Raw genomic sequence first — 72089 nt, forward strand, 5'->3', positions numbered from 1 at the left:
ATTCAATTCGAACAAATTTTCCTCTTTTCACAATCAATTAGGTATTTTTTTACCTGTGAGCCTTAGCCTACTCGTTTCAGTCATCGAATTGTTAACTAATTGTGTATCGTATTTCTGTGGTTTCAGTCACTGATCCAAGCCTTGAAATAAGCACCTGTGAGCCGGGGGCAATTTTTTTTTTAATTGCCCCCGGCTCACGGGCTTTTTACAGGAACCGGGGGCAATTTTCTGGAACCAGGGGCAATTTTAAAAAATATATATAACGGTGAACCACACCACAAATTTGTTTATAGTAAGCGCAGCTCCTGCAATTTTTTAATTAGTACATGAATAGCATATATGCTAAGTATTAGGCTTATTCAAACAGTTAAGAAATCAGATTTAAATGTTTACCGGTGTTTTGACACCCTCACTCCACATCCCCTTTACAACCACACACACATGGGCTTATTTATTTTTCGTCTTTAATGAACCATGATCAATGAACCCCCCCCAAAAAAAAATCTAAATAAATGAATAAAATAAAAATAAAAAAAAAGAGAGAGATGGAGAAAGATAGAATTCAGATCAAATAATAAATTTAGAAAAAAAAAAAATTAAGGTTTTTTTATGGTTTGAATCACGGGAGTGGGTGAGTGTTTGTGTGTGATTGTGGCTGTGAGGTGCACTTGGATTGCATATAAATTATGTTAAAGAAAGTAAGAAACAAAATCAATAAATAAATAAGTCTATTCAAATTCCAGCACATAGCCACAGGCTATGTACATGTATTGTAGGTTCACGTACCTTAAGTTTTTCACAAGTTATTTGAAAACGCAGATCTCCACAGAAAATGCCTTTCATTCTGGGAGAGTCTGAATTCGGTGAAAATGTATTCATTAATAACTTAAATATTCATCACAATGAAGAAATCATAATTTTTTTGACAGTTTTCAAAAATTAACATGAAATCTAAACTCTATCTCAAACGGAAAATCACCATCACTTAGGCCATTACTGATAGAATTCTCACCCAGAGCTCTGGCAGACAACATGAGCTCAAAACTGGCTTGCTAACACCACACTCAAGTGCACGCGGCGTCCTCCTATTTTTTTTTAGATGGAGCCTTGTTTGATTATTCATTGTCTGATATTTACCCCTCTCCAGGAAAGAAATTAAAAAGCTACAATTCACAACTATAAGTTATTTTGGATTATTAAGGCTCCGTTTTGACAAGCAAGGTCGGCGACTGTGAGGATAAAAGACTTACACATCGTATGTGCTGTGAACAGGGATTTATCTCCTGTGCAATTCGAATTACTATATCACAGAATTGTGATATCCCAACTGGAAATGTGTGCATTAGAAATTGCACATGGTGAAGTATGGAAAAACCGCTACCGGAAGAACGCGCGCACATGTACTACAGGGGCCGATTGCACGAAAGGGTCTTTGCAAGGACCGTCTTTCGTGTCGCCCATCTTTTATGATGCGCCATGTGAAACGCATTTTAAATAAATCATCTGCAAACATATTTCATTCGTCCGTTGAAATAAGCAAAATATTTTGTTTATAAAATGATATGATATATAATGAAATTGTATAAAATTCGATTTAAAAGCAAGCCAACGAATCTTATTCTTTATCATAAATTTCAGAAACACCCCGCTTATAAGCATATCATAAAAGATGGGCGACACGAAAGACGGTCCTTGGAAAGACCATTTCGTGCAATCGGCCCCATGGGAAAAAAAGACGGACGTAGCTCACTCTTTAAGGTACAGGAGAAAAGACACACTTGGCAATTTTAAACTGTGTTTAATTTATCGTAAATTGAAAGTTATTTGATTTTGGCTTTACAGATATTTAAATTACATGTATGATATGGCCTCACTGCTCACTCACGGCGGGCGTAATTACCTGGAAAATATTTGCGCCCGGTTGTCAAAATTTTGATGATTTTGGGGCTTCATGGGCGCAATTGATGGCGTTATGAGCGCCCGCTTATTTCAAGGCTTGCACTGATCTCTCCCCTACCTGGATGGGAACAATAACGCTGATTGGCCTATTCCGTGTTGAAGCACCGGAAGTTGGTACCTCCGCACGCCGAGTTCCCCCCAAAAAGCCAAAATCGGAGTAGAGTCTGGTACACGGCAATAGTGTCAATTCTTAATTATACTTACCAAATCAACTCTTATAACAGCACTTTTCAATGTGAATTTATACCTGATACAAAGTTTAAGATGTCGTCCTGTGCCACGTATAATTGCACTTATTGTGGCGACCGTGGAAACAGAGAAAATGGGATTACTTTTCACAGATAAGACAAGCTGGTGAACTGCATAGTTGTAGACTTTATGTAGTCCCATGTGCTCAAATACATGTGTGGTAATTCTAAATTACCAGAGCAAGTTTCCAAAACTTTAAAACTCCGGGGGGGGGGGGGGGGGGGGTTATCGATTGTTGTGATTTCTCTGGAAGCGTGATGAATTCAAACCATGATTCAAATGAATATTCAGTTTATTAATATTCACAAATGTCACCAAGTTTTATGAGTTTATCAATCATGTTTGGACAGAAGAATATCACGACTGAGACACGAAAATACTGACCGTGTATAGCATGTATTGTGAAACTTAAGTTAAGACTGAAAATCTGCCGTTTCGGAGGAGTTAAAAAAATTTTTTTGCAAGCATAGATCCTGACCAAAATAGACTGATTTTTGGGACAAGGACTGGATCTACAAGGTATTCTGAAAATTATTTATCTTTTATTTGTGAAAGGACAATAAAATTTACAAGCTATAGGTACATGTACGGTATAGGACTAGGACTTTAGGGGGCTTATGTAACTTGTGGCATGTGAATTTGTGATATTTCTCTGTCAACAATAGATCGAATTATTTTTTCCAAGAACTCTTTTTTTTAAGTACGTAAAAAAGACATTAAGCTACAGAGACGGATTTACAGACTTCAGAAATTTCACAGAACTTATTTTGAGATGCCGAATGTCTTCAAAGAAAAAAATGTCTCGGTGGAGCAAAAAAAAGGGGGTGTTATCAACCAGAAATTTAGGGGGAGACGCAATAAAGATAAGTACCGCCGCACGCCGAGCGAACACTCACTCCTGAAGACTGACAGTCCACCTGTCCGAAACGTCGAGTCTCTCTACTACTCATCATCTCTACTCGCCGACGCAAGCCAGCATCTCCTCATCAACTCTACTACTCAAGCTGTTCTCACTCAACATTCCTTCTGGTTTACAGTCCTTTTCAGGACTATTCTCAAGAAAGAATACTCTATTCTCAAATCTCCACTTTCTCGCCTATCCACTTCCTTCTCTTCTTCTATCCACTGCTTCTATAACACTCCACATGGTGTACCGTAAACCACGTCAGCAAAAGATAATCTGACAAGCAAAAAAAGGTTATCAACCCAAAATTTAGGAAGGCGGCTGCAAAACAAAAGAAATAATCTGACAAGCATCACTGAAAAGGGTTATCAACCAGAATTTCAGGGCGGACCACAACGATTTTAGGGGGGTCCACCTGAATTTAGGGATGATGCAGGAAAAAATTGACTAGCAAAAAGAACAAAAAAAAAGTTTTCAACATAAATTTTGGGGAGGTTCCGCTGCCTACAGTGTATATGAACAAACTGGGTAGAGGATAATTGAAGAGGGTCGATCGATGTGACAGAAGGAAAGAGAGAGAGAGAAGGTCAAGTCCACCTCAGAAAAATGTTGATTTGAATCAATAGAGAAAAATCAGACAAGCACAATGCTGAAAATTTTATTAAAATCTGATGTAAAATAAAAAGCTATGACATTTCAAAGTTTCGCTTATTAAAAAAATATGATATGAACGAGCCAGTTACATCCGAGAGTCAATGATTTTACTCACTATTTCTTTTGTGTATAGTTTGAATTATACAATATTTCAATTTTTTTACGAATTTGACGTTTAGGACCTCCTTGCCGTAAGCACAAAGTGTTAAAATAATGGAATACCAACCGAGATGTGCATATAACTGTTTTGTGAAATGAAGCGAAACTTTAAACTGCCATAACTTTCATATTACATCCGATTTTGATGAAATTTTCAGGGTTATGCTTGTTGATTTTTTTTTCTTTTTATTCAAATCAAGTTTTTATCGGGTGAACTTGTTCTTTAAAGAGCGAGTCCACCTCATGAAAATGATTATTTGAATAGAGAGAAAAACACACAATAATGCTCAAAATTTAATCAAAATCAGAAATAAAATATGAAAGTTATATTTTCAACGTTTGAAAACGATGAATTTTTCGGTGTTACACTTGTTTGATTTTTTTTTGGGGGGGGTGGGGTAGACTTAAATTAAAGGGGGGTTCAAGCCCAGTGTTATAAGCCTTCATAACCTAGAAAGTCCTCGCCATATCGATCCTAAGATGGTTATTTGGAAAACCTCCAAAATACCCCTAGACAAGTCAAGGATTTCATCCATTCTTCCGTAGGTGAGAAAAACACCAACCCCTTCAAAATTATGTTTCCGAATTGTATACTGGGAAAGTACCATGGTTTCAAGAAAATTGCGAATTCTGACACCATAAATATATGAAGTTTTGTTTAAAAATCAATGAGTGCTTCAGTGTGCAGACAGCTAGCGTATCGCTCACAATGCACATGCTAATGGAGCGATCGCGTTCCTTTGGGGAAACTGGTATGGCGGACAATAGAACTCGCGGGCTTCAAACAAAGGACCCTCCCCGCATATCCAGTTAGGGGATAGATCAGTGCTTTCAGTAGGCTTCTTCACACTAACGCTGACTCGACGTAGATGGGGCAGTATCGGTTGCGCGAAAGTCCCGTGAGGGGCACACACCATAGACTCATGTTTTAATGAGATTTGAAAAAATCGCCCAAAATAAGTCTTAATAATGACAACATTCATCCAAGCCTTTATCATTTGGTAGTTCATCTAATCTCCTTCCAATGCTAAGAATATGAAAAGGGATTTTTTTAGCATTTTCTCGCGCTATAGAGGGGCTCAAACGCAGACTACGTGCAAAATTGGTTGCAGTCACAGTGCTAACAGTGTTTCTTGGGCAACTAATTAAGGTCCCATAAAATCCAGCATTGACAAATTACTGCTCTCCAATGGGACTGAACAGATCCAGTAGTAATCCCTCTCTATGGCCATATGAAAATATTGTTCAGATATGTACCATTGATTTTATATGAATATTTTTCTAACCATTACGTCATTTCGGGTCTAAAGGGGATTCCCGAAATTGCCGGATCCCATTAGTGGTGTCCGTCCTGAGAATGATGTGCCTGGTTCTCCTGGATGTGAATGGCCCCTGCAATCCATCTTGTGTATTTATTGTCATCTCTGGCTACGATCTGGCATTGGCGGCGGAAGCCAAAAATTAAGGGAAGGGGGTCCACCTGAAATTTCGGGATGGACACATGTAAAAAACTGGACAAGCAAAAAAAAAGGTCATCAACAAAACTTTTAGGGGAGTGACCACAATTTTAGGGGGTCCATCTGAATTTAGAGGACGACGCAGGAAACAAAATTGACAAGCAAAAAAAAAATTAAGGTTATCAACAAAAATTTGAGGTGAGGGCAGGACCCCCTCGTCCCCCCGCTTCCGCCGTCTATGGTATGCTCTTATTCCAATAAGTGGTTCCTTTGGCCGACTTAAAAAAGGTTGACTCAGCCTCCTCTCTTGAACTTACAAGCCCACTTCACAGTTGTGATTTATCTCTTTCTGCAACAAACACTTTATAAAAACCATGGTTTCAGAAAGCAAAGGTGTCTGATCCTATTGAAGAGAAGTGACAGATCACGATGCCTTCAAAGATCTTTTCCAGCATTTCAGACTAGGTCATCACTCATGAACAGTAATGTAGTCTTGTCTGGAAGATGTTGGAATGTCTTTGCAATCTCTTGGATTTACCAAGAAATTGACACCAAGTCTTCTTCAATCTTTGATGCATTTCAAAGGTCTAATTCAACAATTCAGGATAGTTCATCAACCATGAAAGGTGATAAAGTCATTCAGGAAGATGATAAAATGTCCTCACAGTTCCTAGCATTAACAAATCAAGCAATGTCAAGACTTCTCTAACATTCTGATGGTGTTCTATAATTTTTTTGAATCCTGAGTGCATTGCAGCAACATTTACTTGTGATAGTCTTATACATTCGTACAGTTATAGAAATGAAAATACGAGATGATCTGAACACTCATGCTTTTCGCTCCCATTGAAGAAAACGTTTCAGAAAGGATTATGGATGGAAAATGCAACTTTCTGGTTTTAGCATTTATAATTTTCTGGACTTAATAGAAACGTGACTTCATCAACAGCGTGATGATAACAGTGATAGAAACTGCTAAAGTGCCAAAAGGAAATAGAGCGAACTTAGAAGAATGCCTAAATCATTAATCACACACAGTGCTCTGAGTCAAAAAGTGCCAATATTACTACTAAGCAGTGATTTCTCGAAGAATCATATATGTCGGTTAATAAGCACAGTCTTGTCACAAACATGCAAGAACGTTCTTGAAAAAAATGAATTATATGATAATTGAGCTCTCGCTCGTGTCATTCGCGCGTATAAATTTGTATAAATAAACATTTCTGAAAGGATATTGCATGACAAATTTGACCTATGATATTTTCAGTCTTTAAAAGCGTAATTCAGAATTTAATTGATCAGTCTTGAAAACCGAGTGGCGTAATGAGCCAAAAAAAAAATCGAGGGGGCTACAAATATTACTACAATATTACCCTAGTATCAGCGCTTTTCATTGTCAGCCAATCAAAATCGTGGAAAGTTGTTAGATCTGACGAGTTGTCAGATGTGACAGCCTGTCAGACATAGTCCGGCAGCCCAGGAGGTTTATTCAACCGAAAGCCGGACAAGCAAATGACCCTATAGCTGGATGGTATGGACCCTGAAGTTTACAAAAATGCATTGCTGCCGGGTTCTATGCGTGGTCTTCCCTCCGAAATGACGTCACTACAAAATGGCCCTATTTCACCATTTTTCAGACATTGTGCACATAGCATGAGGTCAAGGGAGAATATCTCAGCCAAATCATGCTTGTTTTGTATAAAACTTTCACAATATATTGTTCAAGTAGTGCACAAGAGATACGCAAAATTTCACGGACAGAAATTATTGTTTACATATGCAAATTATGTAATGAAATTTGCATATCATTAGTTTTGGAGATTTCTTGCATAAAAAAATTGTCGAAAATCCATTCAGAATTTTTTTTTTTTATATGTCAGTAATTGGAAATGACATTATAGACTGTCATTTCAGCCCCCTTTCAATATGGTGCGCACATAGAAATCGTGCGTTTTTGGCCTATTTTCACCATATAGCTGAGGTGGGCGACCGATATGCCTACTTTATTAGTGCTTCTTGCATTTGGATATTAAACCTTCCAAACAACATATTTTCATCTTCATTTTGACTCTGGTGATAAATCAATGATTTCACCAAAGATTGATTGCCCATTGGGCAGTCTATAGGCTACGTTTTCAGCCTAGTTTTCAACAACGAACCAATACCATGTATGACTGCATCGTTGTAGTCGAGTCGGATAAGGAGTTCCTGTGTACCATCAAAATATTTTTCACTCAACGTTTTGGTATTTGCCTAAAGTGTCTAGTTAATGAATCTTGATTTTCCCTTCCCAAAATCGTGTCCAACGTGGTTCAAAATTATCCATTATCAATTATTTTCATATTTTATTGCACAGAGTCTGACAATGGGACAATCTTTTAATCAATACGCATTTCACTATGATTGGGATAGTAGAAATCGATTGAATTCGTTTTCTGATAATATAATTTGAAATAAAATTTATCGCGAAATGGGCATGATTTTGGTCAAAAATTTGCATGTGCATTGATATCTATCTCTTCAATCATTAACATCAACAACTATTTCAAAATATCAGCATTCGACACGAAAGAGGATAATATACCGATAATACTGAAACGCTTCATGACAGTATGTATGTCTTAATTTGCTTAGTAAAAGGGCAAATACCATTATTACTCGATATTGCGATAAAATGACACCAAAAAGCAACATCTGTAACAGAATATTTTTTCTCTATTAGCTACATTATAAAAAAAATGAGGGCGCAGCAAAGCCTACCCCCCCCCCTTATGGGACCGCTGGAGTCCCCCATCTATTTTGCCAAATTCTTGGAAAATTAGACATTCTTGGAGTCTCATCGAAGGGAAAAGACGTTTCTGCTTTGCAGTAAAGTCACTTTTATTGTTGTTTAACCACTTAGGGATAAAAAGAGTAGGGTTTTCCTTATCTGATACATATAAAGAAGTGCTGGTACAGCAAAGCCTATCCCCACTAGGGACTGCCGAAGTTACCCACCCCTTTTACGTATTTTACCCATTTATTGGAAAAAATGCCACTTTGGAGCCCCAATTGAGGCAAAAAAAAAAACGTTTCTGATATGGAATAAAGCCACTTTCATTCTTTTTAAACTACATGGAGATAAAAAGGGTAGAGTTTCCTCTATCTGCTACTAGCATACTGAAGCATACCCCCTTCAGGGAGCGTCGAAATCACCCACCCTTTTTCATATTTTACCTATTTGTGGAAAAATATGCTATTTTCGAGCCCCCATAGGGGCCAAAAGTCCTTCTGCTATTTAGTAAAACCACGGTTATTATTTTAAACTATATGGAGACAAAAGAGTAGTTTCTTCTATATGCTACATATAAAGAGGTGTTGGCATATTGGAACATACCCCTCTTAGGGGGTCGCCGAAATCAACGTTTCTGATATGGAATAAAGCCACTTTCATTTTTTTAAAACTACATGAGATAAAAAGGGTAGAGTTTCCTCTATCTGCTACTAGCATACTGAAGCATACCCCCTTCAGGGAGCGTCGAAATCACCCACCCTTTTTCATATTTTACCTATTTGTGGAAAAATATGCTATTTTCGAGCCCCCCATTGAGGCAAAAGTGTTTCTGCTTTGTAGTAAGGCCACCTTTATTTTTCTTAAACTATATGGAAACAAAAGAGTAGAGTTTCCTCTATCTGCTACATATAAAGACGTGCTGGTACAGCAAAGCCTATCCCCTCTGGGAACTGCCGAATTTACCCGCCCCTTTTACGTAATTTGCAAATTCGTGGGAAAATGTGCTATTTTCGAGCCCCCAATGAGGCAAAATGTGTTTCTGCTATGTAGTAAAACCACTCTTATTGCTTTTAAACTATATGGAGACAGAGTAGAGTTTCCTCTATCTGCTACATATACAGAGGTGTTGGCATATTGGAACATACCCCCTTAGGGGGTCACCAAAATCACCTACCCTATTTCATATTTTAACTATTTATGGGAAAATATGCTATTTTCGAGCCCCCATTGAGGCAAAGGTGTTTCTGCTATGTAGTAGAACTACTCTTATTGCTTTTAAACTATATGGAGACAAAAGAGTAGTTTCCTCTATCTGCTACATATAAAGAGCTGTTGGCCTATTGGAACATACCCCCTTAGGGGGTCGCCGAAATGACCTACCCTTTTTTCATACTTTACCTGTTTATATGTAACAGATAAAAAAAATTCCTACTTTGCTATCTTTATGTGGTTTCAAAACAAAAACAAGGGCTTTACCGCAAGGCAGAAACACTATTTGCCTCAATGGTTCTCCAAAATGACGAATTTTCCGAGAAATTGACCAGATACGAAAAAAAGATTGGGTGACTTTGGCAGCCCCCTGAGGGGTAGGCTTTGCTATGCCCCAAATTCTTTATATGTAGCTGATAGAGAAAAGCCTACTCTTTTCTCTCAAAGTGATTTAAAGGAAAAAATTACATACTCAAAACAAAATTTTACCACATTGGGGGCTCCGAAAAGCACGATATCATATAATAGTCAAGCTATGGATAATGGTGTGGTACTGTATGTAACATTTTACTGGTTCTTGTGGGATTGTGCTTTAAGGTGCCCGAGAGTAATTGCATGCAAAATGAAAATGCAGAGCAATGCCTCGAACTTCTTTCGTTTTCAAGAGATTTAATTATCATAAAAATTGCTTTGTTTGGAAAACGCCTTTTACCCTCATACACATGATACAAGTAATACATACCTTTCTATCGATCGCTAACTGCATTTCTGCATGTTAGGCACAAGTGTTGTAGTGCCTTGATGCTCGGCCTTGGCCTTAAGGCGCCTTAAGGCCTATTTTTTCAAAGCCTTGGCCTTGAACATTCAAGCCTTGGCCTTGAGAGGGCCTTGGCCTTGAGGATTTTGAGCCTTGAAATTTCAAGGCATTTTCAAGGCATTTTGTATTTTGTACTTTCATTTGTTTTATATAAGTAATTATAAATGTTTCAATTGTTCTGTATATCTAATGACACTAAATACTACCAGTCAGCAGTAGCAGCAGCAGCAGCAGTATAAGTGAACTTAGCAGTGCCATCAATTGCAATTATCATCACATAATTATGTAACAGAGAGAAGTGATGAAAATTATTATTATTTATTGGTAATATGTTGTAATCATGACTAATAAGGCTAATGACAATATCAATAATAATGATAACAATTATGATTAGGAATATATTCAGTGGCGTAACTACGGGAGGGGGCATGGGGGACACGTGCCCCCAATCGGCTGACTAAAAAAAAGGGGGAGGAGAAAAAGAGGGAGAAAGGAAGAGAAACATAGTGGGAAAGAAGACTTTGTTCATTATAATGTTATAATTATATTATGTTACATTACATAAGAAACATTTTTTTCATAACTTTTAGAAACATAATTTGCTCAAGGCATATGTCTTCATTGTTCCTGGTGCTCGCATTGTTTGTTTACCGAGATATATAATCCTGTTATACTAAAACCTCCCGTTTTCAAGTCAATATTCACCAAACTACCAAATATATTTCCTCGCACTTCGAGTTATTGTTTTACATGTACAATAGTATGCTTCTTTTTCATGACTACATAAAGTCTTAATAGGTCTTAATATAAAACACTTCCTGTACGTGCTTTACGTTCGCAGTGGTGGATTGGTGAAATATGTCTGCTTTCCATCGATTCCTAGAATCAGTCCTTAAAATGTACCTTTTTCTGTTTTCTGATCTGAATATCAAAAATTTTCAGCTCGCGCTTCGCGCCGCGCTCGCATCATTTGGTTAGTGAACTACGTAAGGTCTTCATGTATTCGTACAAACAAGCCTTAAAATGCCCCTCTTCAGGTCTGAATTTCCTAAATTTCAGCTTGTGCTTAGTGCTCGCAAGATTTGATTAGTGAGATGGGTATGTTAATCATGATTACAAGTGCTTTAAGTGCATGTTTAAATGTAATTCTAACAAAATCAGCAAGCGCTTATTGGCACTCCCATTTGATGACTTTGGTGAGATGGGTATAATCTTAATAGATTCCTAAAATATAGTCCTTAAAATCTTCCTGTTTGGGGTCAATATTTACAAAAATTTCAGCTCGCGCTCCGCGCCCGCATTATTTAGCGAGAGAGGTACGTATCATGATTACAAAAGATTGATTGTAATGTCCCTGTTTAGGTCTGAATATAAAAAAATTTTAGCTCGCGCTTCGTGCTCGCATTATTTGACTAGTGAGATACATATCCGTTTATTGGCACTGTCCTTAAAATATCTCTATTATGTCAGTATACCTGGCAACTGGGCGCGCTTCGTGCACTCACTAGGTGACTCCAAATTTTTGCTGGTGCCCCCCCCCCATGCCGTGACCCACGGTACGCCACTGATTATAGTGATTTTATGACAGGAATAATTCTGACAGATCTGACTGCAATTTTGACAACAATTTTCATACTTTAAAAACAGCTTACTCTAAACAATTATAACAAGGTTGATTTCTATTCCATTAGAATTTTCCTTGTATTATTTTCTTTGACCAACAAGAATGTTTTAAGTCTTAATGATATTCTGAAAAGATTCAGTAAACTTGAACACAAACTTCAATTTTGTCATTTCCAAATGGGCTATAGCATCAATGGCATGATGAGCCAAAAATTTTGAGGGGCCAAGCATGGCATACAGAGCAAAATTTTAGGTTCCAAAATCAACAAATTTTGAATTGTGCTCGCATAAATTATTGTTAGGTAAGGTTCGCATTCCATTTACACAAAAAAATGCTTAGAATGTCCAGTTTTCAGGTCGGAATATCACAAATTTTTGAGCTCGCGCTTTGCGCTCGCATTATTTGATAGGTGAGTTATGTATCCTATTAATGAGTCACTAAATGCAGTCCAAAACAGCTTCCTTTTCTGGTCAGTAAAAATTTCAGCTCGTGTTTTGCGCTCGCGTTAATTTGTTTAGTAAGATGCACACCTTGTTCATGATTACAAAAACAGCTCGGAATATTTAAATTTCATTTCTTATTACATCTAATTACAACATCTCGCAAGGATGCCCTTTTAACAGTGATTAGCACCATAATTGACCCAAAAATCAATTTTTACAACTTCAAATTTTTTATTTTTTTCGAAACCGCTTGCTCGCTATGCTTTCTATAGCGGAAAATTAAAGCCTAAATCAAAATATCTGTTCTTATCAATTAGAAATCACTTTAAAAAAGCTTTGTTGAGCTTAATTTTCACAAAACACACAACTTCTTCACACAGTTGATAATCCCATTTTAAAAATATCTGTTTGCACCAAAATTCTCATTTAGACTTTATACTGTAAGTGCATTTTTGGCTTTGACCCCCCCCCAAAAAAAACATTCTGCCTCCCCTGTCCCAGGAGAGGAGAAAGACATATGTTGAGAATGGGCATGCCAGGATCAGATCACCTTGGTAACAATAATTATTGCAATGTGAATCGCCTAGAAAAATAATTAAATGTACAAAGGTAACTATATATTTATTTTAATTTTATGTCTAAATCTACATGATCTATCATGAAATTATTTTCGTTTTAAATGTACAAGTGTCAAAAAATTTGCTCGCTCAATTCGCTCGCTCACACCTTTTATACATGTACATTTGGTCCTGTGTGTCATGTCTGCCGCCTAAGCATTGTTGTCTAATTGTTCCATATATTGAACAATTGAAATGCCTTGGCCTTGGCCTTGAGGTTTTCAGGCCTTGGCCCTGGCCTTGGGTTTCCATGCCTTGGCCTCAGCCTTGGGTATCGAAGCCTTGGCCTTGGGTATTAAAGCCTTGGCCTTGGAGGTTTGAGCCTTGACTACAACACTGTTAGGCACATCAACAAAGGCGATCGGATGCAAGATAAAACAAATAGATGTCAATGCACATGAACATTTTGGTTCAAAAGTTTTGATGAATTCTTTTTTTTTTCAAAATATATTAACCGGACTATTCAGAAAACAATTTCAACCGATTTCTACTTTCAATATCATAGTGAAATGCGTATTGATTTAAGATTGTCCCATTGTCAGACTTTGTGCAATAAAATACGAAAAAAAAATTATTTTCATTCAGGAGGGCCGCCAAAGATATCAATTTTGAACCCCGTTGGACACGATTTTGGGAAGGGAACATCAAGATTCATTAACTAGACACTTTAGGCAAATACCAAGACGTTGAGTGAAAAATATTTTGATGGTACATAGGAACCCCCTTATCCGACTCGACTACAACGATGCAGTCATACATGGTATAGGTTCTTTGTTGAAAACTAGGCTGAAAACGTAGCCTATAGACTGCCCAGTGGGCAATCAATTTTTGCTGAAATAATTGATTTATCAGCAGAGACATAATGAAGAGGAAAATATGTTATTTGGAAGATTTAATATCATGCAAAATGCAGGAAACATCAATAAAGTAGGCATATCGTTCGCACACCTCAGCTATATGGTGAAAATAGGCCCAAAACGCACGATTTCTATGTGCGCACCATATTGAAAAGGAGGCTGAAATTACAGTCTATAATGTCATTTTCAATTACTGTTATATATTTTCTTAAAGTAGAGATATCGATGAAGAGAATGATATTATGCTTGAGAGGAAATATATCAAATAAAGTACAATAAAAAAAAAAATTTCTGAATCGATTTTCGACAATTTTTTATTCGAGAAATCTCCAAAACTAATGATATGCAAATTTAATTATGTAATTTGCATATGTAAACAATAATTTCTGTTCGTGAAATTTTGCATATCTCTTGTTCACTACTTGAACAATATATTGTGAAAGTTTTATACAAAACAAGCATGATTTGGCTGAGATATTTTCCATTGACTTCATGCTATGTGTTCAATGTCTGAAAATGGTGAAATAGGGCCATTTTGTAGTGACGTCATTTCGGAGGGAAGACCACGCATAGAACCCGGCAGCAATGCATTTTTGTAAATTTCAGGGTCCATACCATCCAGCTATAGGGTCATTTGCTTGTCCGGCTTTCGGTTGAATAAACCTCCTGGGCTGCCGGACTAACATGAAATGCTATCAGACGATAAAGATTTAACTTATTTCTCGTGTTTATTTTTTCAAATCTCCTTTTCTACACATTAAGTCATAAGCCGATATGAAAAAAACAAACATTTAGGTCTAGAGGCATGTGATTATAGCAGAACATCACTATCGTCACGTTCATTATTTTAATTTGATGTGTCAAAGAACTATTTGATATAGCAAAGGTCGGTGGAAATTCCCCGTCACTTGAACGGAGTGCATAGTAAAAAGAAAAATTCGTTCACGATCATAGATCATAATTGTGATATATATAACTGTGTGTGGACATGGTGGAGGACTGAGACCAATAATCTTGCCTTTATATAGAACGAAATCAACTTCTGAAATTAACGAATATAGACAAACGTGAGTAACTTGAACTATTCTTGTAATTTTGTAAGTGTAGGCATATTTTACACACAGTGAAATTGCAGGATTCTGGTGGGGCATAGAGGAATACTCAATTTCAAACTTGCATTATGACGTCAATAACGACACAAAGACAATGACACTGACAATGTCAGATAAATTTCGTTTGTACTTTTTGATATCAATGACGATTCATGCATAACCTGGTTTAAATTCCATAGAAATTCGAATATATGCCATTTTGCCCCACCACTGGGGCAAAAAAAAATCTTCCCCCTTTTATGGCACTCTTCATTGGCTCATCATCCCATCTCTGTCTTGTCGGTTCCCTCTTGTAGTTCCTGACCATCTTTATGACGACCATGGTTGTTCCATTCTGCCCCTTACTTTTTTAATCCATTTTGCCCCAATGGTGTATTTTCTTATAAAAGGTTTAGATGCTAAATCCCTGAATAGAAGTAAAGAAGGCATTAGTCCCGCCGTTGTTAAGTATGTTAGATATGCAATAGCAAAACCCCTAACTCATATAATTAATCTTTCATTTAACGCAGGGATAGTACCTTCACATTTAAAAATATCAAAAATTATTCCAATATTTAAAAAGGGGGATAAAGAAATAATTGGTAATTATCGCCCTATATCACTCCTTTTATATATCGTTTTCAAAGATTGTTGAGAAAATAGTTTACGATAGGTTAGATGATTTTTTTAGAAAAACATAATGTATTTAATAATGATCAGTTTGGATTGAGAAGAAATATTTCTACAGATTCTGCTTTGATATCTGTTCATGATAGAATTGTTAATCAGTTTAATGAACAAATCAAAAAGGTATCATTGTGGCTTAAAGTTAACAAATTATCACCAAATTTAGCAAAAACAAAATGTATTCTTTTCAAAACAATACAGAGTAATAGAAAGCAAGTCATATATGAAGCACCCATTATATATAGATGAAACTCTTATTGAAAGAGTATCTAACATAGTTTTGGTATACTATTAGATGAGAACCTCTCATGGAAGCCTCATATTACAATGATCTCTTCTAAAATCAGCAAAACTACAGGATTACTTTCAAAACAGAAACACTACCATTGAATATATTATTTACTATTTATAATTCACTGATTTTATCTTATTTGTCCTATGGCAATATCGTTTGGGCAAATTCAACCCCTTCAAAGTTGAAACCATTGCTTCTACTGCAAAAACGTTGTTTGCGTATTTGTACAAACTCGCATTATTTAGCTCATTCTAAACCTCTAATCAAACAATTAAACACATTAGATATTTATAAATTGAACACATATCAAATTGCCATTTTTGTATTCAAGTGTATCAAAGGAACCGTTTTGCCTTCTCTTGCCAACATGTTTGAAACTAATTCTATGATTTACAAATATAACACTCGAAACAGTAAAAAACTATATATCTGGAATATTGATAAGCAATATATGCAAAAACAGTCAGATATACAGGGCCAACAGTATGGAACTCATTTACGGAGAATGTCTTTTTGAATACTTTCCAAAAAAATCTCAAGGTTTATCTGTTGTCATATTACTTTAATCTAAATTTAGATTTTAGCCTATAATATTAATTTTGAATTTTACCTGCGAGAGAGATGGGTAAGGGGGTGTGGGAGTTGGGACAGGGGGCAGGTGGGGATAGGGGGGGGGCAAGACGTTTAATTCAAATACATACGCCATCTAATAATATTATTATCATTATTATATTTGTATTTTGTTAACTTTTGGACTCCGGCCATTTACAAGCTTTCTAAAAGCTTTCTACAGGTGTTTCATTTTCCATTTATTTCTATCACAATATTAATTTACTATGCATATGTATTTGATCTATTTTTTTTTATAAACATGTGTATTTCAAATGTACATATTTTGTTTTTTTTAATGGAAAATAATAAATGAATCGAATTGAATTGAGAAAAAACAAAGAAACATGTGTATAACGTTGATATCTTTTGAATTTATATATACGAATATTTTATCAAAATTAATACAAGCAACTTTGAATTTACAGCTCTATGATCATCACTTATCTTAGATTGCAAGGGTGCATTTTTTTAAGAGACGTTACTTGGATGTGCTTAGATGTTGCTGGATAAAATATTATGGTTGACGTTATGCCGCCATGTCGTCTGCTTCAAAGGATTTGTAAAGAGAGCGTACTTTATTTACTTGTGCACATTAAAAAAAAATCAGTTTTGTCCCGAGGTCCGTTATGCCCCACCTTCCCCAGTGAAAATATTGAAGAAGGAATTCTGCTACTAAATGATAATCTACATTAAATTTTTGTCAACCCGGAAGTAAGATGAAAAAAAAACCGAAGTGGACTTTTTGAATACCAGCATAATGCTCGTCTATCCTCTACTTTATACATGTAGGCCTATATAAAAATTATGACATTAATTTTAACCTAATACAAATTAAGTTACATAAATTATAGTTTAAAGGCTTTACATTGTTCTGAGACCATATATTTTACTGGAAATGTTGTGGCATTTAGACTAATTTTTTAATGAAGTTATTGAGCAAAACCATGAAAATCGTGTATACCGCTGTTACTAATTTACAGCCATGGTTTTCAAAGTCAAATTATGGCAAATATGCACATTTACAAGTTAAACAAGAAGGCCTATATCAATGCCTCAGATTTACCCATAATGCATATAACTATACTTAAAAGAAAATTACAAACCTATGCCATAGATGTATACCGAATGTAATAAAACCAAAACATGAAATATGAAACCTTTAGACTGTAAACCCTCTTAAAATTGCAGTGTTAATGATCAAGAGTTATAACCTAATTTCATAAAAATGATGCTATGTATTGATATCTATTAGTACAAAGAATTCGTTTTTAGTTAAAACATATATGTAGCAGTCCAAAGACTCTGGAATTCACTCCAGCTGTCATTTTGTTCATCACATCCAGTCCTTTAAAACACTTCTTAAAACTTACCTGTTTCTAAGACCATCTACATGTATGTATCGATTTTGTGCACATTTAAGACGCTGTTTAGAATCTTATGCAATGTTACTATTATGAACCTTACAGTAGTTGGTTACCTGTTTAAACAACCACGCGTAATTTATGGACAATTAAATATTAAAATCAAACTTTGTTGTTTAAGATTTAAACACTTGTTAAAACAACTATATATGCTGTAAGGCTCACGAAGTAAACAGCGTTTTTGCTGTGTAATAATCTAACTATTCCTGTACAAAACTAATGATCACTAGAGGTAATCTTGGAGATTTTTAATAAAATATCTGGAATAAAGATTAATACAAATAAACCAATTATTTTGCCTTTGGGCCTACTCCTGTAAAAACTCTTTCCCATTTTGAAAGAAAGTTGGTATTGCAAAAATATCAACTAAGCACAAATTTTATGTGGATCAGAAGACTGGTAAGGTGACCAAGTATCTGGTGTTATATGAATGTATGTAATATATAAAGGAGATCTGGGAGGTGTTTCATGAAAATTGTCAGCGCTGACTAAATTGTCAAAGCTGGCAATTTCAGTGAAATCCTTGATTTTGATTGGCTGAGAGGCACTAACCTCCGACTGTTACCATGGTAACTGTTGGAGAAAGACGAGTTGTCAGTGCTGATAACTCCATGAAATGGCCCCAGGAATAAAAGAACTGAAATCTTTTTCAATGATAGGGTATTAAGACGGTAGGAAAACCAATCTGTCATAAAATTCTTTTTTTTTCTCAAAAAATACCTTTGAACTTCGTCAGTTTATAGATAAAGAAATGGCATTTAAGTCAGATACTTATTTTAGATGTAACGCTCTTAATAATGTTGGCGAACATACTGTCCACACAACAATTGGTTAAAACTTTATCCATTTCTGGGTAGTTTTGAACCAAAAATGTGGGCTTTTGGTGAAAAAAATCCACAGCATTGGTTGAAAACTACCCAGAGATGGATATTTTTTTAACCAATTGTTGTGTGGACAGTATATGCTACCCGATATTTCAAGAGTGTAGGACTTGATAAAAATGAAATATCAGCCATTCATGATATATTTTCCCACATTCCTAAAGAAAGTTGAATTGATTTTTATTTGATTCGAATTAAGAAACCATATCAGAATTGAAGATCTAAAAATTGAATTATTTTCTGCAATATGTTTTCCAATTTGAATCGGTTTCTTAAAGAAAAAAAATGTATAGAGAGCGTAAAATTTAATATGACCGAGGTTCCGGTAGCCTTTCACAATTTAGAAATGGCATATAAAATGTCCCAACATGATACCAAAAAGGCATTTTATCGATGAAGATGGAACACATTGGATAACACATCGAGAGAATTTCAATTTAAGTTATTATACGACATTATTTATTTGAACCACAAGTTTTACAGAGTTCATTTTGTAACAATTAGAATGTTCATTTGGTAAAATTATAAAGTTGAGGAAACCTACAATCATATATCTTTCGAGTGTGAATTTTTTTTTGAATCTTATACTAGTAATTCTTAATATCTTAAGTTGAAAAGAATTTTATATTGATTTAGATGTGATAAATGATGATTGGTTTTATTTAGTAAAAATAATGTTTAATGTATACCATGGAAGGGAGAAATATAAGCTTCCAACTGCGTTTGAAATACGAGAAAGGTTATACTGAAAAGCATAGAAAAAGAAGAGAAGGTTTCGATCGAGCGGAAAACGTTAACGCGAGACTTGAAAAAATGGGAAAACATTAAATGAGAGGAGGGGGGGGGGTGAATATATCCTACCCACGCTTCCAGTGCCAGGGGAGGATCCAACCTTCGCCAATAGGGGGGGGGGGGGGGTTCAGCCATATACTCCCTGATCGGCCATTCGAATTTTTTTTTGGTTTGTTTCTTGGAAGGGGTAGTCCTAATAGTAACTTCTTAGCTTCATTATTTTTTTTTAATCAACATAAATATATTATAATCTCATAAGCCTTATTCGAATAGTGCGAGCGAGAAGCGCGAGCTCTATTTTTTTTTTTAATTTCATGTATTTGTCATAAAATTCAAATCAATTTGTAAATCTAACATAAAATTCTGGGCAATGTTTGTGATCCTGAACAGATGTGTATGTAACTAAATAATTACTCTGAGCTAATATATGTTTTGTATATTGACATAAAAATATATTTCAAGCTCCATATTGAGCAAGATATGTAAATCACCTAATAGGCAATGCGAGCGCAAAGTGCGAGCGAAAATTTTATATAGTGACATAAATTTTTTTCAAGTCTTCCCCTCATCTTCTTTTTTTTCACTCGTCTTCCTCCCCTTATTTTCCTCTTTTTTTCTCCTCTCTTTTCCTTTCTTTTCCTTCCCCCTTTCTTTCCCCCTTTTTTATTTTTCCCTACGCCCCCTATGCGGTGCCAATGACAGACCATAATGAAAAAAGAAATATTGGAGCGTGTTGCCGATTTAGCTAACTCATTTAGTTGACCGTCAATGCCGCTGTAAACCGCCTCCTTTTTGTCATATTTTTTTATTTTCCTCTATTTTGCTTTGTTTTGTTTCCGTATTGCTTGTTGGTCTTTACTTGTTTGTTTGATAAGTCTACTCATGTATATTATATTTTTCAATATATTTTTGATCAATTCCAAATAATGTTGAAACAGTTACATATATTCTATTAGTATTATGTTGCTCGAAAAATAATGATATTGTATTTTGTGTTGAATGAATTCAATAAAACAACTTAGAACAAAATCAAAATTCCCAATAATTCTATTTAATTCCACACGTGGCTAGTTTATTATGATTTTACATGATAATCAATAAATACTTACATGTAATTAACACATGCATTATGCATAACTTTGATTTGATTATCTATTCAGTAAATTCTATCCTTTCATTTTCGGAATAACGAACCTTATTTCATTATCAGACTAACGAACCTTCGGAAAAACGAACCTTATTTCATTTTCGGACTAACCTTCGGATTAACAAACGTTATTTCGTTTTCGGACTAACGAACCTATTTCATTTCCGGAATAACGAACCTTCGGACAAACGATATTTTAGAATTACGAACCTTCGGAATAATGAACCTTAGGAATTACGAACCTTCGGAATAACGAACCTCCGGAATAACGAATGTAACCCGATAAAATATGTCGCCATCTTGTCAAGTCCATGAAACTTAAAATAAATGTTTGCAAAGAACTATACATGTAAAAGTAAAGAAAACACCACTCGGCATGATACTAGTGAGTATGAGGGGGGGGGGGGGGTGTTACACCCACAAATGTAATAATCGCCCACAAATGTAATAACGCCCACAAATGTAATAACACTTTACCCACAAATGTAATAATGCACTTTACCCACAAATGTAATAATGACTTTACCTACAAATGTAATAAATTTGAAGTGATTTTTGGCGAATTCGTTCTAAACTAATATCCTATAGTAATGCGTTCATATAGCACAAAAGTTCAAAGTCTTTTTTCCAGACCCGGTTAATGAAATATTACAGTACAAGTCCAAGTCTTTTTCCAGACCCGGTTTTTCAAAATTATAATATACGTCCAAAGTCTTTTTACCGGATCCGGTTGTTTCAAAATTATAATAGAGGTCCAAAGTCTTCTTTCCAGACCCGGTTAATTCAAAAATTATAATGCAAGTCCAAAGTCTTTTTTTTCAGACCCGGTCGTTTCAAAAGTTATAATATACGTCGGTGAGGGGTAAAGACAGCACTCTAAGCCCAAGCATTTTAAGTGGGTTTAATTTTGAAGATTGGTCTCAGCTGTCAATTTTTTTTCAATATTTCTTTAACTTTTAAATAACCGGGTCCAGACGAAAGACTAAGCATAATACTCGTATTATTCCACAAGAATAATAATTTGAGTCTTTTGTTTTTAGGATTGCTTAAATCATTTTTAAATCACCGGGTCTGGAATAAAGACAACGCTCTAAATGTGTGCTTTTCTACATGCATGGTCTTAATTTGGAGGATTGTTGGTTCTTAGATTCGTTGTTGGGGGTTGAGTTTTATTGATTTTTTATTCCTGAAATAATTATGTCTGGAGGAAAGTCGATCTTCGATATCATAATCGGTCTTCATGTTGTTCCACAGTAATTAGATTATTGGATATTCGTTATAGAATATTTGTAAAAACTATTTTATTTTTCAAATAGTAACCAAGTCTGGAGAAAGGATGTCTGCTTTACCCACGCGTTATTACAATGTTTTGTAGGGGTAGTAGTATTATTTAAAAAAAAGACATATTTTTACTGGGTGAAACTTTGGAAATTTGGTCTTAGATTCGAAGTTTTTTAGTTACTTTTTTTTAATAGCCGGGTCTGGAGGAAAGAGTACATTTTAAACCTCGTGTTATTCCACGAGAATAAGAATATAAGGTCTTTTGTTAGAAGATTTTTTTCGTAACTGTTTTAGGTCTGGAATAAAGACAACACTCTAAACCTCTTTTAAAACAGGTTCTTAGGTTGAAGGTTTGTTTGGTCTTAAACTTTGATTTTTTTTAGTTCTTACTATTAGCGTTTTTAAGAAAAAAATGGTCGGGCTGAAAGACTACGCTATATATCCAGCATTAATAAGATTATGGGGTCTTTATACTGTTTTTAAACTGTTATTCATAATGTTTAAATAACAGGTAACTGGGTCTGGAGAAAAGACTACGCTTGATTCTCAATTTACTCTTAGTGCATATATTCACAATATACACCGTATAAGTTGAAACAACAACAAAGACATTAATTCCACCAGTTTTAATTATCTGGGTCTGGAGAAAAGACTAAGCTCGATTCCCATTTTTTTTCCACAGGAATATCATTATCGTATCTTAGTTTGGACTTATATTATAAATTTTGAAATAACTGGGTCAGGAAAAAGACTTTGCACTTATTAAAATTCTTGAAACAACCGGGTCTGGAAAAAAGACTTTGGATTTATATTATAATTTTTGAAACAACCGGGTCTGGAAAAAAGACTTTGGATTTATATTATAATTTTTGAAATAACCAGGTCTGGAAAAAAGACTTTGGATTTATATCACAATTTTTTAAACAACCGGGTCTGGAAAAAAAGACTTTGGACTTTTATTATATTTTTTTAAACAACCGGGTCTGGAAAAAAGACTTGGGATTTATATTATAATGTTTGAAACAACCGGGTCTGGAAAAAAGACTTTGGATTTATATCACAATTTTTTAAGCAACCGGGTCTGGAAAAAAGACTTTGGATTTATATTATAATTTTTGAAACAACCGGGTCTGGAAGAAAGACTTTGGACTTGTACTTTGATGTTTTATTAACCCGGTCTGAAAAAAAGACTTTGCACTTTTGTGCTATATGATTACTATAGGATTTTAGTTTAGAACGGATTAGCCAAAAATCCCTTAAAATTTATTACATTTGTGGGTAAAGTCATTATTACATTTGTGGGCGATCAAAAATTATTACATTTGTGGGTAAAGTGTTATTACATTTGTGGGCGTTATTACATTTGTGGGTGCAACAGGGGGGGGTAGCAACTATATCCAGCTATCTGGATATAGTTTGCAAAGAAGTATACATGTAAAAGTAAAGAAAACACCACTCGGCATGATACTAGTGAGTATGAGGGGGGGGGGGGGGTAGCAACTATATCCAGCTATCTGCAGCATATACATGTAGAGAAATTTTATATGCGCCATTACAAGGATAGTATGTTGTTATCATTATTGCTTTGTTATAATAAATATTGATAAAGTCAAAGGTCTTTTGGAATTCTAATAAGAATAGACTGATTTTATTTGTACATGATGATAATGATCAGTTTACCTTTTTCTTAAGAAAACACAGGCCATTTATATTCGATGCACATTAAAATATATACAATGTAATATATCTGCAACTAACAGATCATAATTCAAAGGTGAGTGAATTAAATAATTTTGCTTAAATAAAAAACTTCTGAAAATTTTTATTCACATCGATAACAGTCTTTAGCCATTTAGCCTGTTGACTGGAAAATTGCACGTACGACACCAATTTTCAAAGGTAAGGGTTCAAAAGACGAAAAATCTAATTACCGACCAATCTCAGTCGTTAGTCACTTCCTTAAAATCATAGAAAAGGAAATACAATCTGAACTACTATCCTACCTTCAAAAGCATGACATGATTAATGTTGATCAATACGCATTTCTTCCGAACCATTCAACAATAACGTGCCTACATCGTGTCTTAGATGATTTCTATGATGCATTAAATATGAAAGAAATGGTTGCTGCATGCTTTCTAGAAATCTCAAAATGTTTTGATTGTGTAGATCATGGACTTCTTCTATTCAAACTCGAAAAATATGGAATTATCAAAAATATGCTTACTTGGTTAAAAAACTACTTAAATGATAGAAAGCAAGCTGTATTTTCCAAAGGTAAATTATCTAATATTAAAAAGCTTTCAATTGGAGCACCGCAGGGCAGTGTTCTGGCCCCCATCCTGTTCTTAATTTTTATTAATGATATATCTGAATGTATTACTGAAGGTACTTGCAGCATATTTTCTGATGATATAGTAGTAGTTGCCTCTGACAGTAAGTTAGAAGATGTAACAAAGAAATTAAAGAAAGATGTAGACGCCTTAAATGACTGATATAACCGAAATCGATTACGCATTAATACAAGCAAAACCAAAACAATACTAATTAAATCAAGATCATCTGATACATTGAATATATTCATTAATAATGATCTGATTGAACAGGTAAGTCTATAAGGTATTTAGGCATTGTGATAGATGAAAACTTGAAGTGGAATGTATATTTAAGAGAATTGCCTATAAGATCTACTCTTTAGGCATATTGAGTAAATTCCTGAGTTCACATGTACTAAATATCCTGTATAAATACATAATTCAGCCTTGTATAGACTATGCAATTTCTGTTTGGGGCAACTGTCCAGCAGCCTACAAATTGCCCCTAATCAGATTGCAAAAAAGAGCTGCCAGATATGTATCTGGAATTTCTGATTTCAAATTGCGAGCGGGAATGCATTGATAAATCAACTCTCCTTGCAAACTATTGACCAACGTCGAGATTATTTTCTGGCAATTCTCATGTACAAGTGTATAAGGGGCGTTGCCCCTCCCCGCTTATCAAATGAAATTGAAATGTACTTCGATCGCCATGGCATGAACACTTGGAATGCAAATTCACTAAATGTAGTATTACCCAAACCTAATATATTCCTATTTGAACAATCCTTTAAATATGCCGGAACAGTAACTTGGAACAATTAAACTCCCGGAAGACATCCAGAATGCCATTTCTGTTGAAAGTTTCAAACATCATTACAAATAAATTTCGCTTAAATCTATAACAATAATTTAACTGTTCTACTTTGATCCATATATATCTGTAGTATTGATACTATTAGCATAATTGCCAAATAAGACACATCTACTAATCATCAATGTGTCTGGATTTCCTTTGAGTATTAATATTGTTACGACTCTTTAAATTGAGACCCATTCCTGTCTTGATATAGATGTATAAAACCTCGTTCTTTTTTCCGTCACTTCTTTATCTTACTATGAGATAAATCTTCCTAATTGTTCCCCTTTTCTGATTTTTCATTCTTAGCATTTTTGTTTTTTAATCTTGCTGTATATAATTACATGTTTTCCTCATTATTTGTAATCTTTCCTTTTCATATGTGTATATTTTCTTTATGCAGGACCATTATGTGAAATAGCCTGCGAGCTGATTGTTTTATCCCGTTGAAAGATGTTTTAATAAATAAATAAATAAATAAATACCCTATGGAATGTCTTTCGAAGTCACAGTGAGGTGCATATCCAAAGGTGGAAAATGTATTACAAAATTATGTATGAAATAAAACAAAAGATGTTTAGTATTCTAATTTACGAGAGGATTGGCCTACTATACCAAGCGAAAATAAGTTGATTTGTGAAAACTATAGAAACAATTAAATGAATAATTAAAAATGATAAAAATTACCTTATTAAAGAAACATTGATATACAGATTATGATAATTCAATTTCGTACTTTTATTGTGAGCTCAATATACAGTGAGTATCAAAAAAGTTTACCCTTTGAAAAAGCCCTGGGAATTAAAAAATATACAACATGTTGGTATTTTTTTCACTTATAATCTTGGGTTTGGGTCTCATCTATCTAATAAAAGTAAAAGTTTTGACAGAATGTTACACTTGAGTGAGCACTGTCCATTTTTTTAAAGCTCGCAGAAATCTGTTTGCGCAGAAATGCTCGTTTTCACACTGTGTCAAGGGAAAAGGGCGAAGTCAAACATATACCTGCGAAACATTTCTCATACATTTCCCTTGCACCTTTAGTCAATTCGAATAAAACGGATACATTCAAGAATTTTGTAACAATTTTGCCTCCCAAATTAAAATGTTAACATTTAGTAAGCACAATCTTTACTCTTTTTTTGTGTCAGCTGGATCTGAGGATATAACTGAATCTGAACCAAAGTTTATAACAGACATCTCCAGCATTTTTTAAACTAATTTTTTATCATTTAAAGTGGGTTTACATTTCATTTTTCATTCAATACTTGTTTCTCCACACTTTTCCCAAGCTAAACAATGATTAACTAAATGAAAATAAAGCCTAAGCCATTTCATGTAAATCACAGCTTAGTGTAAAGCAAATAACGTCTCGATGGCCTCGGTGTGTGGGGGAGTGGGGTGGGGCGCAATGCACTCTTCGAAGTGTTTTGTGCAAGGAAACAAGTTTTAAAAGGTAAAAGATAATCATAATCATTTCAAAGTTCTGCGCAAATCATTTTTCACTAACTTTAAAAAGTAAGTGGTGCTCACTCAATCGGAAACATTTTTCGACAGTTATATCGTCATTTGCTTAAATGGATCTGTACCAGTGTTAAAATGTGGAAAAAACTTCAGGATATAAGTGTACTTTTACAGGATTTTTCAAAGTGTAAACTTTTTTTGATACGCACTGTAGTGATGCTAAGCTTAATATTCAAGCGATGCATATAGCTTAAATGTGGTAGCTTTACATAAATTTATCGTATTTTGATAACATTTTCACTTTTCTGCTTACTTTATATTCACAGAAAAATTTCAGTGATTAGAAAGTGAAAATTAATTTACATGTAAGAACGTATATTCCGGAAAGATGAAAAGATAACAAATCACAAAGGAAGTACGTTGTGCCTTTCTTTTAAAGAAAATGTTAAACTTTATATACATGCATATATACATTTTTACTCTTTTTCTACTTATCATTAACATTATTATTATATAGGTTCATTATTGCGGATTGAAATAATCGCTAGAGGGTATTCATTTGTCTCGCAATCTACTATGGTCAACAAGGAAATTCGTGATCACTCTCCCAGATTGGGAGGGTGTACATTGCATTGCCAAAGAAAGACATTGGTATACACGCAGGATTAAGTATTAGTATACGTCTTTGTCCTAACAATTTCAACAGAGACAGCGGGATCGACATCCCCGATTTCTGGATGCGAACCATCCGACAGCACAATACCGCCTTACCAATCAGGGTACTAATGGATAATTCGTTTTTCATACCCGTTCAGCGTACAGCGAAAACGGAAAATCAGTACGTGGTTCGGTCTTTGAAAACAAAAAACGAAATCACAGCGTGAAAACCCGTGCTGTGATTTCGTTTTTGTTGATCAAAAACAGAATAGGAAATCAGAAATGTTTTGGGCTCTCTCTGATTTCTCATTTTATATTTGTGTTTTTATGTATCAAAAACAAAACCAGAACACGCTCTCCGCTCCGTGATTCCGTTTGTAAAAACGAAAACAGCGAAGACGAGATCAGAGACTCCCTTTTCCAGTCCCTGCAACGTGATTTCGTTTTTCGTACAACCTACAGGCATATTAAAGAGCGCCCTCCAGGAGGTGAGGCAAGTTTCAATGGAGATTTTAATAAACTGTACCACACATATTATGTTGAAGCCAGTTTAAAAGGAGGTGAGGCAAGTTTCAATGGAGGTTTTTATAACTGTACTCTAAATTATGTTGAAGCCAATTTAAATGGAGGTGAGGCATGCAGGTTTCAATGAAGCTCAGTTATTTAAAAAGAATCAACTGTACCACACATTATAGTGAAGCCAGTTTAAAAGGAGGTGAGGCAAGTTTCAATGGAGGTTTTTTTCAAAATAATAAACTATGTAGGCCTACTACACATTATAGTGAAGCCAGCTAGTTTAAAAGATGGTGAGCTAGGCAAGTTTCAATGGAGGTTTTTATAACTGTACTCTAAATTATGGTAAAGCCAATTTAAATGGAGGTGAGGCAGGTTTCAATGGAGGTTTTTTCGAATAAACTGTACTACACATTATGGTGAAGCGGCACCAGTTTAAATGGAGGCGAGGCAAGTTTCAATGGAGGTTTTTATAACATACTCTAAATTATGGTGAAGCCAATTTGAATGGAGGTGAGGCAAGTTTCAATGGAGGTTTTTTCGAATAAACTGTACTACACATTATGGTGAAGCGGCACCAGTTTAAATGGAGGCGAGGCAAGTTTCAATGGAGGTTTTTATAACATACTCTAAATTATGGTGAAGCCAGTTTGAAAGGAGGTGAGGCAAGTTTCAATGGAGGTTTTTTAAAAAGAATAAACTGTACCACACATTATGGTGAAGCCAGTTTGAAAGGAGGTGAGGCAAGTTTCAATGGAGGTTTTTTTAAAAGAATAAACTGTACCACACATTATGGTGAAGCCAGTTTAAAAGGAGGTGAGGCAAGTTTCAATGGAGGTTTTTAAAAAGAATAAACTGTACCACACATTATGGTGAAGCCAGTTTAAAAGGAGGTGAGGCAAGTTTCAATGGAGTTTTTTTAAAAAGAATAAACTGTATCACACATTATGATGAAGCCATAAAAGGAATTGAGGCAATTAGTTTCAATGGAGGTTTTTTCAAAAGAATAAACTGTACACAATATGGTGAAGCCAGTTTAAATGCAGCTAAGGCAAGTTTCAATAGATCGAGGTTTTTTAAATAGAATAAACTGCACATTATGGTGAAGCCAGTTTGAAAGGAGGTGAGGCAAGTTTCAATGGAGGTTTTTTAAAAAGAATAAACTGTACCACACATATTATGTTGAAGCCAGTTTAAAAGGAGTTGAGGCAAGTTTTAATGGAGGTTTTTATTACTGTACTCTAAATTATGGTGAAGCCAGTTTGAAAGGAGGTGAGGCAAGTTTCAATGGAGGTTTTTTAAAAAGAATAAACTGCATGTACCACAAATTATGGTGAAGCCAATTTAAATGAAGGTGAGGCAGGTTTCAATGGAGGTTTTTTTTTAAAGAATAAACTATACCACACATTATAGTGAAGCCAGTTTTAAAGGAGGTGAGGCAAGTTTCAATGGAGGTTTTTTTAAAAAGAATAAACTGTACCACACATTATGGTGAAGCCAGTTTAAAAGGAGGTGAGGCAAGTTTCAATGGAGATGTTTAAAAAGAAAGAACTGTACCGGTATTATAGTGAAACCAATTTTAAAGGAGGTGAGGCAAGTTTTAAAGGAAGTTTTTTATAACCGTACTCCAAATTATGGTGTAGCCAATTTAAAAGGAGGTGAGGCAAGTGCCAATGGAGTTTTTTTTATAACTGTACTACACATGAGTGTGAAGCCAATTGAAAAGGAGGTGAGGAAAGTTTCAATGTACGTTTCTTAAAAGGAATAAACTGTACCACACATTATGGTGCAGACAGTTTAAACGGAGGTGAGGCAAGTTTCAATGGAGGTTCCACTTCCTGCACCATGATTTGGTTTTTTTGTATGAGCTACAGGCAATATTAAAGAGCACCCTTCACGATAATTATACACGTGAACGCAGCGCTTGCATCGAGTCAGTACATACAGTGCAGGCATTTTTTTATACTACCACGTGCGTGATTGTGAATCAAGAAGTTGACAAGAAGCTACAAGATGGCTTTTTCAAGTGTGTCCATTGAAACTTGCCTCACCTCCTTTTAAATTGGCTTCACCATAATTTGGAGTACGGTTATAAAGAACTTCCTTTAAATCTTGCCTCACCTCCTTTAAATAATACCAGTACAGTTTTTTCTTTTTAAAAATCTCCATTGAAACTTGCCTCACCTCCTTTCAAACTGGCTTCACCATAAATTATTCTTTTCAAAAACCTACATTGAAACTTGCCTCACCTCCTTTTCAATTGGCTTCACCATCATTTGTAGTAAGGTTATAAAAAACTTCCTTTAAAACTTGCCTCACCTCCTTTAAAATTGGTTTCACCATAATACCGTACAGTTTATTCTTTTTAAAAAACCTCCATTAATTGAAACTTGCCTCGCCTTCATTTAAACTGGCTTCACCATAATGTGTAATACATTTAATTCTATTAAAAGAAAACCTCCATTGAAATTGCCTCACCTCCTTTTAAATTGGCTTCAACATAATTTAGAGTACAGTTATAAAAACCTCCATTGAAACTTGCCTCACCTCCTTTTAAATTGGCTACACCATAATTTGTTCTTTTTAAAAAACCTCCATTGAAACCTGCCTCACCTCCATTTAAACTGGCTTCACCATCATGTGTAGTACAATTCATTCGTTTTCAAAACCTCCATTGAAACTTGCCTCACTTCCTTTTAAACTGGCTTCAACATAATATGTGTGGTACAGTTTATTCTTTAAAAAAAAAAAACTCCATTGAAACTAGCCTCACCTCCTTTTAAACTGGCTTCGACCACCATAATGTGTGGTACAGTTTATTCTTTTTAAAAAACCTCCATTGAAACTTGCCTCACCTCCTTTTAACTTGGCTACACCATAATTTGGAGTACGGTTAGAAAGAACTTCCTTAAAAACTTGCCTCACCTCCTTTTAAAGTGGCTTCACCATAATGTGTGGTACAGTTTATTCTTTTTAAAAAACTGAGCTCCATTGAAACCTGCCTCACCTCCATTTAAATTGGCTTCACCATAATTTAGAGTACAATTATAAAAACCTCCATTGAAACTTGCCTCACCTCCTTTTAAAGTGGCTTCACCATAATGTGTGGTACAGTTGATTCTTTTTAAAAAACTGAGCTCCATTGAAACCTGCCTCACCTCCATTTAAATTGGCTTCACCATAATTTAGAGTACAATTATAAAAACCTCCATTGAAACTTGCCTCACCTCCTTTAAAACTGGCTTCAACAGAATTTGTGTGGTACAGTTTATTCTTTTTAAAAAACCTCCATTGAAACTTGCCTCACCTCCTTTTAAACTGGCTTCACCATAATGTGTGGTACAGTTTATTCTTTTTAAAAAACCTCCATTGAAACTTGCCTCACCTCCTTTCAAACTGGCTTCACCATAATGTGTGGTACAGTTTATTCTTTTTAAAAAACCTCCATTGAAACTTGCCTCACCTCCTTTTAACTTGGCTACACCATAATTTAGAGTACAGTTATAAAAATCTCCAATGAAACTTGCCTCACCTCCTTTTAAAGTGGCTTCACCATAATGTGTGGTACAGTTTATTCTTTTTAAAAAACTGAGCTCCATTGAAACCTGCCTCACCTCCATTTAAATTGGCTTCAACAGAATTTGTGTGGTACAGTTTATTCTTTTTAAAAAACCTCCATTGAAACTTGCCTCACCTCCTTTTAAACTGGCTTCACCATAATTTAGAGTACAGTTATAAAAACCTCCATTGAAACTTGCCTCACCTCCTTTTAAACTGGCTTCACCATAATGTGTGTACAGTTTATTCTTTTTTAAAAAACCTCCATTGAAACTTGCCTCACCTCCTTTCAAACTGGCTTCACCATAATGTGTGGTACAGTTTATTCTTTTTAAAAAACTTCCTTTAAAACTTGCCTCACCTCCTTTAAAATTGGTTTCACCATAATATACCGGTACAGTTTTTTCTTTTTAAAAACCTCCATTGAAACCTGCCTCACCTCCATTTAAACTGGATTCACCATCATGTGCAGTACAATATATTCTTTTTAAAAACCTCCATTGAAACTTGCCTCACCTCCTTTTAAATTGGCTTCACCATCATTTGTAGTACAGTTATAACAAACTCCATTGGAACTTGCCTCACCTCCTTTAAAACTGGCTTCAACAGAATTTGTGTGGTACAGTTTATTCTTTTTAAAAAACCTCCATTGAAACTTGCCTCACCTCCTTTTAAACTGGCTTCACCATAATGTGTGGTACAGTTTATTCTTTTTAAAAAACCTCCATTGAAACTTGCCTCACCTCCTTTCAAACTGGCTTCACCATAATGTGTGGTACAGTTTATTCTTTTAAAAAAACCTCCATTGAAACTTGCCTCACCTCCTTTTAACTTGGCTACACCATAATTTAGAGTACAGTTATAAAAACCTCCAATGAAACTTGCCTCACCTCCTTTTAAAGTGGCTTCACCATAATGTGTGGTACAGTTTATTCTTTTTAAAAAACTGAGCTCCATTGAAACCTGCCTCACCTCCATTTAAATTGGCTTCAACAGAATTTGTGTGGTACAGTTTATTCTTTTTAAAAAACCTCCATTGAAACTTGCCTCACCTCCTTTTAAATTGGCTTCACCATAATTTAGAGTACAGTTATAAAAATCTCCATTGAAACTTGCCTCACCTCCTTTTAAACTGGCTTCACCATAATGTGTGGTACAGTTTATTCTTTTTAAAAAACCTCCATTGAAACTTGCCTCACCTCCTTTCAAACTGGCTTCACCATAATGTGTGGTACAGTTTATTCTTTTTAAAAAACTTCCTTTAAAACTTGCCTCACCTCCTTTAAAATTGGTTTCACCATAATACCGGTACAGTTTTTTCCTTTTAAAAACCTCCATTGAAACCTGCCTCACCTCCATTTAAACTGGATTCACCATCATGTGCAGTACAATATATTCTTTTTAAAAACCTCCATTGAAACTTGCCTCACCTCCTTTTAAATTGGCTTCACCATCATTTGTAGTACAGTTATAACAAACTCCATTGGAACTTGCCTCACCTCCTTTTAACTTGGCTACACCATAATTTGGAGTACGGTTAGAAAGAACTTCCTTTAAAACTTGCCTCACCTCCTTTAAAATTGGTTTCACCATAATTTAGAGTACAGTTATAAAAATCTCCATTGAAACTTGCCTCACCTCCTTTTAAAGTGGCTTCACCATAATGTGTGGTACAGTTGATTCTTTTTAAAAAACTGAGCTCCATTGAAACCTGCCTCACCTCCATTTAAATTGGCTTCACCATAATTTAGAGTACAATTAAAAAACCTCCATTGAAACTTGCCTCACCTCCTTTAAAACTGGCTTCAACAGAATTTGTGTGGTACAGTTTATTCTTTTTAAAAAAACCTCCATTGAAACTTGCCTCACCTCCTTTTAAACTGTCTGCACCATAATGTGTGGTACAGTTTATTCCTTTTAAGAAACCTACACATTGAAACTTTCCTCACCTCCTTTTCAATTGGCTTCACCATCATTTGTAGTACAGTTATGAAAAACTTCATTGGAACTTTCCTCACCTCCTTTTAAATTGGCTACACCATAATTTGGAGTACGGTTATAAAAAACTTCCTTTAAAACTTGCCTCACCTCCTTTAAAATTGGTTTCACCATAATACCGTTACAGTTTTTCTTTTTAAAAACCTCCATTGAAACCTGCCTCACCTCCATTTAAACTGGATTCACCATCATGTGCAGTACAATATATTCTTTTTAAAAACCTCCATTGAAACTTGCCTCACCTCCTTTTAAATTGGCTTCACCATCATTTGTAGTACAGTTATAACAAACTCCATTGGAACTTGCTTCACCTAGCTCCTTTTAACTTGGCTACACCATAATTTGGAGTACGGTTAGAAAGAACTTCCTTTAAAACTTGCCTCACCTTTAAAATTGGTTTCACCATAATTTAGAGTACAGTTATAAAAATCTCCATTGAAACTTGCCTCACCTCCTTTTAAAGTGGCTTCACCATAATGTGTGGTACAGTTTATTCTTTTTAAAAACTGAGCTCCATTGAAACCTGCCTCACCTCCATTTAAATACGCTTCAACATAATTTAGAGTACAGTTATAAAAACCTCCATTGAAACTTGCCTCACCTCCTTTTAAACTAGCTTCAACATAATATGTGTGGTACAGTTTATTAAAACCTCCATTGAAACTTGCCTCACCTCCTGGAGGGCGCTCTTTAATATGCCTGTAGGTTGGAGGTTGTACGAAAAACGAAATCACGTTGCAGGGTCTGGAAAAGGGAGTCTCTGATCTCGTCTTCGCTGTTTTCGTTTTTACAAACGGAATCACGGAGCGGGAGAGCGTGTTCTGATTTTGTTTTTGATGCATGAAAACACAAGTCACAGAGCGAAAATCGTGTTCTGGTTTCGTTTTTGATACATAAAAACACAAATATAAAATGAGAAATCAGAGAGAGCCCAAAACATTTCTGATTTCAATATTCTGTTTTTGAGCAACAAAAACGAAATCACAGCACGAGTTTTCACGCTGTGATTTCGTTTTTTTTTTCAAAGACCGAACCACGTACTGATTTCCGTTTTCGCTGTACGCTGAACGGGTATGAAAAACGAATTATCCATTAGTACCCTGATTCTTACCTGGCACTGCACGCCGACCCGATCGTTCCCGGCCACCATCGAGGGACCGCTCAGCCAGTCAACCCCCGCCCACGGGAAACTAGCGAGCCCGCCGATTCTGGTCTCATTTGCATATTGCCGACCCACGGCGTATTTGCATATACCCCCGGCTTATTTGCATACCTCCTGACCAATCACACAACGGATCAGTGCCCACCTATTGTTCTCGCGTTTGTGCGTACGGTCTTGGAGGTTAGTATAAAATAGAGTACGATATCGGACAATCCGTGTCACTTGATAAAGAGTTGCAGCGGCACTCGAAAGCTCGTGAACTTGTAAGCTAGTGAACACTTTTTGCGAGAGTGATCACGAATTTCCTAGAAAGCCAGTGAACACTTTTTGCGAGAGTGATCACGAATTTCCTTGTTGACCATAGTAGATTGCGAGACAAATGAATACCCTCTAGCGATTATCATTAACATTATTGTCATTATCATTTCTTAGAATAAACATCACTGGAGCTTTATTTCAGATGGGTATATGCCTGTTCAATCAAGGCTAAAGAATGAATAAATCTAGAAATAAACGACGTACCGTTCTTTAAGTTCCTTTCAAAATCGTGTGTGTGTGTTTAATGGAGGTGTGGCAGTTAATTCCTCCTACTTCATAGAGGCAGAGGCCGCGGAACGGTTTTGAAAGGGGGAGGGGCTAACCATGCCAAATATCATAATCAGATGGTCATTTTTATGTTTTTGTACACAGTTTTGAGGTAAAGTACCAGGGGCGGATCCAGCTTTTTTAAAAGGGGGGGGGACACCCCCTCCCACAGTAGGGAACATTTTTGAAAATCTGTGTGTGAAAATGGCGTTTTCTTGCATAAAACTCAATTATTTTCATTCCCAAATATTTATTTTTCATCCCCAAAGACTTCAACAATCCCCCAATTTTTGTTTTTAATGTGGGGATTTTGGGGATGAGAATCGGCAACGCTGGCCTAGCTTGTCACTTCGGCGGTGGCCCGTGTCCTCAAAATAGCTGATGGGGGGGGGGGCAAGGGACTCTGTGACATTTGTTCGCCCAACCCCCCCCCCCCTACCCCCGAAAGAAATAGGAGCCTAATAATAATAATAATAATAAATGAAATAAATACGTAGAAATAGAATAAATTACAAGTTAAAAAAAAATAAGATTAAAAAAAAAATGGTCCCCAGATTTTTTTTTTTGGGGGGGTGCAACCCCCCCAACCCCCCCCCCCTAGATCCGCTTCTGAGTACGGTAGCTGAACCCCCTGCTGTCCCCCCCCCCCCCCCGTTTCTGCGGCCTCTGAGAGCTACGCTCCAGAGACGAAAGAAGGTCATTGTTTTTCCTTCTCATTAATTCGTTTTTTTTTTTTTTTTTTATTCTGTAGAGTTCAATCATGGCTGAGGAATTAAAAGACACGATTGCTCAGAGTCTGGAGTGTCCCGTTTGTCTGACTACCTTTACTGATCCAAAGATCCTGTCTTGTTCCCACACCTACTGCAAGGTCTGTCTGGAAAAGCTCTTGGAATGCCATGGTGATGGTCAGATGATCCGATGTCCTGTCTGCAAAGCTGTTACCCAGGTCCCACACCAGGATGTTGACAAACTACCGGCAAGCCTAGCTTTGAGGAAGCTCATAGACGACGTGAAAAATCAACATCAAATTTGCACGAATTGCGATTCCGAGGATAAGCCCAAAGCTGTTGTCTACTGCCAAGACTGTGGCAACTATCTATGTACTACTTGCCACAATATGCACTCTCAGTGGAAAAACTTTGTTGATCATGAGATCATAGCCATGAGTGAGATCTCATCAGGAAAGGTGTCAATACGTAGATACCGGAAATGCAGGAAACATCCGAAAGAAGATGAAGAATGTTTCTGTTCTAACTGTAAGAGATTCACATGCTTCAGGTGTGCTGTTATGGAACATAAGGATCAAGGACACCAGGTCATCGAGTCAGATGCTTATGAAAGTCATCACACGAAGACCATCGACGAGCTTAAATCCAAGGTGGAGAAGAAACAATCTTGCTTTCAGAATTACATCGATCTCATCGATGAACAGAAGAAGTGTGTGGATGATGCTACAAACCACTGCACGGATGACATCAACAAAGCGTATGATGAAGCAGTTCAGCAGTTGACAGAGAAGAGAGAAATCCTACTTGGTGAAGTCAAGGGAAAGACTGAAAGAGCAGAGGAAACCCTTGAAGAAATGAAGAAATCAGCTCAGCAGCGCATTGATCAGTTGACGACCATCGCTGAGATGGTAACCAATAGGAGAAATGCACCAGTAGACATGGATACTTTGGCTGTATATGACACTTTATGTGAAGACCTACAAGAGGCCTTAAATCAGGAAAATCCTGATTACGAGCAGCCGAATAAAACATGTAGGAAGGCGAAAAGTTCCCTTTTTGTGAGAAATGTTGGAAAGGACGAGTTAGGTCTTGGTACAATTGTAGTTGGGAAGATCATTACTTTGCCTACTAAAGATAGCATGAATGGCATGATAAACACACGAGACGGTATGATGGCTGTGGGATGTAAGGATGGTGGCGTGAATATCTTCTCTGCGTATGGCCGTCTCCAGCAGACAGTCCTGAAGGATGTTAAGATTAGTGCATTAGGGTTCTTCTCTGATGGTCGATGTGTTGTAATTGATATGTCAAACACTGTAGCACTGTACTCACAAGACTACACAAAGTTGAATGTGATGTTTAAGACTTTGAATAAAGATGAAGGTGGGGTTTCTGACCTCACTGTTGATAGTGATGATCTGATCTATGTTAGCTACTCGAAAGCCAAGAAGATCCATGTGTTCTCATCTGCGGGTGGGAAGGCAATCAAGGAGATACCATGTCAAGGATATGATCCTTGGCAAATCACTTCTTACAATGATTCACTAATCATTAGAATGGGTAATACTGTTCGATTGGTAGACAAAGAAGGTGATGTAATGGAAACATTAAAAAAAACAAGTAATACTTACCTATACGCTGCAGTGTCACAAAGCAATACAATCCTTATAGCCACAGTGAAGGACGATGAATGTTTGGTGAGCATCGATGAGTACACAGACGAGCTGGAACACATTCATAACCTCATTGGCGAGTACAAGATTGAGAAGCCTGGGAGACGTTGGTATTATCTCCAGCAGTACCGATCAGGAGAAATTGCCTTCTGCACTCCTGATAATCTCTATATTATAATCACATAAAATAATGGATGAAACCGCAAGAAATACGTAATAATAAAATATGATCGCATACTGTAGTTTTCAAGAAAAATGGTGGTTTTGAAAGACTGGTCAATCGTCAATCGCGGGGTCAAACGTATTATGGGTATGTTTTTCCCCAAAGCCTCATTTTTAAAGACTAGCCAAACGTGTTTAGGATGTGTTTTTTCCCCCAATCTTTTTCCCCGAGGTCATATTTTGGCGACAACTTCTTTAGGGGCCAAAATGTGTAAATAAAGCCCGCGAAAAACTTGTTTAGGGGGTTATTTTGCACAAAGAGAAAAGTTCGTTTAGGGGGTGTTTGGAAATTCTTTGGTCACGCGTGTGTACAGGAATATGTTTGACTGCGCCCCCCCCCCCCCGGACATGTTGAGTTCTCCAACTTTCCTGAATCAAACATAGAAATTATCAGTAATCAGTACTTAAGCTGTATCTTCATTTCTCGATACTGACGATAATGAGATGTCAATATACTCATGTACAGACTGAAAACTTTGACATATGGTTTTAAGTAGCCCCATGTACAACGCAATAAGAGTTTCTCCCTGATGCTATGTAATCACATGGGGTGGTATCCTTACTATAATTTGGCTAATCTTGTGTGTCCTTCCGTTTGTTTGACGGCGCTTTTCTCCTTGGTTTTCCACTTAATCAAGCTGGATTTTTTTTCTAAACATGGTTATAAATTTATTGTTCGCAGATTGTCATGAGGGGAGTTGTTTGTGGTATTTTGGTCGCATTATTATTTTTTTTTTTTAATTCGTAACTTTTTTGCATTTCTTTTTGCAGCCCTGAGTACAGCTTCGAAGTTCGTTCCCAGTCCCTTTTACCTCTCTCGGGTCAGTGAAATACAAAGCGTGCATGCAATCGTGCCGACCGTACCATCGACCGGGTATGGTACGGTCAGTGGCGTACCGTGGGTCACAGCATGGGGGGGAGCACCAGCAAAAAATTTGAGTCACTTAGAGAGCGCGCGAAGCGCGCCCAGTTGCCAGTATACTGATATACTAAAAACATTTTTAAGGACAGTGCCATTAAACGGATATGTATCACACTGGTCAAATAATGCTAGCGCGAAGCGTAAGCTTAAAATTTTTGATATTCAGACCTAAAAAGGGACATTATAATCAATCTTTTGTAGTCATGATACGTACCTGTCTCACTAAATAACGGAAGCGCGAAGCGCGAGCTGAAATTTTGTGTAAATATTGACCCCCAAACAGGAAGATTTTAAGGACAATGTTTTAGGAATCCATTAAGAGTATACACATCTCAACATATTCATCTAATGCGAGTGCCAATAAGCGCTTGCTGATTTTGTTAGAATTACACCTTAACATGCACATAAAGCACTTGCAATCATGACTAACATACCCATGTCACTAATTAAATCTTGCGAGCGCGAAGAGCGAGCTGAAAATTTAGGAAATTCAGACTTGAAGTGTGGCATTTTAAGGCTTGTTTGTAGGAATTCACGAATACCATACGTAGTTCATTAACCAAATGATGTGAGCGCGAATCGCGAGCTGAAATTTTTTTATATTCAGATCAGAAAAAGGGACATTTTAAGGGCCGATTCTAGAAATTCATGGAGAGCAGACATATTTTACCAATCCATTACTGTGAACGTAAGCACGGACGGGAAATGTTTTTATATTAAAACCTTAAAATGGGGCCATCACTTTAAGTAGTCATGAAAAAGAAGCATACTTTTGGACATAAAAGAATAACTCGAAGTGCGAGGAAATATATTTGGTGTATATTGGCTTGAAAACGGGGGTTTTAGTATAATAGGATTATATATTTCGTTAAACAGACAATGCGAGCACCAGGAACAATGAAGACACGGGCCCTGAGCAAATTATTTTTCATAAAGTTACGAAAGAAAACGTTTCTTATGTAATATAACATAATATAATTATGATATAACATAATGAACAATAACGTCTTTTTTGGGGGTCAAAACTGGGTACGGTCGTACGTACTCATGCGCTGGGTGCATGCAGCATGTGGTGCTGAAACAAACGTAAACAACGTAACGCAATCGGCGGTTACACTTCGTGATTCTGAAGGTTCGTAATTCCAAAGGTTCTTTATTACGAAGGTTCGTAATTTCGAAACACGTTAATTGCCTATACCTCGATGCTCGTTAATCCGAAAACGAAAAAGGGTTCGTTAATCCGAACATTTGTGGAGTTATTCCGAAAACGAAATAAGGTTCGTTGTTCCGAAGGTTCGTTAATCCGAAAACAAAATAAGGTTCGTTGTTCCGAAGTTTCGTTATTCCGAAAACGAAATAAGGTTCGTTAATCCGAAAGTTCGTTAGTCCGAAAACGAAATAAGGTTCGTTTATCCGAAAATTAAATAAAGGTTCGTATTTCCGAAAATGATATTAATTCATTCTGGTAACAAGAACGGTGTTGTCCTTGCAAGATGAAATTCTCCAAACTGAAAAATATATATAAGTAAAAGAGTACATCTACATAATTTGTGTATAAGACAATAGAAATTCATCAAAATCCGAAATGAAGATTTTCAACTTTTTACATTATGCATTCTATCGGTGAAACAGTTATGAATGCCATCATGAATATGAATTGAGTGGGTTGACAATGCCACCCTACCTTTTTTATCATGAAAAAAACAGGATTCATTTTTTTTTGGTTTCAGCTCGTAGAAATAACAAATAAGAATGATTAGGGATCAAATGTGATGTATAAGAACCACATTGGTGATCGGACTGACTTGTTTTGGGAGATAAAGACATAGTCCATACTCTCATAAGAAATGAAATAATTAAAAATTCATATAAAAAAAAGAAAGTGAGAATATCAGCTTACTTGCTGCATCATGACATGCATAAACAAAACAGATAAAATTTCAAATTCAACTTCCTTAGTTTTCATCAGGTTTTGAGGAAAATGTTCAGTGACTTGCTTGCTCAATTTGAGTCCATTCAATTCATGTTATCATCAGCCTGAGCTTAAAATAGTTGAAAGATGAAGGGTTCATTGAACTTTGATTTATTATCCGTACATATGTTTACCTGTATCCTTTCACATACATAAGCATTGTAGAATCTTAACTTGTTTGAAAGACCAAATTAATTCATCATCTTTAGCAGATAACTCTCTCTTGTCTATGCTATCATACACATGGCTGTTTCTGTCAATTCACATTACTTGAATATAATCAACAATAAACCTTATACAGTGCGTATAAAAAAAAACGGGACAGATTTGAAAAGTCTAAAAATTTTTGTTTGAAATTATGATGTCTATATTTTGGTGTTAATAGGTGCTCTAAAGTCTTATCTTTCAAATGCTATTAAAACAAATTTGTTCGTTCATGGTTGAGCGAACACGGAATGTTTTTGTCAGGGGTTACAAAGGAGGCTTGCGCCAAAATGGCATAAAAATTATAAATATGATGATCGGACTTCTTGCTAATTACATGAATTAGCAGACTTCCTCTTATCCTTTTCATTATTTTTGCCATAATTTTCAAATCATGGGTCAAAATTCATTTTCAGATCTATTTATTTACTTAAATTGTTCTGTTGTTGTTTCTTTTTAATATGCTGTCTGTAAGCTTTGAATACTCCTTCTTCAAGCTAAAACAATTTTCAACCGAAGTATGGGAGAGCGTGGATTTTTTTCAAATCCTTTCATTGTGTGCTACAAAGGTTATGGTCCCTTTTGAACAGTGCCACACAGATGGGCGGGGGCTCGGGATGCCCCCCCCCCCTCAATAAAAAAAAATGAAGACAAAGAAAAAAGTGGACAAGAAATAAGAGGAAAGATAGAAAGTAAAATATGATATGATTTTCTGAAAATTATGTCAAAATCTATCACAAAATTTGATATTATAATAAAAAAGTAGGAATATTTACATGCTCACTTTGCTCGCTCACAACTTTTTAATACATTTTACCCGATCTGCCATATCTAGCTCCTTCAAAATTGACGCAATACACCATTACATTGAAAGACATAAATCCCTTCCTGTGTTTCCTGTCAAGCAATTAACATGATCAAAGAATCAATGACCTCTTGAAAAATAGATTCGTGTCTTTTAAAGGTACATAACATAATTTTTTTTCATATGATAAAAAGATTTGAATAATCACAAGTTTTTTCCAATTAATAATGCAAATCTTCTTGCTGGGGTTGCCAAAAATCTTTTTTTCTCAGTTACTTATGAAGGGAAATTCAAAGGTAAGAGAAGTTTGAATGAAAAAAACAATATAATTCAAGTAAATAAATAAATTTGTAAATAAAATTTGACAGCATAATTCGAAAATTGTGGCACAAATAATGAAAAGGTCCAGAGGAACTCTCCTGATTAGCAAGAAGTCAGATCAACATATTACTTAAATTCTGCAATTCTGGCGCAAGCCTCTTTTTCAACCCCCAACAAAAACGTCCTGTGTTCGCTCAAGCATGAACAAAATTAATTTTTTTTAAATTGCATTTAAAGATAAGACCTAAAGCACCTATTAGCACCAAAATATAGACATCATAATTTCAAACAAAAATTTTATAGACTTCAAATCTGTCCCGTTTTTTTTGGATACGCACTGTACTAACATGAAAAGAGAATGCAAGATATAAATGTATATATATCGAACTCTCAACATTTATAAATTGTTTGCCATTTTGTTTACGATGCTACAGTAATTTAGTGAAAAAATTACTGCAGAGGTGAATGGATTCTATTGCTGTTTTAAATGGAAAGCAAAATGAGTATTTTAGAGTACTCTATTCATGAAGGTTTGCATGGTGGCATGTACAATCGCAGATATAGTTTACAGTACACCATGTGGAGTGTTATAGAAACAGTGGATAGAAGAAAAGAAATGGATAGCGAGAAAGTGGAAATTTGAGAGAGAGTAAATTTTCTTGAATGTAGTCCTGAAAAGTCTCTCTACTGATTCTATTCATCATCTCTACTCGCGGACTCAAGCCAGCATCTCCTCATCCATCCTACTACCCAAGCTGTTTTCAACTCATCAATCTCTTCTGGTTTACAGTCCTTTTCAGGACTACATTCAAGAAAGAGTGCTCTACTCTCAAATTTCCACTTTCTCGCCTATCCATTTCTTTTCTTCGTCTATCCACTGTTTCTATATACACTCACATGGTGTACCGTAAACCACATTTGCGATAGTCTATTTATCTTTAAAATGTTTTTATCACTTTCTAGAAATTAATTAGTCAAGAAAATTGACTTATTAAAAAATAAAACTCAAAGTTAGTTATGCACCTGAAAATATCTGAAAATCGACTTAGATATGCATTTGTGTCATTCAGTCATTTCCTGAACATTCCTAGTTATCAAGTATTCCTACTAGTTTTCTTTCCTCTGCCCCCCCCCCCTCTCTCTCTATCACTTTGTCTCTTTCTCTCTTCCATCTTTCAATAAGATGTAGATATACCTTGCACACTACATAATTATGTAAATGCTATTTGCGTCGTCAGAAACATAAGTCTAATTCTTGATACATAATTATTGTATGAGAATTTCGCTTTCGTCTTTTGTTAGTTCAAGAGTTAAATCACAATTACGGGTGACGGAGAGAGAAAGAGAGAGAAAGAAAAGGGGTGGGGTATATAGGGAGCAAAAGGGTGGGGGTATGATATATAGAGAGAGGGAGGGAGAGAGAGAGGGGGGGAGAGAGAAAATAGGATTTAAAAAACACAATGTGAGAAGGAGGGGGATAGAAGGGGTTCCTCTTTGGAAAGAACTCAACTACAAAGAACTTTAGGCATTGATCAAACAATGGTACCCATTTCACCAATATAATCAATATCTAGCAGTTTTCAATCAGTGAAAGTGATATAAAATCGAAATACAACAGCAGAATTCTGATGAAAAACATACTGTTTATCAAATATATTTAATTTGTCAGAAAAAAAACAAATTATAAATGTGTAGAGGAATTGCAGTTTGGAAGAACCCGATTGTACATTTTAAGTCTTGAATTATTACTTTCAATTTGTAGCGGACAAATTCCCAATTCAATCAGCATTTGAGATTACTTAGATGAAAATTCTGTCCAAAGACACCATGTCTCTGGATGATGATGTGAGTGAATATAATTTAAATTATTAGGATACTCTTCATGAAAGGTTTGATTAGTACGTCTGGAGAGAAATCATGAAAGAAAGAAAAATGGTTTCAACTGTACACGATCATGACAATAAATATGGTAGTCTTATACTATATTGGAAATAAATACTGAATTGAATTGAATATATTATTCTTCTCAATATTATTCCATGACAGCTGTGAAAATAATTATTCCTTCCTACCTGTCATTTGAATGTAGATCATCATTCTGAATATTAACTGTCAAGTCCCAAATAAATTCTCACCTGAAAAACCCAGTCCCTCTTGCCTTCGCCGAAAACAACTCTCCTGAGGAGAGTTTTTTTGAAGGACACCAGCCCTAGAGTCTGTGAGATTACTGGACCATGGCTTTGTGAATGGAAGGAGATCAGATCAGGAATGACCAAATGGTCTGCCATCTCCGATCCTGTACCAGAACTACACACTGCAAGTGATCTTCAAGGTTTTCATCACCAAAGATGAATCACTGGACACAAAGAGCAAGTTGAGAGTCATAATGGTGGCTCACTGGTAAAGCGACAGACTGATGTAGGATCATGCAATCTCTGGCCTAAGGTGTAAATATTACCTTCGGCAAATGTCAGGCAATCATATTAGGATTTATGATATAATTGAGGATTACTTTCATTATCATTATCATCATTATATTCATAAATGGATAAAAATCCCTCCAGTTCAAATATGAGTTATCCTCTGGGAGAGGTGTTGTATGGCCTCTTTAAAGGTGTCTCTTGTTATCTTCCTATGCAAAATATAAAAACAAAAATTTAGTTTTTAAAACTATCGGACTGCTTGCATCTGGATGGAGAGGGGGGGGGGCATTTTATCGTATGATCTTACTCAGCTCTGCAGAAAGGCCTACGTGAGAAGCTATCTGCCAGTGCTACGTTGCTATATGCTATACCCCAAGCAGACTGAACCAGAGCTCTTATCTTGCAAAATCTTGACAACTTAGTAACAATTAAAAGACATAGCTGATATCTGTACAGAGATTCATCTGATTGGTAGAATTCAATTCGAACAAATTTTCCTCTTTTCACAATCAATTAGGGTTTTTTTACCTGTGAGCCTTCGCCTACTCGTTTCAGTCATCGAATTGTTAACTAATTGTGTATTGTATTTCTGTGGTTTCAGTAGGCTTCTTCACACTAACGTTGACTCGAGCTCGACGTAGATGGGGCAGTATCGGTTGCGCGAAAGTCCCGTGAGGGGCACACACCATAGACTCGTGTGTTAATGAGATTTGAAAAAAAATCGCCCAAAATAAGTCTTAATAATGACACCATTCATCCAAGCCTTTATCATTTGGTAGTTCATCTAATCTTCTTCGAATGCAAAAAATATGAAAAGGTTTTTTTTCCAGCATTTTTTCGCGCTAGAGGGGCTCAAACGCAGACTACGTTCAAAATTGGTTGCAGTCACAGTGCTAACAGTGTTTCTTGGGCAACTAATTAAGTTCCCATAAAATCCAGCATTGACAAAGTACTGCTCTCTCATGGGACTGAACAGATCCAGTAGTAATCCCTCTCTATGGCCATATGAAAATATTGTTCAGATATTTCGGGTCTAAAGGGGATTCCCGAAATTGCCGGATCCCATTAGTGGTGTCCGTCCTGAGAATGATGTGCCTGGTTCTCCTGGATGTAAATGGCCTCTGTAATCCATCTTGTGTATTTATTGTCATCTCTGGCTACGATCTGGCATTGGCGTCGGAAGCCAAAAATTAAGGGGAGGGGGGTCCACCTGAAATTTCGGGATGGACACATGTGAAAAAAAAGATCATCAACAAAACGTTTAGGGGGGTGACCACAAAAAAATTTAGGGGGTCCATCTAAATTAGAGGACGACGCAGGAAACAAAATTGACAAGCAAAAAAAAAAGGTTATCAACAGAAATTTGAGGTGGGGGCAGGCCCCCTTCGTCCCCCCGCTTCCGCCGTCTATGGTATGCTCTTATTCCAATAAGTGGTTCCTTTGGGATATATGGTCACTAGTATTAGCCGACTTAGAAAAGGTTGACTCAGCCTCCTTCTCTCTTGAACTTACAAGCCCACTACACAGTTGTGGTGTATCTCTTTCTGCAACAAACACTTTATAAAAACACTGGTTTCAGAAAGCAAAGGTGTCTGATCCTATTGAAGAGAAGTACCAGATCACGATGCCTTCAAAGACCTTTTCCAGCATTTCAGACTAGTTCATCACTCATGAACGGTAATGTAGTCTTGTCTGGAAGATGTTGGAATGTCTTTGCAATCTCTTGGATTTACCAAGAAATTGACACCAAGTCTTCTTCAATCTTTGATGCATTTCAAAGGTCTAATTCAACAATTCAGGCTAGTTCATCAACCATGAAAGGTGATAAAGTCATTCAGGAAGATGATAAAATGTCCTCGCAGTTCCTAGCATTAACAAATCAAGCAATGTCAAGACTTCTCTAACATTCTGATGGTGTTTTTATAATTATTTGAATCCTGAGTGCATTGCAGCAACATTCACTTTTGATATTCTTACATGTCTTATACATTCGTATATAGAAATACGAGATGATCTGAGCACTCATTCGTTTCGCTCCCATTGGAAGAAAACGTTTCTGAAAGGATTATGGATGGAAAATACAACTTTCGGTTTTAGCATTTATAACTTTCTGGATTTAATAGAAACGTGACTTCATCAACAGCGTGATGATAATAGTGATAGAAACGGCTAAAATGCTAAAAACTTTCTTTAAAACCATAATATTTTCTCCTTTTCATGCACACAACATTATGACCAAGTATGCATTCCCTTTTAACACTGAATATGAATCTTTACCCAAAATGAATATTTGTGTCAACTTTTATGAGCACAGGCTGAAAACTGAAAAGTAGATTGATCCATAATTAATAAGTTCCCCCCCCATTTTTTGGCATTTGTTGTTACCGAGGCCATGCACTCTCTAACAAAATGAAAAAAAAGTTCTTGCACATCTTTACCTCAAGGCAAATGTGGTAGCCATAATTATTTCATGAGAATTGGTTCAAAACTGATCAAGTAGTTCAAATTGCAAGGTTTTTACCCAAATTTTGCCATATAATACGTTGTTACCATGGCGACACAATTTCTGAAACACACATAAAATTTCTGTCTACATCTTTACTTCAGAGCCAATGTGTGTGCCAAATTTCATGAGAATTGATTAAAAACTAATGAAGCAATTTGAATTGTAAGGTTTTTTTTCCAATTTTCACCATATGATATGATGTTACCATGGCAACAGGATTTCTGAAAGACACACAAATATGTGTCTTAGACATCTACACCTCAAGACCAATGTGTGTGCCAAATTTCATGAGAATCGGATGAAAACAGAGGAAGTAGTTCAAACTACAAGATTTTTACCTTATTTTGCCATAATATACTGTTACCATGGCAACGCAATTTCGAACACATGCAAAAATTATGTACTGCACATTTTACCCCAAGACCCAAATATGTACATACACACCAACATCAACTCCCCTCCACCGTCACCCTTCGGCTTGTTTAGCATCTGCATTCAGCTATTCGGTGCATTGAGATGTGAGGACAAACAGAAAATCTGTTAAAAGGGTCTGAATTCAAGAACTAAACCTATGCAAAATAATGCATTGCTATGGAGTTTTGCACTAGGGCTAGTCTATATATCAGACCAATCTAAACTCATAAATTCTGACATTTCCCCCTTTTTTTCTATGTTCCTGCAGCCAGATTTTTTTTAGAGCACACCCATTTTTAATTCTTATACATAAACAAAGGTCTGGGAAAAAAATCATGCTTTTGTCCACCGTGTCCACAAGGAGGGCATTTTTTACGCTAACAGGCCAGACTATATAGCAAAGGTCGGTGGAAATTCCCCGTCACTCAAACAGCTGCATATAAAATTCTTTCACGATCATAATTCTGATATGCATAACTGTGTGTTGACATGGTGAAGGACTGAGACCAATAATCTTGCCTTTATATAGAACGAAATTAACTTCTGGAATTAACAGATATAGACAAAGGTGAGTGAAATATTCTTGTATTGTTTAAAGTGTAGGAATATCTTTCACACATTAGCAAGATGAAATAGTGGAGAGGAAATTCCCTTACAATATGATTATAATACAATAACTTTTTGTCAACCCGAAGTGAAAAAAAAATAAGTGGAATGAAACTGCTAGTGGACTTTTTGAATAATCAATTCTTCAATTGGACAACATTTGTCTATAACATGTATTGTTCTGGGGTTTTCCAATAAATTTGTAACATTTCAGCATTACTCGGTATAAATTATACTTTACATTTATTGTTTGTAGGTTTTACATTCTGTTTTGAGACCATATATTTCACTGGAAAATTTGTGCCATTTAGACTAGTTTTTTAACAACGTTATTGATCAAAAGCATGAAAATATGAATACCGCCGTTACCTAGAAAAGTCAAGTTATGCGAATAATTTGACCAAAACTTGAAACAATATGGACATGGTCAGTTACCTTGGATTTCCTATGCAGATCTATTCTTAAAAGAAAATCACAAAATTGTATCTTCTCCTTATATTTTTTATCGTTTGCAATAAGACATGAGTAAATGAATGAATGAATAGATAGATAGATAAGATGAATAAATAAATAAATACATAAATAAATAAATGTAACATAAGCATAAGATGGAATTGGTAACTGTTACATTGTAAACTATGTTTTATTTGAAGTGCCAATTGATCAATAATAGTAAGCTAATTTTATTTCAAAAAAATATCCAATGTTACAATGTATTGATAACAATTAGCATAAATCATTGATTGAGATAAACAACATTATACAAGTAATGTAACAATGCTGTCCCAAAGCCCCCTAATTCATTTATGAATCAATTTATTAATAATCTACCGTATCCAAAGAATTCCCTACTTTATTGTGATTTTACTAATACTAAATATTTACATGCTTTTATCACATGCATTATGCCTATCTCCTATTTCATTATCCTATGTTTTACCCGAAGCATCCGAAGTATGGATCGACCTCGATCCAATCGACCACCAGATGAACAGATTTTCGACACTATACCAATTCTAATTTCCTTCTAAAGAATGAATAAATCAAGAAATGTATACTGTCATACCCTTCTTCTGTTCTTTTCCAAATCGTGAGGTACGCTCCAGAGAGGAAAGAAGGTCATTGTTTTCCCTTCTCATGAATTAATTGTTTTATTTTGTTTTGTGATTATGTAGAGTTCAGGTCATGCTGAGGAATAAAAGACACGATTGCTCAGAGTCTGGAGTGTCCTGTATGTCTGACTACCTTCACTGATCCCAAGATCCTGTCATGTTGCCACACCTACTGCAAGGTCTGTCTGGAAAAGCTCTTGGAATCCCGTGGTGATGATCAGATGATCCGATGCCCTGTCTGCAGAGCCGATACCCAGGTCCCAAATCAGGATGTCGGCCAACTACCGGCAAGCCTAGCTTTCAGGAATCTTATAGAGGACGTGAAAAATCACCATCAAATTTGCACGAATTGTGATTCCGAGGATAAGCACAAAGCTGTTGTCTACTGCCAAGACTGTGGCAACTATCTATGTACTACTTGCCACAATATGCACTCTCAGTGGAAAAACTTTGTTGATCATGAGATCATAGCCATGAGTGAGATCTCATCAGGAAAGGTATCAATACGTAGATACCGGAAATGCAGGAAGCATCCGAAAGAAGACGAAGAATGTTTCTGTTCTAATTGCAAGAGATTCACATGCTTCAGGTGTGCTGTTATGGAACATAAAGACCAAGGACACCAGGTCATCGAGTCAGCTGCTTATGAAAGTCATCACACGAAGACCATCGACGAGCTTAAATCCAAGGTGGAGAAGAAACAATCTAGCTTTCAGAATTACATCGATCTCATCGATAAAGAGAAGAAGTGTGTGGATGATGCTATGAAGCATTGCGCACATGACATCGTCAAAGCATATGATGAAGCAGTTCAGCAGTTGACAGAGAAGAGAGAAATCCTACTTGGTGAAGTCAAGGGAAAGACTGAAAGAGTAGAGGAAGCCCTAGGAGAAATGAAGAAATCAGCTCAGCAGCGCATCAATCAGTTGACGACCATTGCTGAGATGGTAACCAATAGGGGAAATGCACCAGTGGACATGGATACTTTGGCTGTGTATGACACTTTATGTGAAGACCTTCAAGAGGCCTTAAATCAGGAAAATCCTGATAACCAGCAGCCGAATAAAGCTAGCGGGGAGGCGAAAAGATCCAGTTTTGAGAGAAATATCGGAAAGGACGAGTTAGATCTTGGTAAAATTGTTAGTGTAGTTGTAAAGAGCATTGCTTTGCCTACTAAAAATAGCATGAATGTAATGATAAACACACCAGATGGTAGAATGGCTGTAGGATGTAAGGATGGTGGCGTGAATATCTTCTCTGCGTATGGCCGTCTCCAGCAGACAGTCCTGAAGGATGTTAAGATTAGTGCATTAGGGTTCTTCTCTGATGGTCGATGTGTTGTAATTGATATGTCAAACACTGTAGCACTGTACTCACAAGACTACACAAAGTTGAATGTGATGTTTAAGACTTTGAATAAAGATGAAGGTGGGTTTCTGACCTCACTGTTGATAGTGATGATCTGATCTATGTTAGCTACTCGAAAGCCAAGAAGATCCATGTGTTCTCATCTGCGGGTGGGAAGGCAATCAAGGAGATACCATGTCAAGGATATGATCCTTGGCAAATCACTTCTTACAATGATTCACTAATCATTAGAATGGGTAATACTGTTCGATTGGTAGACAAAGAAGGTGATGTAATGGAAACATTAAAAAAAACAAGTAATACTTACCTATACGCTGCAGTGTCACAAAGCAATACAATCCTTATAGCCACAGTGAAGGACGATGAATGTTTGGTGAGCATCGATGAGTACACAGACGAGCTGGAACACATTCATAACCTCATTGGCGAGTACAAGATTGAGAAGCCTGGGAGACGTTGGTATTATCTCCAGCAGTACCGATCAGGAGAAATTGCCTTCTGCACTCCTGATAATCTCTATATTATAATCACATAAAATAATGGATGAAACCGCAAGAAATACGTAATAATAAAATATGATCGCATACTGTAATTTTCAAGAAAAATGGTGGTTTTGAAAGACTGGTCAATCGTCAATCGCGGGGTCAAACGTATTATGGGTATGTTTTTCCCCAAAGCCTCATTTTTAAAGACTAGCCAAACGTGTTTAGGATGTGTTTTTTTTCCCCAAGCTTTTCCCCGAGGTCATATTTTGCGACAACTTCTTTAGGGGCCAAAATGTGTAAATAAAGCCCGCGAAAAACTTGTTAGGGGGTTATTTTGCACACAGAGAAAATTTCGTTTAGGGGGTATTTGGAAATTCTTTGGTCACGCGTGTGTACAGGAGTATGTTTGACTGCGCCCCCCTCCCCCCGGACATGTTGAGTTCTCCAACTTTCCTGAATCAAACATAGAAATTATCAGTAATCAGTACTTAAGCTGTTCTTCATTTCTCGATACTGACAACAATGAGATGTCAATATACTCATGTACAGACTGAAAACTTTGACATATTTTTTAAGTAGCCCCATGTACAACGCAAGAAAGAGTTTTTTTTTCCTGATGCTATGTAATCACATGGGTGGTATCCTTACTATAATTTGGCTAATCTTGTGTGTACTTCCGTTTGTTTGACGGCGCTTTTCTCCTTGGTTTTCCACTTAATCAAGCTGGATTTTTTTTCTAAACATGGTTATCAATTTATGTTCGCAGATTGTCATGAGGGGATTTGTTTGTGGTATTTTGGTCGCATTATTTATTATTTTTTTTTAAATTCGTAACTTTTTTGCATTCCTTTTTGCAGCACTGAGTACAGCTTCGAAGTTCGTTCCAGTCCCTTTTACCTCTCTCGGTCAGTGAAATACAAAGCGTGCATGCAATCGTGCCGACCGTACCATCGACCGGGTATGGTACGGTCAGTGGCGTACCGTGGGTCACGACATTGGGGGGGGGGGGGCACCAGCAAAAATGTTGAGTCACTTAGAGAGCGCGCGAAGCGCGCCCAGTTGCCAGGTAAACTGATCTAATAGAGACATTTTTAGGACAGTGCCATTAAACGGATATGTATCACACTGGTCAAATAATGCGAGCGCGAAGCGCAAGCTTAAAATTTTTGATATTCAGACCTAAAAAGGGACATTATAATCAATCTTTTGTAGTCATGATACGTACCTGTCTCACTAAATAACGCGAGCGCGAAGCGCGAGCTGAAATTTTGTGTAAACATTGACCCCCAAACAGGAATTTTAAGGACAATATTTTAGGAATCCATTAAGAGTATACACATCTCAACATATTCATCTAATGCGAGTGCCAATAAGCGCTTGCTGATTTTGTTAGAATTACACCTTAACATGCACATAAAGCACTTGCAATCATGACTAACATACCCATGTCACTAATCAAATCTTGCGAGCGCGAAGAGCGAGCTGAAAATTTAGGAAATTCAGACCTGAAGTGGGGCATTTTAAGGCTTGTTTGTAGGAATCCCGAATACCATACGTAGTTCATTAACCAAATGATGTGAGCGCGAATCGCGAGCTGAAATTTTTTTATATTCAGATCAGAAAAAGGGACATTTTAAGGGCCGATTCTAGAAATTCATGGAGAGCAGACATATTTTACCAATCCATTACTGTGAACGTAAGCACGGAGGGAAATGTTTTTATTAAAGACCTTAAAATGGGGCCATCACTTTAAGTAGTCATGAAAAAGAAGCATACTATTGTACATAGAACAATAACTCGAAGTGCGAGGAAATATATTTGGTGTATATTGGCTTGAAAACGGGAGGTTTTAGTATAATAGGATTATATATTTCGTTAAACAGACAATGCGAGCACCAGGAACAATGAAGACACGGGCCCTGAGCAAATTATTTTTCATAAAATTACGAAAGAAAACGTTTCTTATGTAATATAACATAACATAATTATGATATAACATAATGAACAATAATGTCTTTTTGGGGAGTGAAAACTGGGTACGGTCGTACGTACTCATGCGCTGGGTGCATGCAGCATGTGGTGCTGAAACAAACGTAAACAACGTAACGCAATCGGCGGTTACACTTCGTGATTCTGAAGGTTCGTAATTCCAAAGGTTCTTTATTACGAAGGTTCGTAATTCCGAAACACGTTAATTGCCTATACCTCGATGCTCGTTAATCCGAAAACGAAAAAGGGTTCGTTAATCCGAACATTTGTGGAGTTATTCCGAAAACGAAATAAGGTTCGTTGTTCCGAAGGTTCGTTAATCCGAAAACAAAATAAGGTTCGTTCCGAAGTTTCGTTATTCCGAAAACGAAATAAGGTTCGTTAATCCGAAAGTTCGTTAGTCCGAAAACGAAATAAGGTTCGTTTATCCGAAAATTAATTAAAGGTTCGTATTTCCGAAAATGAAATTAATTCATTCTGGTAACAAGACGGTGTTGTCCTTGCAAGATGAAATGATATTATGCAATATAAAAAAGCTAACGATGATAAATGTGTGCGTTGTGGCCAAAGCATGTATTGATTTAAGGATAGGCGCCCGGATCAGCATAGGCTTAATTCCGATTTTATCTGAGCAGTTGCAATCATTTTCCCCGTGTGGGTCTCTTTTAACCCCCACACTCTCATTTTTCCCACTGTCTGTCTCTCTCATTCATTTTCCCGTGTGGGTCTCTTTTACCCCCCCCCCTCTCATTTTTCCCATTGTTTGTCTCTCTCATTCATTTTCCCCGTGTTGTTCTCTTTAACCCCCCCCCCCCCCTCTCATTTTTCCCACTGTCTGTCTCTCTCATCCATTTTCCCCGTATAGGTCTCTTTTAACCCCCCTCTCATTTTTCCCACTGTTTTTCTCTCTCATTCATTTTCCCCGTGTGTGTCTCTTTTAACCCACCCCCCTCTCATTTTTCCCACTGTTTGTCTCTCTCATTCATTTTCCCCGTGTGGGTCTCTTTTACCCCCCCCTCTCATTTTCCCACTGTTTGTCTCTCTCATTAATTTTCCCCGTGTGGGTCTCTTTTAACCCCCCCCCCTCTCATTTTTCCCATTGTCTTTCTCTCTCATTCATTTTCCCCGTGTGTGTCTCTTTTAACCCACCCCCCTCTCATTTTTCCCACTGTTTGTCTCTCTCATTCATTTTCCCCGTGTGGGTCTCTTTTACCCCCTCTCATTTTCCCACTGTTTGTCTCTCTTCATTTCCCCCGTGTGGGTCCTTTTAACCCCCCTCTCATTTTCCCATTGTTTGTCTCTCTCATTAATTTTCCCCGTGTGGGTCTCTTTAACCCCCCCTCTCATTTTTCCCATTGTCTGTCTCTCTCATTCATTTTCCCCGTGTGGTCTCTTTTAACCCCCCTCTCATTTTTCCCATTGTCTGTCTCTCTCATTCATTTTCCCCGTGTGGGTCTCTTTTAACCCCCCTCTCATTTTTCCCACTGTCTGTCTCTCTCATTCATTTTCCCTGTGTGGGTCTCTTTCAACCCCCACACTCTCATTTTTCCCACTGTCTGTCTCTCTCATTCATTTTCCCCGTGTGGGTCTCTTTTAAACCCCCCCCCCTCTCATTTTCCCACTGTCTGTCTCTCTCACTCATTTCCCCGTGTGGGTCTCTTTTAACCCCCCCCCCTCTCATTTTTCCCATTGTCTGTCTCTCTCATTCATTTTCCCCGTGTGGGTCTCTTTTAACCCCCCCCCCCCTCTCATTTTTCCCACTGTCTGTCTCTCTCATCCATTTTCCCCGTGTGGTCTCTTTTACCCCCCCCCCCCTCTCATTTTTCCCACTGTCTGTCTCTCTCATTCATTTTCCCCGTGTGGGTCTCTTTTAACCCCCCCCCCTCTCATTTTCCCACTGTCTGTCTCTGTCACTCATTTTCCCGTGTGGGTCTCTTTTAACCCCCCTCTCATTTTTCCCATTGTCTGTCTCTCTCATTCATTTTCCCCGTGTGGGTCTCTTTTAACCCCCCTCTCATTTTTCCCATTGTCTGTCTCTCTCATTCATATTTCCCCGTGTGGGTCTCTTTTAACCCCCCCTCTCATTTTCCCACTGTCTGTCTCTGTCACTCATTTTCCCCGTGTGGGTCTCTTTTAACCCCCCCTCTCATTTTTCCCATTGTCTGTCTCTCTCATTCATTTTCCCCGTGTGGGTCTCTTTAACCCCCCTCTCATTTTTCCCATTGTCTGTCTCTCATTCTCATTTTCCCCGTGTGGGTCTCTTTTAACCCCCCCTCATTTTTCCCACTGTCTGTCTCTCTCATTCATTTTCCCTGTGTGGGTCTCTTTCAACCCCCACACTCTCATTTTTCCCACTAGCTGTCTCTCTCATTCATTTTCCCCGTGTGGGTCTCTTTTAACCCCCCCCCCCTCTCATTTCCCACTGTCTGTCTCTCTCACTCATTTTCCCCGTGTGGGTCTCTTTTAACCCCCCCCCCCCCCTCTTATTTTTCCCATTGTCTGTCTCTCTCATTCATTTTCCCTGTGGGTCTCTTTCAACCCCCACACTCTCATTTTTCCCACTGTCTGTCTCTCTCATTCATTTCCCCGTGTGGGTCTCTTTTAACCCCCTCTCATTTTTTCCCACTGTCTGTCTCATTCATTTTCCCCGTGTGGGTCTCTTTTTAACCCCCCCACTCATTTTTCCCATTGTTTGTCTCTCTCATTCATTTTCCCGTGTGGGTCTCTTTTAACCCCCCCCCTCTCATTTTTCCCATTGTCTGTCTCTCTCATTCATTTTCCCTGTGTGGGTCTCTTTCAACCCCCACACTCTCATTTTTCCCCACTGTCTGTCTCTCTCATTCATTTTCCCCGTGTGGGTCTCTTTTAACCCCCCCCCCCCCCCATTTTTTCCCATTGTCTGTCTCTCTCATTCATTTTCCCCGAGTGTGTCTCTTTTTAACCCCCCTCTCATTTTTCCCATTGTCTGTCTCTCTCATTCATTTTCCCCGTGTGGGTCTGTTTTAACCCCATCTCATTTTTCCCATTGTCTGTCTCTCATTTTCCTCACTGTCTGTCTAACTCATTTTTCCCACCACTGTTTCTGTCTACTTCATTTTCACCCCCCTTTCTTCTTTTCGACATCTTGCTGTACTTATATTTATGATTGAGCAACCTTTGATTAATTAAGTACAAACAACTGCAGTCTAATGTACATTGTATGTTGCATGTGCAATGTACTTACATATTTATTTCTGACCCAATACTGATAACATTTCTATATCACAATAATTGCCTCTTGACTGCTTACTGAATACACCGGGTTCTAATACATTTTTCCATTTTATATGGTTAGATTTGGTTTTCACTCTGTTATGATTATTGAAGTTCTTCCTCCAGTTCAACCCAAGATGCTTAACTTAACTGAATCTTCTATCTATATATATTAAAAGAGAAGTCTGCTATGAATCAGTTGTTTAAATATATTTCATCAATGAACTGTTTGGCTTTCAGTGTAAATAGGCAGTCTAGCTGTACATAAAAGAATGTCACCCCCTCTCCCACACACACACACCTTGATAAAGAAAAATGACTCCTACCCCCTGTGCTGTCACAGGTAATTGCTGCTAGTTCTGATAATTAATCGATTCTAAACTACAATTTAAACACATTTCTCTGAAAATGCTGGATTCCTAATCTTTGAAATTATTATGTACCAATCAAATTACTAAAAAATCTTTAGTTACATACTTTTTTATTTTCATATTCTTCCCATTTCATGAGTCAATTTTTTGACAACTTTTGGCAGCAGGACCTGACGAGTCACAACCCATGCAAGGGACCTATCCCTCGGGTATCCCTGCCCCCCCCCCTGACGAGCTTGAAGACTTTTTTTTGTTTGCCATTTTTTTCTTGAACGAAATCCTATATTTGTGATTGAAGACTTTTTTTTGCTTTTCTAATTTTTGGGCGGACGAATTTGCCCCCCCCCCCTGTGAAAAATCCTATACGCCACTGCAGCAGGATAAGAATAATTTTCAACTGGTAAAGTTGACAACTGGCATAAAAGTGTAGTCTAAGTTAACTCAGTTTTAACTAAACAATGGCTTAGAATACGACCCGTACTTTTTTTTATCCAACTCAAATCTAATTGATGACTAATAATATGGAAAATCTGATAAATTGATTAAACTGTATTGCTACATTTGTGCCAATTAATATGTTAATTTCAATCAAATGCAACACAAAGATATGAAAAAAAATTTAAGAACCTCTTAATGATCAGCAGTGGTATTTTACACTCTTAAAACGGTCGGGCAAGAAGGCCCAAAATTTAACAATCACTGGGCAACATACGGTCCACACAACTATTGGTTAAATCTGTTCAAAATGGGTGATAAAAACTAATAATTGGGTAATAATTTTGCTTAATTGGATAATAATTGCCCAGAATATACATAGATATATTTTTTACCAACATACATTACCTAACACAGTGGACAGTATGTTTCCCAACATTTAAAGTGTGTAGTAGTCATACAGTAACACTCAGTTTTCAGAGGTCTAGGTCTATCCTTGAAGATCAAAGTCTCAAAACCATCATTGTTGGTGAAAATGTCCCTGACCCCCAGACCTGCCAACCTTCTACAAAAAAATTTTTTTTTGACAAAAAGGAGTATTTAAAAAAAAAAATCAGTGCAACAATCGCCAGCCTGTTGTAGTGGGATCTGTGAAAAACATGAAATCGCTTGAAAACTTGCTAATTCACCATTTTAAACATGTGCTCTTAGGAAGAAATTACTTGTTCTTTTCATGCAACAAGTTACTGGCCTGACAGTGATTTTTACCGATCTGGGACTGTCGGACCGGCACTAGTGTCGCGCGGTACATACTCCATGATCAAAAAAGAAACTAACAAATCATACAAAAAAAGTATTGGCGTATTCATAGCCAAAAAGAGGAACAAGTACCCTAAACCAGGCAAAAGCAATTTTGTGTCTTGCCCACTTATGAAAATAACAAGAAATATCGTGATTTGCGAGGGCACGTAAGAGAATTATATCGAAACTTCATTGTGAAGTGACTGGGATGGAATAACACTTGTCGTAAGAGCCTTGCACGTAAACTTTATGCTGACATGAAAATGACCTTTGACCTTACCATGTGACCTCCGACTGCAGCGTAACATGCAGGTCGCCTAAGTACATCTACCATCCAAGTTTTGTTGAAAAGTAACTTACGGTTGCGGAGTTAGGTGTCATAAGAGAGTCTTGCATGCAAACATGAACGTTGACCTAAAAATGACCTTTGACCTTACCATGTGACCTCAGACTGCAGCATAACCATGCAGGTCACCCAAGTCCATATACCATCCAAGTTTGGTTGAAAAGCGACTTGCGGTTGTGGAATTATGTGTCATTACAGGTTGTGACGGACGGACGCTCGACGACATTTGATCCCTAAGTCTCGCCTTCACCTCTGGTGGGCGAGACAAAAAAGGAATGGTTGGCTTGTATGGACCCCCTATCCATTCCCCCAATATTGTTCAAAATCAACCTAAAATTGTACTTTTAAGTAATCCTTTGGTAGTTGTTCTTAGAAATCCTTGAGTGACGAGTTCATGGAATATTAGTATTTTGATAAATTTGCTACATTTGTCTAGAAACATTTTTTTTTATTGCAAATGTTAATTTGATAGAGTGAGTTGCAATGGAGTGCTTTCTAACATTTCAATTTTGCAAAGATGTGGTGATGTATTTATTTAGTAATATTTTTTTTCAAGAGGATGCCCAATCAACATAAGAGTTGCATTCCCTTGCCTTGGGGTCCTTTCTATTAAAAATAAACAATCAAATATAACCTACAAGATTCAATATGATTATCATACATGTTTATAAACAAAAATATATATACTTGTATATACATGCATGTTTTATCGCCCTCTATCATTACAGTTTTATTTCCTTTAAAAAGAGGCTGCTTTAAAGCACATTTTTATTTTTACAAATGCAATGATTCCATATTTGAAAGCCACAAAAAAACATTAAATTCAATTTTCAGTCGATTGTATTCTTCAGAATGCCCCCCCAAGAAAGGAAGTATGTGGAGCTATTTTTGTTTTGGGCGAGATCGAGACTAGAAGTAATTGCATGTACAGTGTTAAAACACAGATTTCTTTAAAATAAAAAGAAACATTTATGTAAATATAAAAATTAACGTATGATTTACTAAGCTTCTGATGCCGATAATGCACTTTTAAATATGTTGGGCAACATACGGTCCACACAAAAATTGGTTAAAACTATACCAAATTCTGGGAGGTTTTAACCAATAGTATTGGTTGAAAACTGCCCAGAATTGGATAAATTTTGTAACCAATTATGTTCTGTGGACAGTATGTTGCCCAACATTTTAAGAGTGTGGAGCAGCGGCGACACTTTTGGATGAAGGGTCTAACCTTACACCCATGCTTTATATAATGTATATATGTACTTGTTGGAGGCTCGTTGTGAAGAATGGTCTGTTGGAATATAGCCGTGTCTCAAGGAAGAAATGTAATGGCTGCTCTAATAGTGAGAGTTTTTCCTTGAAATGTTGTTACAGTCGTTTATTCATTTCTCATTTTTACATACACAGATTCTCTCAATCATGTAAATGAATATTTAAATGAAATTATATTAAGAGAATTTGGATATATTTATATATTTTGTACAATACAGTTGATTTCTATCAGTTTGTACTTGTAGGAAAATGTGTACTGTAAAAAATGAAGAAATTGGATCATGATTGTGTTCAATTGAATTGTAGCTTATTTTATCATATTAAAGTAAATATAATGATCTTCTTGTCTGCAAATAGTTGTTTTTGCAGGACTGTGCATTCTCCATGTAATATGATTAGAAGTAAAAAATGTTCTTCATATGTAAAATAATAGAATTTCATCAAAATCAGAAATGAAATAACAAAGTCATGGCTTTTCAAATTTTGCAATATGAATTATACCCCTATATCTGTGAAACAGTTCTGTCATGGATATGGATTGAGTGAGCTGACAACCACCTTATACTTTTTGTGTATTTTATTATGAAAAATTACAATATTCATTTTAGTTTCTGCCTGTATAATATTTAAAATATGATTGATTACTGATTGAATGTGATGTGCAAGAACCACATTGTTAGTGTGTATGTTTGTTTTCTTGAATGTAGTCGGTTTTTACTAGTAAAAAAAAGGTGTACAATGAAAAAGAAGGATGTGTTCAAATGACTTGTAACCTATATTATCATATCAAAAAATACTAATTTTGATCTTGTAGTTGCCTGCAAAGAGTTACACATGCGTTTAAAGGACAATATGTTCTCCAAACTGAAAAATATATATAAGTAAAAGAGTACATCTACATAATTTTGTTATAAGACAATAGAAAATTCATCAAAATCCGAAATGAAGATTTTCAACTTTTTACATTATGCATTCTATCGGTGAAACAGTTATGAATGCCATCATGAATATGAATTGAGTGGGTTGACAATGCCACCCTACCTTTTATATTATGAAAAATAAAGGATTCATTTTTTTTGTTTCAGCTCGTAGAAATAACAAATAAGAATGATTAGGGATCAAATGTGATGTAGGGGGTTATTTTGCACACAGAGAAAAGTTCGTTTAGGGGGTGTTTGGAAATTCCTTGGTCACGAGTGTGTACAGGAGTATGTTTGACTGCGCCCCCCCCCCCCCGGACATGTTGAGTTCTTCAACTTTCCTGAATCAAACATAGAAATTATCAGTCATAATCAGTACTTAAGCTGTGTCTTCATTTCTCGATACTGACAATAATGAGATGTCAATATACTCATGTACAGACTGAAAACTTTGACATATGGTTTTAAGTAGCCCCATGTACAACGCAAGAAAGAGTTTTTTTTTCCTGATGCTATGTAATCACATGGGTGGTATCCTTACTATAATTTGGCTAGGCTAATCTTGTGTGTACTTCCGTTTGTTTGACGGCGCTTTTCTCCTTGGTTTTCCACTTAATCAAGCTGGATTTTTTTTTCTAAACATGGTTATCAATTTATTGTTCGCAGATTGTCATGAGGGGATTTGTTTGTGGTATTTCATAATAATAAAGTACAAAAGGAATAGTGAGAGAGGATGATGTCATCAATTCCCTCATTTACGTACAGACCAGGATGTGCATAAAACTATTTTGTAAATTAAGCGAGAGTTTAAAAATGTCATAACTTGACTCTCATTTATATCCGATTCTGTTGATGCAAATTTTGGTGTTGTGCTTGTTGGATTGTTAAATTTATAAAGTTATCAGAATGGGGGGGGGGGGACAAATCGATATGTTTGCTCCTACCCGAATATTAGTAAGGGTAATCACCCCCTCCCCCGATCGACGCCTCTGCTTATGTTGACATGGCCAATTATCTTGCCAAGTCGGCTTTAAAAGCTTTTTAATGCTGACATGGCGAAATACCTTATCTTGCCAAGTTGACTTATAAAAATGTTATATGGTAACAAGCCTTTGAACAACACGTCCAACACGTATCTCGCAAAGTTGCCGACATACAACTTTTTATCAGTCGATTTGGCGAGATAATGTGTTTTGCCAAATCGATATACGTTCCAAGAGTCGACTTGGCGAGATAACGTTTTGCGAGGTTGACATAATAACGTTATCATGTCGACCTGGCAAGATAAAATATCTGAGGTATTCATACCTGACTTAACTATGTGCATTTTGTTTCAGGATTGGGTGAACTTAATTTCCATAATATGATTTAAGACCGTGTCTATTAGTATCAGTGACATACACTATTTCCATGGGTTTGCTCAATAACTATCTTCATTAAAGTCTAAATGGTACGACATTTCAAGTGAAATATAGCCTACAAACAATAAATGTACAGTATGGTTTGTATTAAGTGATACTAAATTGTCACATTTCTTTGAAGTACCCATGGGATAGACAAACATTATCAAATTGTCATTTTAAAAAATCCACTTTGGGTTCCACTCCACTTTATTTTTTCATCTTACTTCCGGGTTGACAAAAAGTTAATGTACATTGTAATATTTAGTAACGGAATTTCCTCTCCATTTTTTTCATCTTGCTAAATACTATCAATCCTTAAGGTGTGTAAGACACCTACCCTTCAAACAATACAAGAATAGTTAAATTCACTCACCTTTGTCTATATCCGTTAATTCCAGAAGTAAATTTCGTTCTATATAAAAAATGCAATGTTATTGGTCTCAGTCCTCCCCGTGTCCACAGTGTTGTGCAGTTATTACAATGTGATTCATTCATCGTAAACGAATTTTACATATTTACCAAGCAGTCTATTCAGTGAAGGGGGAAATTCACCGAACTTTGAAAATGTAATGTCAAATAATTATGATAACAATAACCATGACGATGATGGTATTTCTGTACCTCTGTGCCTCTACACGATCGCATGGCTTTAAAATAAATTTTCACATAACCTCATGACTTTGTTTCAAATGAGACTGGGGGTGTTGCAAGAAAATTTTTGCAATCAATTGTAAATATTCTGTTGTCATTTTACACTTGATAAATCAATCTTAACTGTAGCAAGTGAGATTACACTGCTTGTTTCAAGAAGCAGATTAGACATCAATCGCAAATTTGTTTTTAATCTAAAAACTTGATCGATTTAGGGACTGAAAATAGACTTGCAATTGATCGCAAGTTTCTTGCAACACCCCTTTGAAATTAAAAAAGAGCAATTTGTTATAATGACATCAATTACACCTTCATCGTATGATAGCAATTCATCAACATTTTGTCTTAACAACTTTCCACGATTTTGTTTGGCTGAAAAAACATCATTTCTAAGGTAGCTGTTGAATAGAAATAGGACTTGTGGGATAAAACGTCCTACAAACCCTATGAAACACTTCAATAATAATAAAATAATAATACGATGCTTGTATAGCGTATATCAGAGAGAGGATTAAAGCTATTTGTAGACTGTCTCAATCATAGAATCGCTTATTACAAATAAGTTTTAAGGCGACTTTTGAATGCAGAGGATGTAGATGCCTCTTTAATGGAAGAAGGGATGATATTCGGAATACGATCGGATAGCTATACAGTAGCAGATCATAGTTTCTCACGTAGGCCTTTATACAGATCTGAAGACTGAGGATCATACGATAAAATTTGTAACATTTGTGGAGTTATTCCGAAAACGAAATAAGGTTCGTTGTTCCGAAGGTTCGTTAATCCGAAAACAAAATAAGGTTCATTGTTCCGAAGTTTCGTTAATCCGTAAACGAAATGAGGTTTGTGATTCCGAAGGTTCGTTAGTCCGAAAACGAAATAAGGTTCGTTTATCCGAAAATTAAATAAGGTTCGTATTCCGAAAATGATATTAATTCATTCTGGTAACAAGAACGGTGTTGTCCTTGCAAGATGAAATGATATTATGCAATAATAAAATAGCTAACGAAGATAAATGTGTGCGTTGTGGCCAAAGCATGTATTGATTTAAGGATAGGCGCCCGGATCAAGCATAGGCTTAATTCCGATTTTATCTGAGCAGTTGCAATCATTTTCCCCGTGTGGGTCTCTTTTAACCCCACACTCTCATTTTTCCACTGTTTGTCTCTCTCATTCATTTTCCCCGTGTGGGTCTCTTTTAACCCCCCCTCTCATTTTTCCCACTGTTTGTCTCTCTCATTCATTTTCCCCGTATGGGTCTCTTTTAACCCCCTCTCATTTTTCCCACTGTTTTTCTCTCTCATTCATTTTCCCCGTGTGTGTCTCTTTTAACCCACCCCCCTCTCATTTTTCCCACTGTTTGTCTCTCTCATTCATTTTCCCGTGTGGGTCTCTTTTACCCCCCCTCTCATTTTCCACTGTTTGTCTCTCTCATTCATTTCCCCGTGTGGGTCTCTTTTAACCCCCCTCTCATTTTCCCACTGTTTGTCTCTCTCATTAATTTTCCCCGTGTGGGTCTCTTTTAACCCCCCTCTCATTTTTCCCATTGTCTGTCTCTCTCATTCATTTTCCCCGTGTGGGTCTCTTTTAACCCCCCTCTCATTTTTCCCATTGTCTGTCTCTCTCATTCATTTTCCCCGTGTGGGTCTCTTTTAACCCCCCTCTCATTTTTCCCACTGTCTGTCTCTCTCATTCATTTTCCCTGTGTGGGTCTCTTTCAACCCCCACACTCTCATTTTTCCCACTGTCTGTCTCTCTCATTCATTTTCCCCGTGTGGGTCTCTTTTAACCCCCCCCCCCTCTCATTTTTCCCACTGTCTGTCTCTCTCACTCATTTTCCACGTGTGGGTCTCTTTTAACCCCCCCCCCTCTTATTTTTCCCATTGTCTGTCTCTCTCATTCATTTTCCCTGTGTGGGTCTCTTTTCAACCCCCACACTCTCATTTTTCCCACTGTCTGTCTCTCTCACTCATTTTCCCCGTGTGGGTCTCTTTTAACCCCCCCCCCTCTCATTTTTCCCACTGTCTGTCTCTCTCACTCATTTTCCACGTGTGGGTCTCTTTTAACCCCCCCCCCTCTCATTTTTCCCACTGTCTGTCTCTCTCATTCATTTTCCCTGTGTGGGTCTCTTTCAACCCCCACACTCTCATTTTTCCCACTGTCTGTCTCTCTCATTCATTTTCCCCGTGTGGGTCTCTTTTAAACCCCCCCCCCTCTCATTTTTCCACTGTCTGTCTCTCTCACTCATTTTCCACGTGTGGGTCTCTTTTAACCCCCCCCCCCTCTTATTTTTCCATTGTCTGTCTCTCTCATTCATTTTCCCTGTGTGGGTCTCTTTCAACCCCCACACTCTCATTTTTCCCACTGTCTGTCTCTCTCATTCATTTTCCCCGTGTGGGTCTCTTTCAACCCCACACTCTCATTTTTCCCATTGTCTGTCTCTCTCATTCATTTTCCCCTTGTGGGTCTCTTTTCACCCCCTCTCATTTTTCCCACTGTCTGTCTCTCTCATTCATTTTCCCCGTGTGGGTCTCTTTTAACCCCCCCTCTCATTTTTCCCATTGTTTGTCTCTCTCATTCATTTTCCCCGTGTGGGTCTCTTTTAACCCCCCCTCTCATTTTTCCCATTGTCTGTCTCTCTCATTCATTTTCCCTGTGTGGGTCTCTTTCAACCCCACACTCTCATTTTTCCCACTGTCTGTCTCTCTCATTCATTTTCCCGTGTGGGTCTCTTTTAACCCCCACACTCTCATTTTTCCCAATGTCTGTCTCTCTCACTCATTTTCCCCGTGTGGGTCTCTTTTAACCCCCCCCCTCTTATTTTTCCCATTGTCTGTCTCTCTCATTCATTTTCCCTGTGTGGGTCTCTTTCAACCCCCACACTCTCATTTTTCCCACTGTCTGTCTCTCTCATTCATTTTCCCCTTGTGGGTCTCTTTTCACCCCCTCTCATTTTTCCCACTGTCTGTCTCTCTCATTCATTTTCCCCGTGTGGGTCTCTTTTAACCCCCCCTCTCATTTTTCCCATTGTTTGTCTCTCTCATTCATTTTCCCCGTGTGGGTCTCTTTTAACCCCCCCCTCATTTTTCCCATTGTTTGTCTCTCTCATTCATTTTCCCCGTGTGGGTCTCTTTTAACCCCCCTCTCATTTTTCCATTGTCTGTCTCTCTCATTCATTTTCCCTGTGTGGGTCTCTTTCAACCCCCCACACTCTCATTTTTCCCACTGTCTGTCTCTCTCATTCATTTTCCCCGTGTGGGTCTCTTTTACCCCCCCCCTCTCATTTTTCCCATTGTCTGTCTCTCTCATTCATTTTCCCCGAGTGTGTCTCTTTTAACCCCCCTCTCATTTTTCCCATTGTCTGTCTCTCTCATTCATTTTCCCCGTGTGGGTCTCTTTTAACCCCCTCTCATTTTTCCCATTGTCTGTCTCTCATTTTCCTCACTGTCTGTCTAACTCATTTTTCCCACCACTGTTCTGTCTACTTCATTTTATCACCCCCCCCCCTTTCTCACTTCTTTTCGACATCTTGCTGTACTTATATTTATGATTGAGCAACCTTTAATTTATTAAGTACAAACAACTGCAGTCTAATGTACATTGTATGTTTCATGTGCAATGTACTTACATATTTATATCTGACCCAGTACTGATAACATTTCTATATCACAATAATTGCCTCTTGACTGCTTACTGAATACACCGTGTTCTAATACATTTTTCCATTTAATATGGTTAGATTTGTTTTTCACTCTGTTATAATTATTGAAGTTCTTCCTCCAGTTCAACCCAAGATGCTTAACTTAATTGAACCTCCTATCTATATATATTAAAAGAGAAGTCTGCTATGAATCAGTTGTTTAAATATATTTCATCAATGAACTGTTTGGCTTTCAGTGTAAATAGGCAGTCTAGCTGTACATTAAAGAATGTCATCCCCTCTCCCACACACACACCTTGATAAAGAAAAATGACTCCTAACCCCTGTGCTGTCACGGGTAATTGCTGCTAGTTCTGATAATTAATCGATTCTAAACTACAATTTTAACCACATTTCTCTGAAATGCTGGATTCCTAATCTTTGAAATTATTATGTACCAATCAAATTACTAAAAAATCTTGAGTTACATACACTGTACTTTTTTATTTTCATATTCTTCCCATTTCATGAGTCAATTTTTTGACAACTTTTGGCAGCAGGACCTGACGAGTCACAACCCATGCAAGGGACCTATCCCTCGGGTATCCCTGCCCCCCCCCCCTGACGAGCTTGAAGACTTTTTTTTGCTTGCCATTTTTTATTCTTGAACGAAATCCTATATTTGTGATTGAAGACCTTTTTTTTTTGCTTTTCAAATTTTTGGGCGGACGAATTTCCCCCCCCCCTGTGAAAAAATCCTAGTACGCCACTGCAGCAGGATAAGAATAATTTTCAACTGGTAAAGTTGACAACTGGCATAAAAGTGTAGTCTAAGTTAACTCAGGTTTAACAAACAATGGCTTAGAATACGAACCGTACTTTTTTTTTTTATCTAACTCAAATCTAATTGATGACTAATAATATGGAAAATCTGATAAATTGATTAAACTGTATTGCTACATTTTTGCCAATTAATACGTTAATTTCAAATGCAACACAAAAATATGAAAAAAAAAATTAAGAACCTCTTAATGATCAGCAGTGGTATTTTACACTCTTAAAACGGTCGGGCAAGAAGGCCCAAAATTTAACAATCACTGGGCAACATACGGTCCACACAACTATTGGTTAAATCTGTTCAAAATGGGTGATAAAAACTAATAATTGGGTAATAATTTTGCTTAATTGGATAATAATTGCCCAGAATATACATAGATATATTTTTTACCAACATACATTACCACACATAGTGGACAGTATGTTTCCCAACATTTTAAGTGTGTAGTCAGTATACAGTAACACTCAGTTTTCAGAGGTCTAGGTCTATCCTTGAAGATCAAAGTCTCAAAACCATCATTGTTGGTGAAAATGTCCCTGACCCCCAGACCTGCCAACCTACTACAAAAAAAATATTTTTTTGACAAAAAGGAGTATTCTAAAAAAAAATCAGTGCAACAATCGCCAGCCTGTTGTAGTGGGATCTGTGAAAAACATGAAATTGCTTTGAAAACTTGTTAATTCACCATTTTAAACATGTGCTCTTAGGAAGAAATTACTTGTTCTTTTCATGCAACAAGTTACTGGCCTGACAGTGATTTTTACCGATCTGGGACTGTCGGACCGGCACTAGTGTCGCGCGGTACATACTCCATGATCAAAAAAGAAACTAACAAATCATACAAAAAAAGTATTGGCGTATTCATAGCCAAAAAGAGGAACAAGTACCCTAAACAAGGCAAAAGCAATTTTGTGTCTCGCCCACTTATGAAAATAACCAGAAATATCGTGATTTGCGAGGGCACGCAAGAGAATTATATCGAAACTTCATTGTGAAATGACTGGGATGGAATAACACTTGTCATAAGAGCCTTGCACGTAAACTTTAATGTTGACATGAAAATGGCCTTTGACCTTACCATGTGACCTCCGACTGCAGCGTAACATGCAGGTCGCCTAAGTACATCTACCATCCAAGTTTTGTTGAAAAGTAACTTACGGTTGCGGAGTTAGGTGTCATAAGAGAGTCTTGCATGTAAACTTTAACGTTGACCTGAAAATGACCTTTGACCTTACCATGTGACCTCAGACTGCAGCATAACATGCAGATCCCCCAAGTCCATCTACCATCCAAGTTTGGTTGAAAAGCGACTTACGGTTGTGGAGTTATGTGTCATTAGAGGTTCGTGACGGACGGACGGACGCCGGACGACATTTGGATCCCTAAGTCTCGCCTTCACCTCTGGTGGGCGAGACAAAAAAGGAATGGTTGGCTTGTATGGACCCCCTATCCATTCCCCCAATATTGTTCAAAATCAACCTAAAATTGTACTTTTAAGTAATCCTATGGTAGGTTGTTCTGAGAAATCCTTGAGTGACGAGTTCATGGAATATTAGTATTTTGATAAATTTGCTACATTTGTCCAGAAACATTTGGTATATTTTTTTTTATTACAAATGTTAATTTGATAGAGTGAGTTGCAATGGAGTGCTTTCTAACATTTCAATTTTGCAAAGATGTGGTGATGTATTTATTTAGTAATATTTTTTTTCAAGAGGATGCCCAATCAACATAAGAGTTGCATTCCCTTGCCTTGGGGTCCTTTCTATTAAAAATAAACAATCAAATATAACCTACAAGATTCAATATGATTAACATACATGTTTATAAACAAAAATATATATACTTGTATATACATGCATGTTTTATCGCGCTCTATCATTAACAGTTTTATTTCCTTTAAAAAGAGGCTGCTTTAAAGCACATTTTTATTTTTACAAATGCAATGATTCCATATTTGAAAGCCACAAAAAAATCATTAAATTCATTTTTCAGTCGATTGTATTCTTCAGAATGCCCCCCCCCCCAAAAAAAAAGGAAGGAAGTATATGGAGCTATTTTTGTTTTGGGCGAGATCGAGACTAGAAGCAATTGCATGTACAGTGTGGTAAAACAGGATTTCTTAGAATATAAAGAAACATTTATGTAAATACAAAAATTAACGGATGATTTACTAAACTTCTGATGCTGATAATGCACTTTTAAATATGTTGGGCAACATACGGTCCACACAAAAATTGGTTAAAACTATACCAAATTATGGGTAGTTTTAAACTAATAGTATTGGTTGAAAACTGCCCAGAATTGGATAAATTTTGTAACCAATTATGTTCTGTGGACAGTATGTTGCCCAACATTTTAAGAGTGTGGAGCAGCGGCGACACTTTTGGATGAAGGGTCTATCCATACACCCATGCTTTATATAATGTATATATGTACTTGTTGGAGGCTCGTTGTGAAGAATGGTCTGTTGGAATATAGCCGTGTCTCAAGGAAGAAATGTAATGGCTGCTCTAATAGTGAGAGTTTTTCCTTGAAATGTTGTTACAGTCGTTTATTCATTTCTCATTTTTACATACACAGATTCTCTCAATCATGTAAATGAATATTTAAATGAAATTATATTAAGAGAATTTGGATATATTTATATATTTTGTACAATACAGTTGATTTCTATCAGTTTGTACTTGTAGGAAAATGTGTACTGTAAAAAATGAAGAAATTGGATCATGATTGTGTTCAATTGAATTGTAGCTTATTTTATCATATTAAAGTAAATATAATGATCTTCTTGTCTGCAAATAGTTGTTTTTGCAGGACTGTGCATTCTCCATGTAATATGATTAGAAGTAAAAAATGTTCTTCATATGTAAAATAATAGAATTTCATCAAAATCAGAAATGAAATAACAAAGTCATGGCTTTTCAAATTTTGCAATATGAATTATACCCCTATATCTGTGAAACAGTTCTGTCATGGATATGGATTGAGTGAGCTGACAACCACCTTATACTTTTTGTGTATTTTATTATGAAAAATTACAATATTCATTTTAGTTTCTGCCTGTATAACATTTAAAATATGATTGATTACTGATTGAATGTGATGTGCAAGAACCACATTGTTAGTGTGTATGTTTATTTTCTTGAATGTATTCGGTTTGTACTAGTAAAAGAAAAGGTGTACAATGAAAAAGAAGGATGTGTTCAAATGACTTGAAACTTATATTATCATATTAAAAAATGTTAATTTTGATCTTGTAGTTGCCTGCAAAGAGTTACACATGCGTTTAAAGGACAATATGTTCTCCAAACTGAAATATATATATAAGTAAAAGAGTACATCTACATAATTTGTGTATAAGACAATAGAAATTCATCAAAATCCGAAATGAAGATTTTCAACTTTTTACATTATGCATTCTATCGGTGAAACAGTTATGAATGCCATCATGAATATGAATTGAGTGGGTTGAAAATGCCATCCTACCTTTTTTATTATGAAAAATACAGGATTCATTTTTTTTTGTTTCAGCTCGTAGAAATAAAAAATAAGAATGATTAGGGATCAAATGTGATGTATAAGAACCACATTGGTGATCGGACTGACTTGTTTTGGGAGATAAAGACATAGTCCATACTCTTATAAGAAATGAAATAATTAAAAATTCATAAAAAAAGGAAAGTGAGAATATCAGCTTACTTGCTGCTTCATGACATGCATAAACAAAATAGATAAAATTTCAAATTCAACTTCCTTAGTTTTCATCAGGTTTTGAGGAAAATGTTCAGTGACATGCTTGCTCAATTTGAGTCCATTCAATTCATGTTATCATCAGCCTGAGCCTTAAAATAGTTGAAAGATGAAGGGTTCATTGAACTTTGATTTATTATCCGTACATATGTTTACCTGTATCCTTTCACATACATAAGCATTGTAGAATCTTAACTTGTTTGAAAGACCAAATTAATTCATCATCTTTAGCAGATATCAAGGTTTTTTCTCTGATATTTTACACCAATTTCTCTCTGAATTTGAATTGCTTTTCTACAATGTTGTAAATTGTGTTGGAACACATCCCTCCAGGAGACATTTGATAATCAACATGGTATCATATGACATGGATTTATAGTGATATTTATATCTAAAGGATTTGAGTTCTTGTCATCATCTTCTCTGAGGTCCCATATATTACTTTCGATGTCAGCTTTACTTCAAGTTGATTTTGAACAGATTATCACAGCTCAGTGAACTATAGAAGTGTAACATTCAATGACCTGGGCCTCAACTCCATTGTGCTGCTTTCAATAGCAAGACTTTCCAATCTACTCAAGATAAGCTTCTGATTGTCCAGCATGTCAACCTCTCCTGTGACCACCAGATCACGTTCAAAGGAAAACTCAACTCTCACAGAAGAAGTCATTAAGGATCTCCTACAGAACAAAGGCTTTATTGCATTGGTTCATGACTCAATTAACAAGAAGATTAGAGTCCTGGAAGAAACTATTGAAAAGCAGGAATCAGAGATAATGGACTTACAGATCAGCAAAGCTACCAAAGAAAAGGAAATAGAAGGCCTAAAGAAAAGAGTAAATGAGCAGACAGACAAGATGAAAGGGATCAGCCACAGCATCAACGCACAAGAACAATATTCACGTCGAAACTGTCTTCGATTTTTTGGATGTCCTGAGAGAAAAGGTGAAAGTACAGACAATATAGTGATGAAGATTGTCAAGGATACCCTCAAGGTCGACCTAAAGCTTGAAGACATAGAAAGAAGCCACCGAGTTGGTCCACCAGAGCAAGCTTCAGAAACCGGATCGGCACTTAAATCACCACGCGGAATCATAGTGAAATTCAAGTCCTATCGAAAACGACAAGAAGTGATAGCAAACAGAAGAAAATTGAAAGGACAGAAAAGAGCGATAGTTGAAGATCTTACAACTACGAATCAAAAACTCCTGACCTCCACGAAAAATCATCCCGATGTTGAAGCTGCCTGGAGCAATGATGGTAGAATAATCGCTCTACTGAAAGGAAATGAACATAAGAAAAAGGTCATAAGAAATGAAGATGATCTGAGAAAACTATGAGAACAATAATAGAAAGTGGAAGAAAAACAAACTATTAAATCTCCTGGAAGGAACTTTCTCTTTATTTATAAAGTTAAAGTGAACTTTTACCATTCTCATTTTGTAAAACATTTTGTGATATATATTCCTCATTTGGAGTTAAAAAACTGTTGTCATTATTGTTACTTGTATTGATTGAAAATTTTATTATTTTATGCTGTTCAATCATATTTTTGTATTGTTTTATATGTCAAACTTCTCAAAGTTTACATTTTTGTGATTTTAATGTGATGAA

General features: G+C 36.5%; 1 protein-coding gene and 1 pseudogene across 1 annotated transcript; both read left to right on the forward strand.

Annotated features, from left to right (window-relative positions):
• The first annotated feature begins 14693 nt into the window (after window positions 1-14693).
• Window positions 14694-37642, forward strand: LOC121408437 (E3 ubiquitin-protein ligase TRIM33-like). The gene is made up of 2 exons (XM_041599911.1): window positions 14694-14789; window positions 35792-37642. The coding sequence occupies exon 2, from the start codon at window positions 35801-35803 to the stop codon at window positions 37625-37627; it is 1827 nt and encodes a 608-aa protein (XP_041455845.1). The 5' UTR covers window positions 14694-14789; window positions 35792-35800; the 3' UTR covers window positions 37628-37642.
• Window positions 37643-48357: 10715 nt separating this feature from the next.
• On the forward strand, window positions 48358-50866 carry LOC121406870 (annotated as a pseudogene).
• Window positions 50867-72089: the final 21223 nt, after the last annotated feature.

Source organism: Lytechinus variegatus, chromosome 2 (assembly GCF_018143015.1).
Source record: "Lytechinus variegatus isolate NC3 chromosome 2, Lvar_3.0, whole genome shotgun sequence".
Taxonomy (NCBI): domain Eukaryota; kingdom Metazoa; phylum Echinodermata; class Echinoidea; order Temnopleuroida; family Toxopneustidae; genus Lytechinus; species Lytechinus variegatus.

Bases quoted from the DNA above. Each gene is read 5' to 3' on its own strand.
- LOC121408437 (XM_041599911.1), top strand. From the start codon at position 35,801: ATGGCTGAGGAATTAAAAGACACGATTGCTCAGAGTCTGGAGTGTCCC.